This window comes from Hyalella azteca, unplaced genomic scaffold (genome assembly GCF_000764305.2).
Source record: "Hyalella azteca isolate HAZT.00-mixed unplaced genomic scaffold, Hazt_2.0.2 contig16545, whole genome shotgun sequence".
In the NCBI taxonomy this organism is placed as follows: domain Eukaryota; kingdom Metazoa; phylum Arthropoda; class Malacostraca; order Amphipoda; family Hyalellidae; genus Hyalella; species Hyalella azteca.
The window spans coordinates 41,969-114,057 of record NW_025946363.1 but is presented as its reverse complement, the minus strand read 5'-3'; the positions used below and the strand labels follow the sequence as shown (position 1 = coordinate 114,057).

The 72,089-nt window shown below is 39.2% G+C and overlaps 5 protein-coding genes across 6 annotated transcripts in view; 4 read left to right on the top strand and 1 right to left on the bottom strand.

Annotated features, from left to right (window-relative positions):
* The window catches only part of LOC108664480, an 11,900-nt gene extending 273 nt beyond the window's left edge, over positions 1–11,627 (top strand). The window contains exons 2-9 of the mRNA XM_018151073.2: positions 1,569–1,713; positions 5,626–5,780; positions 6,165–6,380; positions 6,721–6,909; positions 7,578–7,692; positions 9,137–9,148; positions 10,184–10,359; positions 11,388–11,627. Of these exons, the coding sequence (XP_018006562.2) occupies positions 1,569–1,713; positions 5,626–5,780; positions 6,165–6,380; positions 6,721–6,909; positions 7,578–7,692; positions 9,137–9,148; positions 10,184–10,359; positions 11,388–11,540 (1,161 nt within the window). The 3' untranslated portion in view covers positions 11,541–11,627. The remainder of the gene's footprint in view (positions 1–1,568; positions 1,714–5,625; positions 5,781–6,164; positions 6,381–6,720; positions 6,910–7,577; positions 7,693–9,136; positions 9,149–10,183; positions 10,360–11,387) is intronic.
* Positions 11,628–12,560: 933 nt separating this feature from the next.
* On the top strand, positions 12,561–16,452 carry LOC125179313 (protein unc-79 homolog). Its single transcript, XM_047884933.1, has 4 exons — positions 12,561–12,701; positions 12,994–13,171; positions 14,151–14,333; positions 16,331–16,452. The coding sequence occupies exons 1-4, from the start codon at positions 12,561–12,563 to the stop codon at positions 16,450–16,452; spliced, it is 624 nt and encodes a 207-aa protein (XP_047740889.1).
* Positions 16,453–20,559: 4,107 nt separating this feature from the next.
* On the top strand, positions 20,560–28,600 carry LOC108664482. Its single transcript, XM_018151075.2, has 2 exons — positions 20,560–20,666; positions 25,839–28,600. The coding sequence occupies exon 2, from the start codon at positions 26,481–26,483 to the stop codon at positions 28,137–28,139; it is 1,659 nt and encodes a 552-aa protein (XP_018006564.1). The 5' UTR covers positions 20,560–20,666; positions 25,839–26,480; the 3' UTR covers positions 28,140–28,600.
* A 10,806-nt stretch (positions 28,601–39,406) lies between these two features.
* Positions 39,407–45,091, top strand: LOC108664484 (ADP-ribosylation factor-like protein 6-interacting protein 1). 2 transcript variants are annotated; one of them, XM_018151079.2, is made up of 6 exons: positions 39,407–39,518; positions 40,100–40,236; positions 41,812–41,899; positions 42,243–42,392; positions 42,763–42,847; positions 43,236–45,091. In XM_018151079.2, the coding sequence occupies exons 1-6, from the start codon at positions 39,489–39,491 to the stop codon at positions 43,370–43,372; spliced, it is 627 nt and encodes a 208-aa protein (XP_018006568.1). In that variant the 5' UTR covers positions 39,407–39,488; the 3' UTR covers positions 43,373–45,091. The 2 variants fall into 2 exon arrangements, with proteins under 2 accessions (XP_018006568.1, XP_018006567.1); XM_018151078.2 differs by having other exon boundaries at positions 40,094–40,236.
* Positions 45,092–45,987: 896 nt separating this feature from the next.
* On the bottom strand, positions 45,988–58,749 carry LOC108664483. Its single transcript, XM_018151076.2, has 4 exons — positions 55,232–58,749; positions 54,949–55,031; positions 54,472–54,607; positions 45,988–53,867 (listed from the first exon to the last, which is right to left on the bottom strand). Exons 1-4 carry the CDS (start codon positions 58,513–58,515, stop codon positions 49,409–49,411), a joined length of 7,962 nt encoding a protein of 2,653 aa, XP_018006565.2. The 5' UTR covers positions 58,516–58,749; the 3' UTR covers positions 45,988–49,408.
* Between the last annotated feature and the right edge of the window lie 13,340 nt (positions 58,750–72,089).

The following is a 72,089-nucleotide window of genomic DNA, read 5'->3' as shown; positions in this document are numbered from 1 at the left end:
CGTCGTGTGAGAACAAGGTGAGTGTATTACTTCTTGTGGGAACAAGGTATTGTATTACGTCGTGTGAGAACAAGGTGAGTGTAATACGTCGTGTGAGAACAAGGTGAGTGTATTACGTCGTGTGAGAATAAGGTGAAGAAATTACTTCTTGTGGGAACAAGGTGACTACTTTACTTCTTGTGGGAACAAGGTGAGTGTTTTACGTCGTGTGAGAACAAGGTGATTACAGCTATTCGTTGTGTGAAAAGAAGGTGATTACATCTACGTCGTGTTAAATCAAGGTGATTGCATTACGTCGTGTGAGAACAAAGTGATTACATTACTTCTTGTGGGAACAAGGTGACTACATTAAGTCTTATATGAGAATAAGGTGATTACATTGCGTCGTGTGGGAACAAGGTGATTACATTACGTCGTGTGAGAACAAGGTGAGTGTATTACTTCTTGTGGGAACAAGGTGATTACTTTTTCACGTCGACGTGTTAAGATCTCCGGGGTAAGCTGCTCAGTCGATCGTTCAATTTAAATTCAGCTATTTGTGATTAAATATTTCAAAGTGCAACCGTCGGAACTACATCATGGCTTGCTCTCGATATTTTTTTAATATTGTTTTCTGCTATTTTATGCCAGTGTTATGCTTAGTCAACCTTCTGAATCGAAGTCAGATAGCTATTCAACCTCATAATATCTGAATAACCATTTGTATTCATTATTTCTTTAAACATTAATATTCCATTATTTTCATGTCATGTTTGTATTCTAATGACCCACCGCCCGCAGGTGTTGGTCGTGCCGTCATTCTTCATCCCATCAATAAACATACTAAACCTTCATATTCTTACTCAAGCCGAATTAATGCATATTTACTACAAATAATAGGAAGAGGAACGGTTGTTATCACATCTAAATCTCCATAAATAAACAGCCCTCCTTGTCCAAAGATATTCCTCATCCAATGCTAACGCAATTATCTCCCTCTGCAGCATACCATTGATGATGTACCTCATCCAACACTAACGCCATCATTTCCCTCTGCAGCATACCATTGATGATGTACCTCATCCAATGCTAACGCCATCATTTCCCTCTGCAGCATACCATTGATGATGTGTAGTGACTCGATCATAACTCGCACTATCATTTCTTGTGAATGTCGTAATTATTTTTATTAACTCTTCAAACTCGGTAATCACCAATTTCTATAGCTATTCGCAACTTAATTACCTAGAAACTTGCCAATTACTTCCTATGTCATCAATTTAACTTTTGAATAATCATGCAAACATTCTGTCAAGAGATATTCTCAATTTTCTAGCACTAATAACATTCGTATGATTTTTTTGTTATAATATAGTTATATACGACAAAAATACTTTTATATTTAATTCGATCACTGGAAAGTTGTGATTTTCGTTTAGAACGTGCTAGCGGACAGAGCTAGAACCATACGGTAGAATCACTTTGCTTTTTCACGTCGACGTGTTAAGATCTCCGGGGTAAGCTGCTCAGTCGATCGTTCAATTTAAATTCAGCTATTTGTGATAATCGAGTGCCTGATGTCTGTCAAGTGTCACGTCATCCAGGATTTGTTTTGCGTCATCGCCCACGGCACTCCAGGCTCCAGGATACCTGCAGCCAACCTCCTATTTTATTACTGGCCTAACCTCAATCCTAAGCTTTTCGATCGCAAGGGAATGCCGATCAAGCTCAGCGGTAAGTCTAGCTGTCTTATTTTGCAGGCTTTATTTATCTCAACTTTAATACCAAAGTGACAGGAAAAAAGTTCATCCATGCACACAGCTCAACAACATGATAATATTCCATATTTGATATTTGAACTCCACTAACATCATTTTTCATCTCTTTGCGAGGTGGACAATAATGCATTTCCCCAACTGAATAAAAAAGATCAATTGTTATCAGATACAATGTAGTGTTCAATCAAATGGCAATTGTCAGCCATGTTACAAAATCATTTTCGGACTTCATCTCCTTAAATGGCTACAGAATATTTTTGGTCTTTGTTTTTCTAAGCTGGGAAAATATTGACAAGGAAATAGTTCGATTTCAAAGATTTTATGCCTCCTTCGATTTATTTGCTTTTGGATCTAATTTCAAATTGAATAGTTATCATAGCGTTAAAATACATCCAACATGAACATTGGACATAATACGAATATTCGTGTAATGTACTTACTGAGAAATGTTAAGATCTGTTGTATGTGAGTGTTTTCGGTGTTTGAGTGTTGCAATTTGTTGCATTGACGTGACAGCTTTTGATGGCTCACTGTTGGCTCCACCGAGAGAACCTTGCTGCTTCCCACACGAGTCTTGGGTTGCAGTTCCACAAAGCTTGTGTTATATACAAGAAATAATTTGCTTCTATTTGTTGTGATGAAACTTTCTTGAGGGCGTATCATGAGTTCGATTAATGAAAGTAACGAAAACCGAAACCTTTAGATTGTCCATAAAATCCGCAGTTTTAAAGTAAACATACCATACCGATTATCCTAATTTTTTAATAATATTTAGAGTGATAAATGTAGTCACGAAGCCAATAAATATTTCTGTTTGATGCGTCGGTTGTCCGTGACAAATCTCATAAAAGATTCTCGACAGCCTTAAATTTTCGTCGGACATTAACCAAAAATCGTGCAGAAAATATTATCTGAAAACCCTGAAAAATCCTTCCTCAAGATAGAAAATAATATTACGATTAATGAGATAGATTTGCCTTTTTGCTGGAAATCTGATGCCGATTTTCAAATAACCAGTCAATTTTCACCAGTCTTGAGTCTGGGTGCTAGTTTTGCTGCCAAGAATCTTGTGTTTAATTGCAGGGATAAACTTTTTATCGATGAAAAACTGACGTCTGCCGTGGCAAGCTTTTAATACAAGAACAAGAACAAGAGCCTTACAATAATTACATACAACAATCCTTGTCGCGAAATCTTAAATAATCACTGCGTTACTGAATGCAACGCAAACAAAGGAACTATGAAAATCTATGTATATATAGATTTGAAGCTCCGAAAATAACATTCTGTTGGTCCTATACACTTCGTACATCCCAAAAGATCATTTTACACATCAGATTCATACGATTTAGATGAATGAATTTAGGTAAGGGAAATTTTAAATTCATCTTACTTGCACTAACTGAACCTGAGAATAAAAATTGCGCTAACTGAAAAAGGAACAAAAGTCTGTGAATACGAAAAATGCTGTGAAAGTAATTTTATAGCTTTTTAAATTAAAATGTGCATATAAATATTTGATTGGTTATTTGCTATTCAATTGTTTTTAATTAAAAAACTAAAGCTCTGATGAAATTATCACAATTTCCAAGGTCTCAAATGACAACACGGGACGCCTGAGTTGATTTCCTTAGAATTTCTATCCCTGTTATTAGATGAGACTCGGTTTTGTTCATTGCGAGTTTGAGAGCGAGAGAGAGAGAGAGAGAGAGAGTCTTAGAACTCTTTAATAGGTCGAACTGTTTTCAAACTGTTCTCAAGATCGAACTGTTCTCGAACTCTTCTCTAGATCGAACTGTTCTCTAGGTTGAACTGTTCTCGAACTGTTCTCCAGATCGAACTGTTCTCTAGATCAAACTGTTCTCGAACTCTTCTCTAGGATCGAACTGTTCTCGAACTCTTCTCTAGATCGAACTGTTCTCTAGGTTGAACTGTTCTCGAACTGTTCTCCAGATCGAACTGTTCTCGAACTCTTTTCCAGATCGAACTGTTCTCTAGATCAAACTGTTCTCGAACTCTTCTCTAGGTCGAACTGTTCTCGAACTGTTCTCCAGATCGAACTGTTCTCTCTGAGCTTGACGACCTCAAGTGTGCAGCCTCAACTGTAAATTTCTTCACTCCTGAGCCCATGACACCATATTGCTCTAAATTCAATGTGATCTTCAATGATTAAATGATGTTTTGACATGTGAATGTTTCAATGGAGTAAATCTTCTAGATTTCTGTACTTCATTTTTATTATCGTTATGAATCTGTTAGCCTTCCAAATGCCCATTGAGAAGCAAAGGAGGACTGTATTACTGATGATGTTAACACTACTAATTTTATATACTTATAAATAATCGTAAGTTGAGATCATTCTAACATCGACTGATGTAGTGTTGTCGCTGCGAGTGCTTGTCTTTTCTCCAAATTTTAATCACACAATTTGTTGCAAATAAGTTTCTCGGCTGGAGTCTTTTATTGTTTTTGTCAAAGATTGAAGAGGCAAATAGCTTATGACTTTTTTAACTGTTGAAGTTCAAATTGTTGGGCGATAAAGTTGCTCATTTGGTTTTAATTCAAACTGATGGGAGATTTACTTGCAAAATTTATTTTTAAACTCGCGTGAATTTCTAAAAATACTTTTCGTTTCAGAAAAAATTCATAGGACGCGAGGTGCTCATGCACCTCACAATTGTTCGAGGTTCCATTGTTTCTAAAATACAATAATTCTACTAGGGGCGTAAGTTCGTGTATGGCATTGACTGCTATATTCATCATGTCATCGCCACACTCCACGTTATCATTGCCAAAAGTCCCAAGCTTTACTATTCAATGCATGCCTTATTAAATAATTTGAAGCCTTTGAATCCAGTCATTTTCTATATTTTGGCGAGATAAATGGAAATTGGGATAAATGGCTATCAAAAATGGACAATTTTCGATACCTGAATTTCATTTAAACTAATCTTCCACATAATCGCATTAGTTATTTATGTATCATCCTCTATCTTTAGTTCATTAAAAGGATGCGTTAATTTACACTCACTTTTTCATTAAAAGTTTAATGTAAATAAAAATTATTCTAACAACTCAGTACTGGTACTACAAACATATGTTCGCATCCCATCACATTCTATAGGAATAACAGCGTGCGATAAAGTGAGTAACATCTCATATCGTTACATTTTGCAATCGTTGCAGACAATCCCTATATTCACTTGAATTTAATAATTCCAGAAGTATTTATTTATTGTACAAAATACTTTTTAATTGAATTTAATATTCGTTTAAATATTATTCATAAATTTCAGCAATATCGTTCAGTAATGAAAACAAATATCGGTCCTACTTTGTTTTCTTGATTGTCAGCCATCAATTTCCCTGTGTGCTTAAGTGTCTGTTTTTTCGTGTGTATTAACAAGAAATTTTTTTTACTTCAGCTAATATACCTGTTATTAAAAATAAATTACTTTTGTCGCTGTCAACACTTGCAATATATAATCTCTTTAAATCCAGCGATTTGTGGCAATCTCTTTAAATCCAGCGATTTGTGGCAATCTCTTTAAATCCAGCGATTTGTGGCAATCTCTGATATTTACCAACTCTGATGAGGATATGAAAAACTCTGTGATTGTGATTTTAACTATTGCTGCGAGAGTATTATAGCGATAAATCAACAATACTCGGACGTTTTACTGAGTTTTGATGGAATACTAATAGTAAAATTACCAAATTCTGAAATGTAAGTATAGAATTTAAAGCGGAATATTTCAGAACTGTAAATTCAACATCGGAAAAATATATGATGCGTGATTTTCTAAAGAGTAATCTAATTTTTGCAAGTTTCATGTGGCATCTAAGCAATGAATTTCATTGGCGGCAGAACCCGTGCCTAGCAGCGGCAATGAAAGCAGCCCCGGATTTTCCGACGAAGAAGAAGACGGTAAAAGGAAAGGCGGGAATAAAGACTTGAGGCAGTCAGACCCCGACTTGGTCTTGACTTGCTACGTCCTCATGCTGGACATCGCCTACAAGCAGGTAACTCAAATAAATTTCATCGTGGAAATAGATTTTGACCATGAAATTCCTGAGATGTAAAAGGAATTTTACATCTATTTATTTTTCGATGGAGGCACAAATGTTTAACTCAATGCTTCTTCCGAGTGGAATTTTACTCCTGCTCTGTCATGAAAAATTAAACACATTATAAAACAGGCATTTTTAATTTGAATTTCGTCTGAATTTGTTTCTCCTGACAAAATATTTTGCCTGTCAGGTTGTTTCCAGATACTAAATTTTAATGCAACAATGCTATTAGCACGCGAACAGGCCGTAAATGGAATTTTTATCTCAAAAAATTTCACGCATGCACTTATTATACTATATATAAACCGACATTTGCATCAATTTCTCACATATAAGATGGAGGTGCAGAACGTGACGAAGCATCAACCCATCACGAGCGGCATCAGCACGACGATGTGGCAGCTGTTGAATAAGATGTTACGCACCCCTTACCTCATCAGTCATGAGTGTCGACATGAGTGCTCATTATGCTTCCTCATCAACACATTTTTCCAGCTATGCACCGAGATTGTCACGTATCTCTGCCCCAAACTGCCCGTTGTTAACTCCAGGGTAAATCTTCTGCAAATATTATACTGATTAAAATACTCAGTCCGCCTGATTATTGTTCTTTTAGAGTTATTTTAAGAGTTATAATAAATATAATTGTGTAACAACTTTATAACATATCTTCGTTATAATTGCATTTTTTCTAAACATTGATAAACTTTGTAATTTGCAATTCAAGCCCTGGATGGGCAGCTTTTGATTCAAGATTCAGTCATGAACGTTTACCTCTTTAGTGTAAAATCAATGTCTGGCAGTTTTTTTCCCGCGTCAAAATAATGAACATTCTAAGTTGTCATTCTCATACTCAAATGATGTATTTTAAGACTCATTCGCTTCCCGCCAGGTTGCCGACATTCTTAAGAGCGTCGACGCAGGAGCCGACAAAAGCAAAACCGACGCTGCGCAGGCGAACGTCGCCGACGCCCCGAAAACTTGCGTCGCCAAAGCCGCGTCGCCGACACCCGCTGCCGCCGTCTCTTCTTCAGCGACCAACGGCGCAGCGAACGGCGCTTCGCCGACCGCTCTGCCTCAGGTCTGTATTTATTTTACAGGGATGATACAGCAACAAATGATTGCCATAGAGGAGAAAAAGTGGTATGAAAGCTTATTAGGAACTACAAATTAAAATTATTATATTAATCAATATTTGTCTGATTGATGCTCAACGGTACAACTCGAGCACCTAATAAAAACAATGAAAAATTAACTCAATCAAACGTTCAAGTGAGCAATTGAAGCTGCAAATCATTCCACAACAACATTTAGGCCGTGTCTGCTTTATTAACTAAATTCTGTTGAAGTTTGAATTGAAGTTTGAGTTGTAGTTTGGTGTTCCGAAGATCTCATGCGGAGGGAGACCTGGCGAAGAATCATAAATCTGATAGCGAATTTTGCGGAGAATTTGGCTTCGGGATTTTTAAAATTATTTTATTGCAACATGGGAATTGGCTGAAAGTTTTTTAATATCCATTGTGTTTAAAATAAATGTGACATTAAGAGGGTAAATTATTCAAACATATTTGCGCTCTGCTGCCGTAACGACTGAGTAATTAACTCGTGGCAAAGTTGAGCAATAATACTATCATAATATGTATTAGAATTATTCTTAAAATACGCGTTACTTTTCCCTGAAATTTTCAAAGTGTCGTGTGGAAATTTCGTGTTGGTTTTATTAACTCGCCACAACCGACCAACTGGCAGGTGGTGACAGCCACGGTAGCCACAGTGAGCGCCATGGACGTTGTGGCGCACATGCCACAGGAGCAAGTTATGGCGGCAGTTGCCACAGCCACAACTTGTACTGAGGAAGAGGCTGGTAAGTCACGACTCTTTGTAACATTAATATTGCAGCTAAAACTTAATGGAAGTGATTATAATTACGAGGAAGTCACAACCATCCGCCATCACAGGGAGAAAATTTGGGGCTTTGTCTGTTTTAGGATGTGTTTCAGCTTGTCCAATTATTAAATTAAATTATCATTTCAGCTTGTCCAATATTTACAATGTAGGAGCCTCAACTGAAGTACTTGCAATGCATAGTCTCGATATTAGTGAATTTGTCCAAGAGAACCGCTAAGATTATTATTTAAAAACGTAATCATTAAAATTTTTCAAAAAATGAGCAAACCGAGTGATAAACTAATTATCATTACTTTTCAAGTGGAAATGGAATTAGTTTGTTGCGCGTACGTTCTTGTGTGCTTTCTACGCTTTGGGCGTTTTTCTACAATATATTTATTTATTTTATAAAAGTAAAGATTGTTTTCCACAAACTATGCAGTGATGACATCGGCTGGAGGAGTGAAATATGAGGGAATGATTTCATCCGGCGCTGAAAACTGGGCAAGGATATCGCGGAGATTCTGGAAAGTTGGTTGGGTTTTCCGTAGATTTATTCTCAAAAGCTCCAATTTGGAGACACTTGGACGTATTTGAGACACCTAGACGGTCGTAGGTGCCTCGGTTATGGCACGATCGCTCACTGTTTGGAACAATTAAATATTTGCAAGCAGGAGTCAATTTTCTCTCAGCGAACATTTTAAAATTATTCAAAATTTTGGACCTATCCTTAAACCGTCTTTGGCAACTTAGATTCAACATAGAAGCAGCTGTTACCCTCCAAAAAAGTGCAGAATGCGACATGCAAAGTTACTTTATTTTCACATGGTGGTCCGACAAATATACTATTTCCATAATTAATGAAATAATTGAACAACATTATCACCAAATCTGTGATCATCTGCGTGTGTATAGTGTGTATGTATTACATGCGCATACCGGGCATGTGTACATGTGATCTTGTACACCATCGTCTTATTCTTATCACTATGGTCTTCATATCCATGTCTGCTTTTTCTTATCTCTGTAATTTTTTAAGCATATTGTTATCCTCTTCTTCTAATCGATGTGATCTTTTTCTTCTTACTGTCGTACGGTTCTTATAGTTGTGATCTTCTTGTTATCGCTGTCATTTTCTACTTATCTTATCACTGTGATCTTTTTCATATGACTGTCGACTTGTTCTTATTGCTGTAATCTAATTTATATCGTTGTTGTTTTCTCCTAATCACTCATCTTATCTTGTTGCTCTTCTTCTTATCTTGTTCTTATGGCGGTCGTCATGTTCATATCACTGTAATCTTGTTCTTATGACTGACGACTTGTTCTTATGACTTTAATCTTGTACTTATTGCTGTGACTTCATTTTTATCACTATCTTCTTATTCTTCTTGGCTGCCCTGCCTTCTCGCCACAAGCAGAACGGTCGCAGGGTAAGATTAACGAGTGTCAAGTTCAGTTAATTTTTATTTATAGTTAAAGTCCAAGTTATCCTTTATTAGCTAATTCATCATTTATGCTGTAGTAATTTTCAATCGAACGATTTATTCCTAAAATTTTTGTTATCGCTTGACTAGTTTAATTATCCTTGAAGCTACGTTCCTGAACAAAATTCGGGTAACGTCAAGGCTTCTGGCCAGGGATCGCTACACTCGGCTTAAGCCCGAAAGTAATCCTGGGGTTTGCTAGTCTAATTTTCGATCCCTCCGATCGAACATAATAATTTGCTTTCATACATTATGGTCGCATGAGAGTATGAGAAGGGTAGGCCGAGCCCAGTGAGCCATACTGAACTTGCAACTGGCTGCCCTTCACATGCTGGGTCGAAGCCAACATACAGCGGCTGATTGGCGTGCTCCCCGAGTCTTAGGCAGCACATATTGCAGAGTCGGGCCAGCATCTATTTTTTTAGACTTGTATTATACTCTTTAAGTTAATTTCCCTCGAGGACATGGCTTTCCCTCGACACCAATGACATTTGACATCAGTTCATTCAAGATCGTGATAATGATTGATTTCCTCACTAACTCCATTGGTTAAATAATTAGGCGGTTCAAGCGCGAATAACTTATTTATTATTTCAATGTCAAAATGTTCAGAGTCACGCTTCGAAAGATGACAGATTTTTGTTTCCGTGTGCTTATTTAAATTTTATTCGCAATGCATGAGAAAGTTATAATGTTAATTAAATACGATGAACAGTGCTTGCATGATGTATATAAAAACTCTAAATTCCAATGAAAAGTAATTACTTAACTAATTAAGGATCAATAATATAAGAGAAGACAGGAGTTGAGGCTACATGAGCCACCGCTGTGATGACCGCGTAGTGACAGCCGGCTTTGTCGCGTAAATTGTTGTTAGCAATTTAATACTTTAAAAAATATACAAACTGACCTGACATTTTATTTCATCTTCTGTTCATGAGAAATAATAATGAAATTGACTTGAATAACGTGGCGACTCAGCGAATGCAACGGCCGTGGTGGCGACGGCGAGTGTGGTGGGCGAGGACGATGAGCCCGTGGTGACGACCCAGCCGCTGGAGGAGGACGAGGACGTCTGGGTTACGTCGCAGGGCAACTTCAAGTTCAAGCTCGAGGACCTGCCTGCCCAGCTGCAGGTCGTCTATGCCCTGCTGGAGGTAAGTTCAACTTGAGGACCTGCCTGCCCAGCTGCAGGTCGTCTATGCCCTGCTGGAGGTAAGTTCAACTTGAGGACCTGCCTGCCCAGCTGCAGGTCGTCTATGCCCTGCTGGGGGTAAGTTCTACTTGAGGACCTGCCTGCCCAGCTGCAGGTCGTCTATGTTCTCTGATTCATCTTTACTGAAAGCAATATTAAAAAAAACTCATGTTAACTTACGTAAAATAACTGTTCAACTAAATCGATATACGTCAACGTAATAGAAGTGTTCCGCTAATTGCTCGAAATTTTTAATTTTGATTTTTTAACTGAAGGAAGCACTCGCCTGACTTCATTATTATACTACCCTTTGAGAAGTACTCGGTACTTCAATAAATCCATTATAATTGCGAATACAAATCTTCCACAAACTTTGCACTTGATATCGCAAAAAAGTAATCGATCAAATTCATGTCCTTTAGCGTAACTGAAAGGCTGCGTTCAATTTTTTACAACACTTCTCTTTAACTTCACTTCTTGTCTGTTTGTTTGTTTGTTTGTCTGTCTGTCTGTCTGCTACGAATCTTGTAATCGAAATTTAATACACTTCTACTTATCCTGTCGATCTAAAATTTTGCACACTTGTGTAAAGTTGGAGACAATGCATGAATCAAATGTCAAAATAAATGATTTTAATAATTAAAAAAATTCAATATTAAAAAATTGAAAAAATAATTTTGTCAGCTACAAATCTTATACGTAACTGATATTTGACACACATTTACCTGTCTAATTGATCTTAAATTTTGCACACTTGTGTGAAATCAGAGGCAATGCATGAATCAATTAACAGAATAAATAATTTTGGAAAAAATTATATATTACAAATATTTCTATATATTAAAAAAATTGAAAAGTAATTTTTTCCTAATTTTCGAAAATTAGATGAGAAATTCATTGTACATCTGTTAGATTGGAGATACTGGATTCTTTGGAAGTGTTGTCTTTAAAAAGTAATTTTTAAACGTATATTATTATTTGTCGCTACAGCGGCTGTCGCGCATCAGTGATGGCGACGAGGTGTACCACATCTGCCTGTGCCTCAAGTATCTCGTGCTGCACGGCGAGGCGTTCACGCAGACTGCGCACCAGCACCGTGGCATGCTGCTCTGGTGCCAGGAGAACATCACCATACATACGTGAGTATCTCGTGCTGCACGGCGAGGCGTTCACGCAGACTGCGCACCAGCACCGAGGCATGCTGCTCTGGTGCCAGGAGAACATCACCATACATACTTGTGATCGATGCGTTCCAAGCCTTCGAATGTTTCCGCCATTTTAGCGTGCAAATATATTACATAACTTATGTCAGGTGACAATGTTAATATCATTCGTCCCTGGATATTTCCTGACTGATGTCTTCCTTGTTGAAAGATAATTTTTTTCACTGCGATATGTTCATATAAGCATTTCCTTGTATTAGCCTTTCCTGTTTATCAAGTCACGCCCTTGGTGACGTCAAATAGCGAAGCTATATGAGCTCTTCCCAGACCCGGAAACCTCAGTCTCGGGCGAGGACCTCTGTCGGTATACCCCATTGCTCTTGTCCATGTCAAACAGGACAGTAACCCTAAATTAACGTCAGAGTAGAAGATACACTCTAGACTTATCCATACTTCAACTGGACGCCGAAGACATCAGTGTTAAAATTCCAACTTCTGAACTAAGATTATCCTTACCTGTAAGCCGAACTATAATCCATAAAATATATTCTATAATCGTTTACGCTGTTCCTCTATATCCTCGGATCCCGCGACAACAGAACCAACCTTCTGGTCATGCTTAATTACGATTCAATATCGACGACAATTTTAAAACGAGTAATAATTTTATAAATCATGAAACTTCTTACCTTTATTTTGTATCCCAGAACCTTTAGTTATAGCAAATGCTGGCTGGTAGATACCTATCGCTGCTGATTGCAGCATGTGGTCCCTGATAAGCAGCGTGTGGTCCCTCGTGCCAGAGATGCATTTGACGTTACTGATTTCCTGATGATTGCAGCATGTGGTCCCGGATAAGCAGCGAGTGGTCCCACGTGTCGGAGGTGCATTTGACGTTACTGATTTCCTGATGATTGCAGCATGTGGTCCCTGATAAGCAGCGAGTGGTCCCACGTGTTGGAGGTGTATTTGACGTTACTGATTTCCTGATGATTGCAGCATGTGGTCCCTGATAGGCAGCGAGTGGTCCCACGTGGCGGAGGTATGCGTGGCGCTACTGATGCACTTCATCGCACTGCCTGATGGTCCCGACGTCTTCTGGAAGCTCTGTGAGACCAACTTCAACCACACCGACTGGAAGGTCCGATTCCNATCAAACCCCTAAGAATTGCTGTCAAAAGTAAGGTTAATCCAAGACACAGTTGCCGGTTCTTCAGAAAATCGCATGAGATCGAAGTAATTGAAAATTGTCAGCATTTCTTCATTGTCGATACATGGACGCTTTTCCTCTCAATAAAGCTGGGTAATATCTGTCTCTTATACACATCTAGATGTGTATAAGAGACAGGATTTCAGCTTATATATTGTGAACTTATAATGAAGATCATGTATTCAATTACAACACATGCTTCATAATTGCCCCTTGTTTGCAGTTTGATTGGGTGATCCTGGATCGACCGATGATAATCCAGACCTTCCATCAACTGTCCTCCTCCTTGCCGGACCGCAGGATCCTCACGTGGGAGTTCTTCTACAACCGCTTCGAGGGCCTCTACTTAGAGTCTCAAGTGACCCTTGAAAACCGGGGCGACCTTTACCAGAAGCCGCGAGGTGAGAGTGCACCAAAGTTATAATAAAATGAAATATATTATTAAAGGCAATTGATATCACCGGAAAATTTCTTCTTAGCCACTAAAAATGTGAATTAGTGAACACTAAAAAATTTTGTCTGACGAGAATTAGTGTTTTAAAAGCTATTAGGTTACATGTAACACAAATGCTTAGTTACTGAGCTCGTTACTGAATCTAGGAGTTGCAAAGAATCGGTCGTAGTGAAGTTGTAAGTGCTACAGCGGCTGGACAGACCTTTTGATTCGCATCACGTTGAGAAATTCGTTGGCTAGATCATAAAAGAACAACGAATGACTGGCGAGCTATTCCACCTCAGCTGAAACTGAACACTTTTTCTTCTTTAACACGTTGACTCCGAAGTGGTAAATATGCGTACCACGAAATGTATTTTCCTGGACGTAGTGGTACATAATTCAGGGTTGCCAGATAGCTTGAAAAACAGCCAAATCCGCGAACAAAAAAGGCCAAAAAGTCATTTAATTCAATATACACTAATATATTTTTGTAGGTTCCGGTGTATAAATACCATTTCCTTTGTTTATTGCAGTTTTTAAAATTTAATTAGGTAGTACCGCTATCATGAATTTCAGCCAGTCAACTCAATTGAAAAAAAAAACTAAATCACGGAATCTGTCCTAAAAAACCGTGTGGCAACCCGACTGTTTCTAAATAGTACAAGAAATGAAATGATAGAAAAAATATGAAAAATATGATGAAGCAATCGGATTCAACGTATTAATCATGATTTGTTAATAGATTTCAAAGTTGAATAGTTAGCTTCCACCTCGTGGAACGCAGACATTGGATTAACTGAAATTTTCATTTTACGCGGAAACTGAGGCCAAGTAATCATATGCAGCTAGCATTTTTGTACCAAAGTTTATAATATAATAATTATTCAATTCTTGTTATGTAATCCCGAACAAGCCAAAAGTTAATATGGCTGCTCTTGCACCAGACCTACGAAACGTGATCATCAACAGCGAGAACTTGCACCGCAAGTACAGTCGGGCGCAAGAGGCCCTAAATCTCGTTCAAAGCTCCAGCACGAAGACGCTCTGCTCTTCCCTCGGGCCTAAATGTCCTTACAAGAGAACAATGTCTGCCCCTGCAAACATGCTTAACAAACTCGACAAACCAGGTAACCTCGACCAATTACTCTTAGGCAGGATCAATTACCTTCAATCAGGACTAAGTTACCTTCAGTCGAGACTGATTACCCTCAGGACCAATTACCATCAAACAGGGTAATTGGCTCAAAAGATCATTAGAAAACAATTATGGCTTCAAATACCGTACGTTCAATTGCGTCGGTTCAAGAAGCAACCATGAATCAGAAACGTTGATAGTAAATATTTTATGATGAATATTTAAATTAAATTTCCCCAGTCGATACTTATTTATATATAATTCTCTTACAAGGTTTTAAAAAATGCCTGCCATGTTGCATATAATCTCATGATTGCCTAGTTCACGAATTTTTGCGCAATTTGTAAATTTTTCATGCCTTCTGCATAGTAAATGTTAGTAATATCGAAAATCTGGTAATGTCCTTTCTTGAAATAAATTGTGTCAACTTTTCCGTCATACGATAAATAATTTTCTACCATGATTTATCGAAATGATTTAATAAAGGGTGCGCCATAAATGACAAGCAGAGAAATTTTTCACATCACTTATGATGAATTTGTGTTAACAGATTGCAGTCATAATTTAGTTTATCCTCCTAACAATTAATTAAGTTTATTCTCATAACAAATAATTTAGTTTATCCTCAGATTCAAATTAGCGGATTGTAATAATTTATTTTCCAAAAAGGAATGAATTAGGAAAATTCGAAGTCAAATATTTTAGCACCTTGGCAAAATTGTTGATGTTCCGAATTATCGAATTGTCTTAGTAATACTAATCTTTATGATGTGGCAGCATCACAGAGACCAGAAGGCTGTACTTTTTCAGGTGTTGATATTCAATAATGAATTTTCTCTCATAAAATTATTTTAATTGAGTTTTTTAATTAAAAAAATTTGATTAAGGTAATTTTTTCGCAGGTTGAATTTTCAGTGCAGGCAAATGCGCTCTGCAGTCCTTAGTTAGCATAGATAATTTTTTTTTGTTTGTTTTCTTTGATCGAATTTCATCATTTCTAAAGCTCATTTTTAACAAGATAAATTAATCTTCTTATAAATTACAGATAATAAGTTAGGGATAAATAAAATTATGGTGATTATTTTCACTCTAAACTCTCCCGCTTTTTGTTTTTCAGGGTAAAAGATAAAATTCTTTCTCAGTTCATATCTGAAACTTTTTCTATCATCCAACAGTATTTATTTACATTGTTTACAGTGTTTAGTTACATTGTTATATATCACAAATATGTTTCGTTCTTCAACTCCAATACCAAATATTGCCTTATTCTAAAATTAATGACCTTTCTTCACATTGACCGAGATAAATTTAAATAACTTCATCTTCCTCTTCTGCTTCATTCCATTATATTTTTAATTAAGCTCTGTTGATGCCTTACTTTTGAGTAATGCTTCTTCACGGGAAGATTGACACGATGCGGTCGGTTAACATTTTGCTCGTTTCTTCAATCAGAGCAATTGCTCAGATGCAGTTTCCCACGCATTCTTCTCATTGACTATGGTAATTTGAAGTATAATTTCTACGCCGTTTAAATCCCCCAAAAAATTAGAGCTTAATTTTGCACTCGGATCGCCGTTATTTCGGGGACGACTGTACATCGCACTGCCTTCTTTGACATTCTTCCGTGGCACATAGACTAGATACGTAATTATATATACAGGCGCACTGATTTGGTATTAACCTATTTTTGAGATCTTATCCTTGAGTAGTTTTTGAAATATTCATCTAATTTGAACTGATTCAAAGTTGAGTAAAAGTCTTGTGAACTGCTAACTATAATTGAGTAATATGGTAAATAAAGCACTACACCATAATTTGCATTTTCCCTTTTATTGAAGAAGTCACGTAATTCCTTTTTTAGAAGTTACACAGCAAACAACTGCACTTAAATTCCAGTAAACATAATGAAATTTAGCTTAAGAGTAGCGCCCAAAAAGTTGACCTCAGTGCTTATAAGACTTTAAGTGTAATTTCCTTGTGCGCTTATAGCTGATGTAGCCAAGCCAGTGATTGCCCCAGCGTCGACACCGAAAGAGAGAGAACGTTCGTATTGTCGTCAGTACTCCGTACCTTTGCTTAAACATCGAAGTTCAAAAATTGTACTGGGTTAGTTGGATCAGCACATTTCGGCACTTTTCATAAATATTCACCTATCATAATATTTATTAGAATTATTCTGAAAATAGCTTATTAATTATTAATTAATAATATTAATGGCCGTATGCTTATTATTTTCCTTCAAGTCTTCAAGGTGTCGTGTGGAAATTTCGTGTTGGTTTTATTAACTGGACACAACCGACCAACTGGCAGGTGGTGACGGCCACGGTAGCCACAGTGAGCGCCATGGACGTTGTGGCGCACATGCCACAGGAGCAAGTTATGGCGGCAGTTGCCACAGCCACAATTTGTACTGAGGAAGAGGCTGGTAAGTCACGACTCTTTGTAACATTAATATTGTAGCTAAAACTTAATGGAAGTGACTGTAATTACGAGGATGTCACTACCACCTGCCATCACAGGGAGAAAATTCTGGGGCGTTGTCTGTTTGAGGATGTGTTTCAGCTGACAATGTAGGAGCCTCAACTGAAGTGCTTGCAATTCAGCGTCTCGTTAATAGTAAATTTGTCCAAGAGAACTGCTTGGAATATTATTTTAGTACATAATTGTTAAAAAATTGTCAAAAAAATGAGCAAACCGAGTGATAAACTAATTTGCATTGAAAGTGAAAAATTTAAAATGAGTGAAAGTGAAATTAGTGAAAAATTAAGTGAAAATGAAATTAGTTTGCTACGTGTACGTTCTTGTGCGCTTTCTACGGCTTTGGGCGTTTTTCTACATAATATTTATTTTTTTTTTAATTTTTTTATAGAAGTAAAGATTGTTTTCTACAAAATATGCAGTGATGACATCGGCTAGAGGAGTGGAATACGTGGGAATGATCTCATCCGGCGCTGAAAACTTGGCAAGGATATCGCGAAGATTATGTGAAAGTGGGTTGGGTTTTCGGCAGATTTATTCTCAAAAGCTCCAATTTGGAGACACTTGGACGTATTTGAGACACCTGGACGGTCGTAGGTGCCTCGGTTTTGGCACGATCGCTCACTGTTTGGAACACTTAAATATTTGCAAACACAAGTCAATTTTCTCTCAGCGAACATTCTAAAATTATTAAAAAATTTGGAACTATCCTTAAACCTTCTCCTGGCAACTTAGATTTAACATAGAAGCAGATGTAACCCTCCAAAAAAGTGCAGAATGCGACATGCAAAGTTACTTTATTTTCACATGGTGGTCCGACACTACTATTTCCATAATTAATGTAATAACTGAACAAAATTATCACCAAATCTGTGCTCATCTGCGTGTGTATAGTGTGTATGTATTACATGCGCATACCGGGCATGTGTACTTGTGATCTTGTACACTATCGTCTTGTTCTTACCACTATGGTCTTCATATCCATGTCTGCTTTTTCTTATCACTGTGATTTTTTAGGTATATTGTTATCCTTTTTTTCTTATCGACTTGATCTTCTTCTTATTACTGTCGTACTGTTTATATAGTTGTGTTCTTCTCTTTATCGCTGTCATTTTCTACTTATCTTATCACTGTGATCTTGTTCATATGACTGTCGACTTGTTCTTATTGCTGTAATCTTACTTGTATCACTGTTATCTTCTGTTATCGTCTTATTCTTCTTGGCTGCCCTGCCTTCTCACTACAAGCAGAACGGTCGCAAGGTAAGATTAACGAGTGTCAAGTTCAGTTAATTTTTATTTATAGTTAAAGCTCAAGTTATCCTTTATAAGCTAATTCATCATTTATGCTGTGGTAATTTTCAATTGGACAATTTATTCCTAAAATTTTTGTTATTCCTTGACTACTTTAATTATCCTTGAAGCTACGTTCCTGAACAAAATTCGGGTAACGTCAAGGCTTCTGGCCAGGGATCGCAACACTCGGCTTAATGTTATCCTGGGGGTTTGCTGTTGTTGTTGTTGTAATTGCCCATCCTGGTAGTGGCGACTAGGGTGGGGGGTGATAGGTCAGTTTTTCCGGACACTCGGTACCACTGGTAGTTCCACGACCATCACTGGCTCGCTGACCCGCCAGAACCATCTGATTGCATTACACAACACCCTGGACAAGCCAGGGGTACTCATTTATCAACCAGAGTTGGATGAATGGCTGAGTTGACCATGAGCTGAGCTTCCCGGTAGAACTTGTCCTCAGTGGGACTCGAACCCGGGCGCTGGGTGCGAGAGACAGAGTCTCTCACCACTGCGCCACCATAGCTCGTCGAGTGACGACCACTCCAGCTCGCCGCTGCTAGTCACTCCGATCGAAAATTAAAACTTGCTTACATACATTATGGTCGCACATGAGAGTATGAGAAGGGTAGGTCGAGCCCAGTGAGTCATACCGAACTTGCAACTGGCTGCCCTTCACACGCAGAGACGAAGCCAACATACAGCGGCTGATTGGCGGGCTCCCCGAGTCTTAGGCAGCACATATTGCAGAGTCTGGCCAGCATCTATTTTTTTAGACTTGTCATAGTCTCATTAAGTTAATTTCCTTCGAGGACATGGTTTTCCCTCGACACCAGTGACATTTGACATCAGCTCAGTCAAAATCGTGATAATGATTGATTTCATCACTAACTCCATTGGTTAAATAATTAGGCGGTTCAAGCGCGAATAACTTATTTATTATTTCAATGTCAAAATGTTCAGAGTCACGCTCCGAAAGATGACAGATTTTTGTTTCCGTGTACTTATTTAAATTTTATTTACAATGCATGAGAAAGTAAAAATATTAATTCAACACGAGGAACAGTGCTTGCATGATGTATAAATGTATATAAAAAAACTCTAAATTCCAATGAAAAGTAATTGCTTAACTAATTGAGGTTTAATAATATAAGAAAAAATAGGAGTTGAGGCTGCATGAGCGTAGTGACAGCCGGCATGACTGCGTAAATTGTTGTTAGCAACTTATTACCTTAAAAAATATACAAACTGACCTGACATTTTATTTCATCTTCTGTTCATGAGAAATAATAATAAAATTGACTTGAATGGCGTGGCGACTCAGCGAATGCAACGGCCGTGGTGGCGACGGCGAGTGTGGTGGGCGAGGACGATGAGCCCGTGGTGACGACGCAGCCGCTGGAGGAGGATGAGGACGTCTGGGTTACGTCGCAGGGCAACTTCAAGTTCAAGCTCGAGGACCTGCCTGCCCAGCTGCAGGTCTTATCGCCCCCCTACCGTCTTCTTCTTCCTTATCGCCCCCCAAAATCTTCCCACCGCCCCTAGGGGGGCGATATCGCCCACTTTGGGAACCACTGATCTAAATGCTATAGATATTGCCATCCGCACCTAAGCAGCTGTAGTCAATTGACCTATCTCACCACACGAACTTTAAACCAACACTGCTTCAGCACACAAGCTGCTACTCCACATCGTTAACGGTCAATATGTTGTTATCCAATGCTTTTTAACCCATACCATCACTTCTTACACATGCTGTTATCCTAAGTGTCCCCTTCCTACGGCAAAAATTGTAGAAGGTCAGCTCAGCAGCAACTTAGATTCAACGTCAGTTAGTTGAAATCCGTTTCACATGGCGAGTTTTCGGCTCTTCGGGAGACGAGACAAAACATTACAGGTAAATGGACAAGAGGCCACGCTTGGATTAATTATTCATCAACGTCGAAAATACTATATAAATGTACATACAGTATTGCATTTCACACTACTAATCTGCTCTGCAATGCACTCGGCGTGATCACCATGGAAAATTATTAATCTGTGTTTCTTGGCGTGGATCATATATCAGAAATGTTTAGCTGAATTAAAGTTGCTGTGGCTCTTTCTGAACTATGGTGGTGGCCATGGTTGTACTATATACTAGTTCAACCGTGGCTGGTGGCCATTGTTGTAAGAAGTCAGATCTCTGGCGTGTGTATCAAAGAACATTTTATCCCCCCTTACAATACGCATCGTGATTCACGTTTTTAGAACTATAGTCACATAACTCAGCGTTGAAATTTATGTTTTAACGATTTAGCCTTGGTGTGTTCTGGACACTCATTCTTCACATTCAGCTAGCTCGAGTGCTCAACTACTTCGTTTCTCTACTCTACTTGCTTCAGTTGCTCACTTGCTCTTGCTTGGATTGGAAATTAAAATTCACAATTCAGTCAGTTGTGCGACAGCTGGCTTAGAGGGTGTGCGTGTGTGTGTCGTTCGCCGGCGCTCACTTTCACCGAGGTCTGCGTGGAGCAACATAAACGTGCCGCTTGCTTTCGCTCTGACGAAAAATGGTGAGTGACTGAGTGTCGATGTTTATTATACCTGACTGTCGCGTGTCTCTTTCAGAATATACGTAATTTTAACAAATGTTTTATTCATGCTCAAATGTGACGATAATGTCATCATCATGTGTTCTATTATTAATCAAAGATTCTTATGATATAATTTACACCTAAATTACTGCCGACTTTAATAAATCAACTCCATGACTTGGTCAAGCCTTGACTCCCTCAAGTCCTCTTTCGTTAGCGGGTTAGGCCTGCTTTCCAGCAATTCAACGATCATTTTGAACATCTCTTGAATCATTCAAATCGCATGTCGCAATACGACGTACCTACAATATTTAGTAGTGTTTCATTACAACATTAGGTACCTGGAGAACTAACTACTGATAATTAGGACGCACCTTCTCACTCTTGAGCTCAGTTCCTTCCAACCGAAAATAGAACAAGCACGGTTACACCAGTTTATTATGGAAGCACTCGCTCATGAATTTTAACCTATAAATCCCATGACCACGATGACCATCTTTTCAAACAGCAGCAACATCAAATGTCATTCATTTGGCGTAGGTTAGGAGCTTGTTAACACGTTTTTCTTAGCTTAGCTTCGCTTTTTTTGTTTGTTTGTTTGTTTGTTTGTTTGTTGTTAACATTGACAACGAAAATTAGCCCACTTCTGATTGCTCTAGAGATCTGAAATTCGGCATGCAGGCTATTTCCGTCTAACAATTTCAGATACAGTCATAAAAACTAGCAATTAGAGACCTAAATTAGCTTAATTGAGTAAAGTATATATATATACTATTTATATAGTATGACGTGCGGGCGCTGACGTTATAGACGAGTCAGTGGTTCCCAAACTTTTTCAGGCTGGCGCCCCCTTTGGCTCCCTAGTGAATTTCTAGCGCCCCCCACAGACACATATAAAAATATACGCCTCTGTCTGGAAATTTAGTACGCTGCAATTTTGAAAAGATGAAGGTTAAACACAAATGTGTATTTCACAAATAGAACCCCATTTAGTAAACTAATATGTTTTTCAGCTGTTTTAACTGATTCAGCACTAGAAATCTAGGACGTCTCGGGCAAATTTACGGCCGGACTCGTGGCTGGTCTCACGGCCAATCTCCAAATTCAACGATCAAGTAATTCCCAAACTAGGAATGAACGCAGCTCAATGAAACTTGGAACATTCATCAGAACCTAATGGTGATGTTTAGGTCATAAAAATTCTTCAAATTTCACCTTCATTCGTGAGTTATATTGCGATACAGTCCGAAATTCGCAGTGATCAAAGAATTTCTTCCTAACTACTGAACAGATTTGAACGAAATGTTGGATATACTTTCCTAACTACCAAACGGTAATTTTGTTTTTAGATTAATTAAAAAAAATCAATTTTACCTTCGTTTGCGAGTTTTTTTTTCATTTCACCGTCATTCTTGATTTCACACTTCCTTATATTCGGCCCGTATCGCCGGGTAATTTGTCGCTCAAATTCGCGGCGATCAAGAAATTTCTTCTAAACTACCGAACAGATTTCAACGAAACTTTGTATATAAGTACCTAACCTCCCAACGGTGATGTTTAGCTCGCGATAATTTTTATACTTTGCTTTTGTTATCGAGTTATACAGATATAGGAGAAACGACCGGCTTTTCTAGCGACCGGTATAACCAAGAGCCGTTTACGTATAGCGGTGTACGTATAGCCGTATAACTCGCAAACGAAGGCAAAATTTATCAAAATCAAAAATTGTAACGAGCTAAACATCACCGTTGCTGAGGTTAGGTATTCAAATACTAAATTTCGTTCAAATCTGTTCAGTAGTTAGTAAGAAATTTCTTTATTACTGCGAATTTAAGCACGTATTGCTGTTTAAATCACGAATGAAGGTGAAATGAAAAAAAACTCGCGAACGAAGGCAAAATCGAAAAAATTTTCACGAGCTAAACATTACCGTTCGTTAGTTAGGACTCTAAATTCAAAATTTCGTTGGAATCTGTTTAGTAGTTTGGGAGAAATTCCTTGATCACTGTGAATTTCGGCCCGTATTGCCATATAACACACAAATGAAGGCAAAATTCAAAATATTTTCACGAGCTAAACATTACCGTTAGGTCCTAATGAATACGTGTACTAAGTTTCATCGAGTTAAGTTCATTGGTTTGAGAGATATTCCTTGATCATTGAATTTGGAAATTGGCCGTGAGACCGGCCGCTTAATTTTTACGGGACGTAAACAAAGGAGAGGTTAAAAAAAAGCAGATCTGGGTGATAAAACCATCGCTGGGAGTCATGCGCTGCACGTGTTGTGTACAAATAGTCAAACAAATGTTGGAACTTCGACTTCGGACTACCGCCCCCCTATCGCCCCCCTAACGCCCTCTTCTTCCATACCGCCCCCCAAAATCTTTCCACCGCCCCTAGGGGGGCGATATCGCCCACTTTGGGAACCACTGATATATATAATTAAATTATATGATAAATTTTGAAAAAAATAAGGATTCTGTTGGCGCGCAAAGCACGTTTGATGAATAACAAGCGCTACCTAAACTCTACAGCTGCGCAGAATCGAAGTGCCGGCATCCTGCAGGATTGGGGTTCACTTCACTCGACAGGCGCGTGAATTAGGTGGAGAGTGGCAGTCGGTAACGGTCTCTTGATTTGGTGTCCAAAGCAGTTTCCTCTTCAAGCTTTGTAGCACCGCATCCGGCATTGTACGATATCATCGCAGGTGCATGTAACACAGGATGTAACGTTTGGTACATAAAGTACCTACTCGTATGATGAATAGCAGCACACGAAAAAAGACGTTGCTATGGACTACAGTTGTTCTACTTCCTGTGTCATAGGGATACGGCTGGATAAGACATATATTGTGTAATTTTTTTTAAATAACATCAATAATATATAAGCAATAGTTAAAACGTACGAGTTTTTGCTACACACGTACGGCCATGCACGGCACAAGCATGGTGACGTACAACGTATAACTACCACATCACCTCCGCCATTATCTGCTTCACGGTACGGCCATTCGTATATCAATTGAAGGAGACGCGCCATGCACCTACTCGGTCTTTCAGTGTAATGGATAAGGCACATATAAGCGGGGACAGTTGTGGCAATGGTTGAACTAGTATAAGGTTGACCCATTAGAAGCCCATTTTTGCTGATGTAGTTCGTTGTTCGTCTGTGACGTCACTGATCTCAGTGACGTCACGGGCATTAACCAATCACCGAAATGCGATCAAACCAGTCAACCAATCCGTCATGGGAATGACGGGTTTGTTTACGTTTCTCGATCTACGTGACGTACGGTAACAAGAAAGCCGAACTGAAAGACGGAACTTCTCGTGAGTCAACCTTATATATTCAACCATGGTTGTGGCAATGGTTGAACTAGTATAGTTGTGGCAATCAATGCAACTTTCAAAGAATATCTGGGACTGATTATCGTTGCACTGGCCTTGTCCTTCGGCTACGTTGGTAATTCCGTGGCAAGGAACGCTTATACCCATGGCTCATACAATAGCTATATACACAAAGCCAATAATTCGGTAAATTGCGGCGATTAGTGCATGAAAATTGTACTGTCTGCTTCTACTGCTCCTGTTCACATGCAACAATAGGCAAATCAAAGTCGAGAATTATAAATCGACTGATTATTTTCTCCCGTTCATTTCAGATTCTTAGTTGACGTAAGAAACGGCACATAAAGGTTATAATTCGTTAAAGGTATGAGAACAGGTCCTTAGCTAATAGTAATTTTAGTCAGGCGACGAAGGAAACAAATTTAATCATGCTGATTTTGAAATTTATGTAACAACACTATAAGCATGTGCAGATTTGTATCGGATCCACGAGTATGGGCTGATAAAATTTCTAATGTTATTGATATGTTGTGAGGAATTTTCCTATTAGCTACTATACTAGAGCCCAGCTTACGTAAGAGTTATACTGGGAGCGAGCTGTGGTAAAATACTAATCTATCAATTAAAATAATGAAACTGTCCCAGATTTCGTCTCATATCTGCTTCTGAAGGGAATGCATTGTTTATATCAGCAATGTCTGTTCCCTCACGATTACTCACTAGTGATATTGGCCGGGGAGGCGAAGTGATCTGGTAAATCGGTATATCTTTACCACGTGTCCTGCCTCGTCTAGGTTTCTGTAAGGTCAATATTGATTGGGGTTGAGTGTCTAGCTCTAGGTAATCAGAGAAATGCCAGTTACTATGTCTATAAAAGGTACTTAAAAGTAGAGTGTCTGTAGAAGTAGTTAAAAAAATAGTTAAAAGTAGAGGGTCTGGCGTTTCTAGGATGAGCGGTTCGAACAAAATGGATTGTCATGTGAGTTGATCGATGCCATGGGCGCCATATTGGTTTCTGAACTAACTCCTAGTAGAGAAATCTAGGGGGAAGGCTATCGAGGTAACAGTGATAATTGTGAAATGCTATGAGTGATCAATGAGGGATTAACTCTCTGTGAGTGACACAACTGAGTCAAGAATCCTCAGACCCTAAATATGGCCATATGTATTGAAGGAAAGCTAGGCGGAAGGAGCGTTGTAGGTGGTGCTAACTGGGGCTCTCAGGGGTGCCGAGACGTTTGAGATATTTGACTCATGGCGGGTGCCGAGACGTTTCGGGGATTTCGTAGGTTTTGCGTTGTAGAGGAACGTAGCGAAATATAGCTCGATATTCGTTAAATGACGCTACAAATTTAGAATTTCAGTTTATAATAACCACTGAGTAGCAACTAGTTTACGATGCGATTCGAAAAGCTCGAGACTGTCAACGCATGGGTGAGCCAAGGCTAGATTCGCTATAAATTACATTTCAAGACAAGGCTACTCTTGAGTGCGCAGCCATCGACCAAAAATTTGACTCCTAAACAAGCGATCAAAAACTAATTCAAGACTCTGCAAGCTATTATTGCAATGTAATGAAATGATTAATTATAAGTTTTCCGCATTGAACGAAAATTGGTATATATTAGCTTCGATTTAAATGCATCACTAAAGCAGATGAGTGTATTGTAACTAAGCGCCACTGTCTTCTTTAGTGCCATGTATGTAATAACTGTAGTTAAATACCTCTGCAAGAAGCTATACTATTTTTCATGACCCAAACCAGCCAAAATTCACTTTAATATCAAATTCGTGTTGTTTGCAGGCTGTGTCAAGGATGAGCTCATGACGAGGTTGATAATCCCGCCCTCTGCCAGCTATGGACCTTCATCTTCGTCGCCGGATGTAGCGTCATCGTCGTCATCTGACGATCAATTTTCGTCACGTGACGATTCACTGGAAGATGAATGAGCACCTCTCATCATTGTTGCACTTTATCAGTTGTGTATTATTTATATTGATTGATAGTTGTGGCTGAAGAGGAGGGTGCACATCCTCCATCTTCGTCGACGCATTTATTTAGTATGCTGACCGTTGACGGTCGGCATTTGATAATCAATTTCTTCCACGTGGGAATTTTACTGATGTATGAATGTGCACCTTCATGAATATTTTAATATGTTTACTGTTATATATTGTCCGGTTTGTAAGCTCCTCAATGTTCGATGACATCTCTGCGTAAACTTTCATTTGTAGGTGAGGGCCTAGTTTCTTGTATCACCATCTTGCCCAGACTTGTATTATTACTTATAATTAGTCGACCTGAGTATTTGAACATTTGTTTGATAGTGCTCTATGATCGATGTTCTGAAAGGTAGATTTTTGCAATGATAATTAGATCAATGCATTGTGACAGCTGTACGTAGAGACAACACAGGCCGCGAATGTCAGGATACCTTTCATAACCATGACGTCCGCCAGGGTTCTGTTTAGCTGCTTGATTCTCGTAACAGCTTTGTCATGTCTTCTCATTCTCTACTTATTCCTGTACCTTTCCTCACGAAGTCACTCTCTCATGCCAACCTCCGCAAAAATAATATCTTCAGTCAACCGGCCTTCTCGTGCTTATCAAGTCATTAGTAACTCGGAAATCAAAACTCGATTCGACACTCTCCAGATTTTAAAATGTCACGAGCCACCCAAAACGTCAAGCGTTATTGAGAAAAATAACAAATTTTGGCAGGTAGTGAAAAATAGAGACGTTTTTCTGTACAGTGCGTTTTATGACGTTAGGTATCGCTACGAGGGAGAGAACTTCCACTTTGTGCGGATCATTGCAACAGCTCGCGGCGCTCTAAAGGAGGGATATGCGTCGAATTCTGACGACGGTCTCATGTGTCATTTTTGGTTCCCTGAGAGGAAGCTTCCAACTCTAGTCATTGCGGAGCTCAAGGAGATATGGATACAAGAATTCCATTCTCATCCACCTGCAGACACTTATCATTCTTATTTGATATCATGCCCCGTGCCCCACGAGTTCAAGATAACGAACACCATGCCGTCTCATGTCAGTGTGTCCACGACTGAATGCGACAGCCTCTCCAATTTCTTGCCTGTCCAAAAGGAAGGCCTCTCCGACGTCCGCCGAAGACTGCCCAAGCGGCAATACCTCGTATGTGTCAAGGGTCTCAATTTCATAGAGGATATTTCTTACCGTCTCATCGAATGGGTGGAGTTAATTTTAATTTTAGGTGCTACTAAGATAGATTTCTATGTGTACCATGTCCATGAAGCCACATGGAATGTTTTGAGGTATTACGAAGCAACAGGCGTAGCTCAGATTATCTCAATGACGTTGCCAGGCGACCAGCCTAACGAGCCTGACGCGAGGACGCGTTACCTAAAAGAGGACGTGTGGCAAAAACGTCGTAACGAACTAGTCACATATAACGACTGCCTCTATAGAAATATGTATCTATATAACTTTATTATCCCCTTGGATATTGATGAAGTTCCTGTTCCTGTTCAGGAAAAGAATTGGTCGGACATGTTTCATAGAATGTTTAAAAGTGATCCTTTTTTACTTAAAAAGTACTCTTCTTTTTCAGCACCCAATTCATTTTTTTTCACAAAGTGGAACCAAACGTTACCAGGTCTAAGTACGGAGTCAAACCTCAAAGAGCAACCTACAACAAAAAAGACCAACCTTTTCCTTAATATTCATAATTACAGAGAGAAATTTAACACTAAAGCTCAATATGAAGAAGAAATGACGCGGAGGAAATTCCATATGCTTAATCACAGAATGCGCAGCACCAATTTCAGCAGGCCTGGCCACAACATCAAAAGCTTTGTATCAACTAAAAACACCCTGTTGACATTCAACCATTACTCTCTGTACACGCTCCTGCCGAGCCTCCAGAAGAACTTGCAACTGAACAGCTCAATTATTCAGCTCAACCACTACCAGGAGAAATGCTCGCGGTACATTTTGAGCGAGTGCATCAGTACCTTCGACAGACATGCGGTCGCTGATGACATTATTCTTAAATATTCGGACCAGTTGAAAATTCGCGTTGAAAAAACTCATCGAAATTTGTTAAGATATATCAACAACTCTACGTGACGCTGAATCTTGATTTATAATTGCTGTACTTTTTAAAATGTCACGCCTGGATGGGGCCGATAGAAATTTATTCGTAAAGCCTTGGCTATCTGAAATTAAACTTTGAACTTGGTTATCTGAAATTAAACTTTAATATTATGTTAAGTTCATGCATCATCATTCACTTGCTTATACCATGAGTTCGGAGTATTTTTGATCGCTTCCAAAATTAGGTAATCATGATCAGAAACTGAATAGAGTATATGTTAAAAATTTGTAAACTTTTTTATCCAATCACTTAAAATGATAAGAATACAAGCAAAACTCAGTAAAGTTTGTTATTGACATTTTTCGTAGGTCGTGTCTGTCGGATTGGCTCATCTTTAACAAGAACCACATTTCCAATCGAATCAATGACGAAGTAGTTATTTCAGATTAAGGATTATTTTTTACAACACTTCTCTTTAACTTCACTTCTTGTTTGTTTGTTTGTCTGTCTGTCTGTCTGCTACAAATCTTGTAATCAAAATTTAATACACTTCTACTTACCCTATCGATCTGAAATTTTGCACACTTGTGTAAAGTTGGAGACAATGCATAAATCAAATGTTAAAATAAATGATTTTAAAGATTAAAAATTTTTTTTTCAATATTAAAAAAATTGAAAAAGTAATTTTGTCAGCTACAAATCTTATAACTGTTATTTGACACACTTTTACCCGTCTAATTGATCTGAAATTTTGCACACCTGTGTGAAGTCAGAGGCAATGCATGAATCAAATAATAGAATAAATAATTTTGAAAAAAAATTTATATATTAAAAAAAAGTTATATATTAAAAAATTGAAAAATTAAATTTTTTAATATTCGAAAATTAAATGAGAAATTCATTGTACATCTGTAAGATTGGAGACACTGGATTCTTTGGAAGTGTTGTCTTTAAAAAGTAATTTTTAAACGTATATTATTATTATTAAATTCACCATCTCCTACTGTAGCAATTTTGTTGACTTAGTTTTCCGCTAAAATGAGGCAATATGTTAAATTAAGTAATTTTATTTACTCTGGGCCGCTCGTTGAAGGCAATAAAAACAGGTTTTGTCGTGAAGCCTATTTTTCTCCCTGAATTAGGCAAACCATTGTTAATGTAAAGCTATTCGAAAGATCGGAAACAATGTCTTTGAAGGTTTAATAATAAAATTAAAACCTTCCATGATCCTTGCATGGGCATACTTACAGATCATCAAATAAGTAACAGATGGTTAAAAAATATTTGGGCTGGCAGTAATTTTAGTGGAATTATTGCGGTCTTAATTGCGCGTTTCTCACGTTAATGTGGTTTGCGAACGTTATCAAAATGTTCACAAACTGTAATTGTCCAACAATAAAAAAAAACTTCACCATCATCGTCAGATAAATGTATTCAACACTTGAGTTTATAGAAGAAATGCAGTTAAAGCGTTTTGTCCGATGAAACTATACGAGCAGATATTTTAAAAGTTAAGCCAGTTTGATATTGATGCTATATGAACCTGCGTCATCCAGCCCCTGGGAACGCGTAGCAAGCGCCATTCGCTAAGAGGACTCTTGCCTCGCGTTTATATCAACTAGGCTATCGATGGTAACAATCAGAAAACCCCTTTCCAGATTGCACTTTCTTGCCGTATTATCGAGATATGTCTAGATGCCTCTTGCCTGGCGCTAATAGTACAGTATATATACGGTGTCAACGTTAATTAGGGCGTTTAACCTGTCGCTGATTCTGAACATCGCAAAACATTCACAGCGTGTTGCAGTTCTCGAACACGCAACCCACTGCTACAACTTTAACCGCCCGGCCTTCTCGCTGATTAGACCAGCTGCTGAACTGTCGCAGGATGCTGGTTATCGAACCCATAGGTCGCTGCTCTAATCCTGGCACTCTGTGAACTGTAGCCACGGAGTCACCCTGCCCTTCGTGAAATGAGACCCTCTTCTGTCCAAATTCCTAAACCAACTGTTATTGAAAAGACACTATTACGAGTTTGGCAGCGTGTTCATCAAGAACAAAGAACGGTACAGTAAAAGCCTGTGAAAATGTCTGTGAAAACCAAAATCATGTAAAAAAATATAACTCAGTACTCACAGCAGTGAGTGACAGAGAGCGCATTTTACTTTTTACTAGTGACAGCGGCCTGTCACGTTACTTTACCAACCCATGACCTTGGCGGTTTGCTGGATGTTGTCATCACGCGTACCGACATTCAGTTTCTGCCCGTTGACATCATCGAAATCGCAATATCTGACCACCGACTACTCCAGTGGACAGTGCCATGTGTTCGCCCGGCGTTGACGTACAGAGAAGTCACCTGTCGCCCGTGGCGCGATCTCGACGGCGATGTTTTGAGCGGGAGACTTCAGTCGTCTCGACTTGGTCGGCCGGGCTCATGGTCGGAGCTGTCGGTGGATGATCTAGCAAAACTCTACGACATCGAATTGACATCTTTACTCGACGACCTCATTCCTGCACGAACTGTTCGTGTCCCCCAGCGAGCCTCCGACCCGTGGTTTGACGACGAATGTCGCGCCTCGAAGCGTGGTGTTCGGCTGCTCCAGCGGGCTGTCCATCGCGCGAGCAGACGTAACGATCCTGCTGCTGCGGCTGAAGCGGCGTCCAACTGGCGGGATGCGCGACGCGCCCATGTCAACCTTCTGAGATCCAAGAGGGAGTCATTCTGGCGTCTAAGAGTTGACGCACAGCGCGGCGACCCCCGGGCGCTGTGGCGTTCGCTGGATAGGCTCATGGGGAGGGGTCGTTCGGATGCCTCGGGCGACGTGAGCGTGGAAGGATTCCATGCGTTTTTTGAAAACAAAACTTCAGCTGTGCGCGCGTCGTCGGCCGATGCTCCCGTCGACGCGTGTCGGATCTGCCTTCTAGAAGGCGACTGCGTTCCTCGTCGAAGGCTGACCTCGTCGTCCCGTCTTCACGTCTGTCCACCGTCGGCGACAGAGCGTTCCCGGTCGCTGCGGCCAGAACATTGAATGGTCTGCCAGCATCGGTGACATCTGCTTCTTCGCTGCCGTTGTTTCGTCGACGCCTAAAAACAGAACTTTTCCGTAGAGCCTTTGAATCTTAGGCCTAGCTGTCATCTAGTCCATCATGCATATTAGTGGTTTGGTATAGATGTTGTTTGTTCTAGCATAGACGTCATCAGTCTTGGCACATGTCCTCTGTTTTAGCATAGACGTCATCTGTTTTTATCCTTTCGGGTCTTTTTAAGCCGCTTGTAACGTGCCATCGAAGTTCGATGTGAACGAGACGCCACGACAATCTCTTCGTGAAATAAATAAATAAATAAATTTTCTCGTCGACGAAAACTTGAGGTCACGGACAGACGGATATGGCGAGCACAATAGTGCATTTTTTCCATAAATGAAAAAATACGCTAAAAACAGCCGATAATTTTATTGTTTATTGAAAGAGTCTTGAAAGATAACCGATTTTAAATCATTTGTTAGATAGTGAAAAACTTACCCGTGTAGTTACGGCAAATTAATCACAAAGAATCTAAATTTAACGTTTCCAGATGTATCAGCTACATGACGTCACATTTAGTAATCTGCGGTTGCAGACGAAGAAAGATATTTTACCTCTAGACTCGAGTGCCTAATCACGGCCCTCCAGCACGATATGAAAGCACCAATATGAGTTAAATTATCAGCGAACGGATTTGTTAAGATATATTCCAGTCTTAACATTCAATGTAACGACTGCACAGTCTCTACAATTGCGGCATTGTTGCCAGCACGTTAATCGTTCGCTAACTTTTAAACGTTGAAAATAATTCGCAAGCAGGAAGGATGGCAAAGACAAATAAGACAAATTTGTACACTCGACAACAGCCATTAAAATTCTCTCTTGACATGACTTAAATCAAGTTAAATGATAGAACCTCAACGATCACAGAATCCTCCAACTCAGGAATTCGAATTGAGTGCGTGCTGACCTCCGGTCAAGACCTTTAAATCAGTCAGACACGCTGCATAAAAGCTCTTTTACTAGCGTCAAAAAATTAAAAGTTCATACACGTATGTTAACAAAAAGTTCAATTAAAACGTATTCACAGCAATCCTAAAAACGTGAAACATTTCCTTATGCAAAATCCAAAAATAAAACACAGAAAAAAATATAATTCAGTACTCACTGCAGTGAGTGACAGAGAGAGCATTTTCTCAAAATCGACGAAAACGTAAAGTCAGAGACAGACGGACGGACATGACGAGCACAATAGCGCCTTTTAGCGCATTTACTCATTTATGGAAAAAATGCACTATTGTGCTCGCCATGTCCGTCTGTCTGTCTGTCTGTCCGTGACCTCAAGTTTTCGTCGACGAGTAAATGCGCTCTCTGTCACTCACTGCAGTGAGTACTGAGTTACATTTTTTCCATATATGAGAAAATGCGCTAACAACGCACTAAAACATTAGGTACGGTCACCTTTGCCTTCCCACCCTCCCCTCTCTCAGCCCTCCACTCCTCAAGACCCCACTCTTATCATCCTCCTCTCCCTTATCTTCCACACATTTTCCAAATATCTCTTCACAATCTCAAACATAGCCACAGTTGCTCCCTCAGACAGATCCACATTCATTGCCATCCCCTCTTCGCTTGTTCCCTCACACCCCACTTCGTTAGTAACACCTCCCTCATTCACAATCACCTCTATATATAGACTGACGCTCTCTCCCATACGCCACACATTCCAACAAGTGCTCCGCCGTTTCCTTCTCATCCCCATCACACACAAAACATTTATCTTCTCTCCTCACATTCCACCTGTACGTACGTCCATTCACTCTAGCGCCCCTGCCCTTACACAAAACAGAAGGTCCCGCCTCTACTACCATCATACATACATTCATATTTTGGCATCGCTTTCATCTGATACAGTCTCCCCTCCATTCCTTGTTTCAACACCTTCGTACCATAGCTTTTCGCTCGCTTGTTTATTTCTCCTTTCCACTCTTTTTCATCCCACCCTATTCCAATCGCGCCACGTACTGTCACCACCCATTCGTCCTTTGGCCCATGGGCCCTTGGCGCCTCGCGAGGTTCCAATCAGTAAACAGGTAAAATTAAGATACAACGTTCGTGAACTAAGTTCGCAAATCCTATTATTTAAGGTAGTGACGAAAAATAACGATGCGGGCGCTCCTTCTGGAGCCCCGCAATCGGAATGAGTATGTCAGCAGCACGTGTTATTATTTACATAAACCTGAATCTGGTAATCTAAGAAAATGTTTTTTTGATGAAAATTGACCTTCTGACAAACGGTCCTAAAAATATCTGCCGGCAAGAAAATTTTCTTATAGCTATGACGGGTGAGCCCGGTGAAATCAATGTTGTCTATAAATTGGTTTGAAATTTTGCTCTAAAGTTTGTGTTTGGATTAATTATAATTTCTGACTATTCTCATACGTAACGGTAGCTTCCGGGCAGTTGGTTACTGCGCCTGCGACTCTGCGAGGCAACGCACTTGAACGCAGGACGCAGGTTGCAGAGCAACTCCCGCCTTCCCGAATCCCGATCCCGAGTTTCCGTCATCCCGCGCCAAACGATCAGGTTTTATTTTTTTCAATGACAGTTAAAATCACCTTTATTTCATTTTCAACTCATATTAGATAATGTGATGTATTTGAGATTCTTCAAACTTGAGAAGTATACAGCTTTTCAATGCAAATTCTGTGCCAACAAATCTGTCAAAATCATAGGCCCCTAATATGAAATCTCAATCTTAATTTGCTTCAAATGGCTTGATCTGATGGCTAGGCAGCCTAGGCATAGTGTTAAAGCAGTAGCAGAGACATTCTAACTTTCTAGGTACGACTCAGGACTCGTCTACAAGTACGTTTTGATTCTCATAAGTACCGTCAAACGGGGTAAAAAGGGAAGGTTTTGAGCGTTTTTTTGTTAATACATTTCAGAAACAAATTTAGGTTCATTTTATAGCTCTTTGCAAGGGCTATCAAATGGCATTTTCAAAAAAATTCCATATGCTGTTTGTAAAGTGCCAGACGCAATATAAAAGGCTCCTGAATTAATCTGGAAATTTTAAACATTTGAAGCATGCAGAGTATACTGAGTAGGTATAGACTATAGGTACTCATCTATTACTAATGTAGAATAAATGACTTTTTCTGTGATTTCCATTTTCCTTTATTGATATGATATTACCATATTATTATTTAATGTGATATTACTGTATCCATGGACAATTGGACATGCCATTGAGCATTGACAATGACCTTGTCCACTGCAAGCTTCATATCAGCTGATCAGCAGGCAGCAGCCCTGAGGCCCTAGTATGGAATATATCTACTTGGCGAGCCGCGACTGAATTTTTTTGAGCCGTGGTTTTATGGATTTGCCAGCCGTTATTCCATTTCTACGAGCCGTGATTCTATTTCACCGAGCCGTGAATTCCATATCTCGGCCATGAAAAGCCATTTACGAGGTGCGAATGCGAATTTATTTACAAAGTTTATGCACGTGTTATTTATGACATTCGAGCCGCGAGATTTCATACCTACTGAAATTATATGATATTAGAGCCGCGATATTTCAGACAAAAATAGGACTTTTCCAGACTAACTGAGGCCTGAGCCATGTACTAGCATTTCTTCTGTATCTGTAACTGACTGTAAGCTTACAGGATGGTTTGTAATTTTGCACAACTTTGAATTTTAATCAAGTCTAGTGATTTCACTACAGCAATCCCTTGATTAGCACGGTTTTGAATACCGCAGTTTTGATTAACGCGGAAAAAAATTTTGCAACCTACCCTTAATCTACGCGGTGCCAGTTTTGATTAGCGCGACTTTTTTTTCACAACGCATCATTNAATTTGCTTAATTAAAAGCCTAATAGCTGTTAATTAAAACGTAATTAAGTAGTGTTCAATATTCGTTAGTGTTCTAATTCAATGCCGTGTTGTATCCCAATACAGCTCACACAGCAAATGGATTTCAAACACGTGGATGTCAGCAATACGTATCGGTTAAATTTGAAGCGCTTACGCAATACGACTCACCACGTGTCGAATGTTGCCACACAAAGTGACGGAATATAGGGATTTGGTAGGTTCCATTCTAAAGGCTTTTTAATAAATATGGCAACATTTTGTGACGTTTCATTGTTGCTGACGCGTAGTGAAGTATTTTGAGAGTCATGTGAAGGCAACAGAACTTACGCAACGCATACGTTTTTTTTATAGTTTTTCATTTCTTGATGCGTCCTTAATGTGTTGGAATATACCGTGTTTACCCTACTGCTTTAGTTACAACCATCATATGTTTTGAAGAAATAAATCATAGTTTAGGTCAATTACTTTTCATTCTATAATGCCTGGTGCACAATTTCTATATATATCATTCTATGTACAATTTTGTGATGACTGATGATGCACTAATTTTTTGATAAGTGAATTTTTTTTCACCAAGCAAGGTAAATGTAATCAAAATTCTTTGTTGTTAATCAATTTTTTTGTTAACTGGAGCCTTTGCTAACTGAGGTTCTACCATACTGACCATAGTGACAAACCAGAGATTTTTTAGAATCAGTACATTTTTTTGTGTGGTTTGACAGACAGTTAGCACCATCATGTTCAGACTTCACCAAATACCTATGCTGCAACTGCATTGTTGTGTGGCAGGCTGGCAGCTAGAGCCCTAGGCCTAGTCTGACAAGTGACAACCAATAGTGGCAATTGGCAAACCATAGATTGTCTTAGAAAAGTGAATTTAAGATGTGTATTATTTGTTATAGTGAATTCACATGACCCAATTAATTAAAATTACAAGCCCAGTCCTGCAAGGCATAAGCTTACAGTCTTACAGATACAGAAGAAATAAAATACGGCTGCTGTCTGCAGATATGAAGCTTTGCAGTGGACAGCATCATTTTTGACAATAGGCATTTGGCATGTCCATGAATTATGAATACAGTAATATCCCATCAATATGATAATGTAAAGATAAATAAGTACAAATCATGGAAAATTACATTTATTCTACATCTACATCATCTACAAGACTAAAATACCTACTACAAAAGTCAAAGGAATAGGACTTTGGAGTACTGTTACTGTTAGTTAGCATAGTGCAAAGCAGAGAGTATTTTAGAATTTAGACACTCCCTCAGGTTCATTTTTGAGTCCTATAAGTAGACTAGTAAAGTATCATGGATACCATAAAATGGGGTAACTTTGGCCACTTTTTTTTCAAAATGATGCCATTTTTTTACTAGATAAGTTAAACTTAAATTGAAACGTACAAAATACAGGTCTATACGGTACTCTAGCTTTACTCACCATAAATTGCTGGCTCCTGCCTCTCATAGTTTTATGTAATTTAAAAAAAAAGTGATGGTCTTTGTTACCCAGTCTTATGTAATTTAAAAAAAAAGTGATGGTCTTTGTTACCCCAGCTCTTGGGGTTTCTTTGACCGGGTGGTAAAATCAATTTTATTTTTTAGTAAAATACCGTAACTCCAAATAACTCCAGGTTGTGGTGCATTGTAGTAGAACTCTTCTAGTTACATATACAAAAGACAGATTTTAGGAAAGTGTCATAGTTTGCAAATGGGGGGCGCCGCCCCCAAATGGGCAAAATGTGACCACCTAATGGCAGCTGTGACGGGGTAACATAGACCGGTTTGGAAATTAAGTTAAAATTACCATATATAAGACTCTGTAGAGTCTGAAACATAAAGAAAAAATCATTAATAGGTATATCAAACATAAAATATGTTATATAGGTACCTATGGTAATTTTAACTTAATTTCCAAGCCAGTCAATGTTACCCCGTCACGGCTGCCATTAGATAGTCAGAGTTACCCCATTGGGGGGTGGTGCCCCCCCAGGCTGGAATTCTAAGAATGGAAGTTCACTTATAAAAAAGCTTTCCACCAAAGCTGAAAAGCTTTCCCACAGTGCTGTACCAAGTGACTGACTAAAGTGACTATAAATGAAAAGGAGGATCAAAAGTGGACAAATTTTCAATTTTATAGGACATTAGATTTGTAAAAGAATTATTTGGATGTCTCTTGTTTGATAGATATTTTTTATTTGACTTTTATTTAATGGATTTTTTTTACATTTTCCAGGCCTTTTGTTTGTAATGATAAAGTTTCAGTCAAGTATTTAGTTAACCAGTACTGTAGTACATATATCATACTAGGGGGCGGGGCTTATGGGCACAACCAATCACAGCTTGAAAGCATCCCCATCAACCAATCACAGCTTGAAAGCATCCCTATCAACCAATCACAGCTGGAATTCTGAAAGGGAGAGGACATGTAAATAATGGACTGAAAGTGTAAAGTTCCTGGCCTTTCCAAGTTTTCAGGTCCTGCTTTCCAAAATGCTATGTGTACTAGTTAATTTATTATCCCTCTAGAATTCCACACTGCGCCCCCCATTTGCAAACTATGACACTTTTCTAAAATTTGTCTTTTGCATATGTAACTAGAAGAGTTCTACTACAATGCATCAAAACCTGGAGTTATTTTACCAAAAAATAAAATAATTGGAGGGGGTACTCTGACAGGCTTTGAATAATAGCTCTTTTTTGTGGGTCACATTTTTAATTTTTTAACCTATTAGATATGCAAACTTTTTAAATCTTTCTATTGTGTTACGTAGCCTCAGTATTAGGCCTTTGATGGCCATTGACAAAATTTTTCTATGTCAAATCGTTTGTGAGTTTTGGGGGTTTTTGTTAAAAAAACGAAAAGTGGTCAAAGTTACCCTGCCGGTCAAAGTAACCCCATTTTACAGTACCACTTACCAGCATTATCATACTTAAGTATTTGGTTTAAATCTTGAGGAAATGAGAAAATTAAAAATGAACTGATTCTAAAAAATCTCTGGTTTGTCACTATGTAAGTTAGTTATGAATGAGTACACTCAAAAGGCTTCAAACATAAGTATCCCAAATTACCCTGTTCTCGGAGGTAATTTGGGATGCTTTTTTTTGCATCTGGCTCCTTATGAATAGCATATGGAATTTTCTAAAATGCCATACAATAGCCCATGCATAGACCTTTAAAATGAGTAAAAACTTGTTTATGAAAAACTTTATGTTTCATGGTAAGATGTTATTAACAAAAAACTCTCAAAGTTGTCTCTTATTACCTGGTTTGACAGTATAAAAAAGAACATGGGCTTCTGTGATGTTAAAAAAAAAGAACATAGGCTTCTGTGATGTTGAAAAATAAGCCATGTTCAAGTAATGTCAATAGCCACATGCCCAGAATGGCACAACCTGTCAAGAAATTTATCTTATTACATTTTGAAGTTTTGAGCCACTAGTAGAGCTTTCCTGCCATTTCTAGAGCCACAAGACTCCTGCTGCCATCAATGCCACTAATTTTGCCACAGCTCTGATAATTGTATATGAGGCTTCAAAAGAAACTATATTTTGTTTGCAAACTGAACCACAATTTTCTAGCACAATTAAAACAGCTTCTTATTTATCAAGTTGCAATTTAACTGCTACTGGTTTGTGCTAAATAATGTATTTCTATTTTTAGCCTAGGTCCTTGCTTTGATTACTCAACTCATGCCTTGACACAATTACAACTATGCTGCCAGCAACAACATTCAACAATGATTTAGCATTTGTGCTGGCTTTGTGATTTTAAATTTTAAAATAGCAAGTTTTGAAATTGTCAATGTCTCAATATACTTGTGTATAGCCCTGTAACTTGCAAGATCTCAAATTGGCCCAAAATATGTCATTGGTAGAGGGTTAGTTACAAAAAATGTTGGGAGCTGTTTTCTAATCACTCACTAAGTTGGCAGGTACAACACGGTAGTCTGCACTCTGCACCACGGAAGTGTGCTCCTGTCTTAAGTTTGTGCTCCTGATGGGAGCACATATGTGAGCTTGCTTAGCATCACAAATATTTAGTTAAAGATCATTTTGGTATTTTATGTTTTTTAGGTTAAGAATATTAGATGTTGAGAATATCTCGGATAATATCTTAACCTTAAGCTCTTTTCTTACATCAAGGAGCTGCCAAAGTCTCATGAAGTCTCTTAATCTATTTATATTTTGTTACCTGTCAATTTGATATTTATAAAGGAAAGTTTTTAGTGCATTTTCTCATTTATAGAAAAAAAGCTGCTATTGTGCTCGTCATATCCGTCCATCCGTGACTTTACGGATGGATGGACGAGAAAATGCGCACTCGCTGCAGTGAGTGCAGAAAATTTCACTCACTGCAGTGACTACTGTGTTATTTTTTAAAACATGTTTTCATCTAACTTTTTTTACAGATCAATTTTTATGCTAGCTATTCTTCAGTTCTCTATGTAAATTCCCAAACCATGGAAAAGACAGCTACCTCTACTGCTTCTGTAAGTAGCATGATGAAAGCATTTTTGACCATGTGTAAATCTAAGTTCTGCTTCAAGTATAATTTTTTTGTCCGATTATTTAATAATTTTTCTTTACCCTTTTCATCTCTATTGTAAAGACAAAGTTACTATGAAATTGAGAAGTTTGATATTACTTAGAAAACACTGCGTAAACATTCATTTTCTATCATTGATTTTTTTCTTAGATCTCTGCTACCATACTGTTTATCATTTTGGTGCATATATGTTATGTGAGTTACCAAGACATTTTACCAAATAAAAGTGCAGGTTGAACCAATAAAATATTAATTCATTAATATTGTAAATTCCACTGTTCCAGAAAAAAATTCAATCTCTGTCCTGCCCCACATTTGCACTGTAATTCAATGCAAAACAATGTCTAATTTTATTTCCTGAATAAAATTTCCTAAAAATAAGTAGTAATAAAAATAAATAATCCAGCCAATGAAAGTTAGTAACCTGGATCTAGGTACAGGAAGAATAGCAATGACAGCACACTTATGATTTTGGTTTGATATGAAGTGCAATGGCTATAATTTTTACTATTGTTTGAGGTTCAGGAGGGTCACACTGTTAAGATGCTGAGGCGACAGCTGGAGAGCTGGAGGGAGGTGCTGGTGGTGCTGCATTCCCTGCTTGTCTGGGATAAGCCCTTCTACCCTGCCATCACTGCATCATCTGTGTCCATCGCCTTCTTGTGAGTAACTACAACACACATGGAGCCACGTTACCACATAGTATTTTGGTAATATCTGCTGCACCTGGGAATGTCTGCATTTCTTGATTGAGTTCATTCCTGTTGCAATTCCTTTCCTATGGTGTCATTGCATTCATTAGTTGATATTTTTCTAATTTTTGCTGATGTGTGTGCTAGATAACTTCTTTATCAAGTCTCTCACTTAATCTGAGGTTTTTCTCCATTATAAAAGATGTAAACTGTCTGTGTAACATTAATTTATTTTTGTACGAGATTGTTTGCTCATTTCTTGTGTGTGGATGAATTGTTTTTCTGTGTGGCAGATACATGGCACACAGGAAAATAAAGTGCAGGCCTATAAAATAAAATGCACTGTGCACATTGTGTGATCAAATGTGTTCCTGCTTGTTAATCAAGAATTGAAAAGCAAGGAATATGTGAAGTAAGTTCACAATTAGTATTAGAAGACAGAATTAGCTTGTTTAAACTAGGGCAGTTGATGACTATAGAATTCATTGATTTAAATTTTCAGAGTCAAACCATTCTTCAGATGATGTTGGTTGATCAAAATGCAGGTTCCATGGAAGTAATTTTAATTTATTAGCAACGTTTAGAATGTGACAACATTCATTTTCAAGTTATTGGAAGCATTGAATGCTGAAATTTTAGTGGAAATAAGTACATGTTACGACCTGAAAATTTGGAACTGTGAAAATAATTCCAAATCAATCTCAAAGTTCAGAATATCCAGTAGTTATGAGATGGATAGCTGGAATCCAATCTGTAGAGATGAGGGCTTCAGCTATCGTCGGGTCACTCCATGAAGACGATTGGACTGGAATGATTTTGACAGTTCAAAATTGTTGTGTTGTATCATATAACGTGCATCATGTACTTATTTCCACCAAATTTTCAGTATTCAATGCTTCTTATAACTAGAAAATGAATGTTGTATCAAAAAGCCATTAATAAATTAAAATTACTTCCTGAAACCTGCATTTTTGATCAACCAACATTATCTGAAATTTCTATGAGAGTTCCACCCTGAAAATTTGAATATATAAATTCTACCTATAGTCTTTTGCCACCTAGTAGTAAATACCTGCAATGAAAACATTTTGGAGACCAATTCTACAATTTCAAAATGTGTGAAGAATATAAGTACAATCAGAACAGAAAATTGAAAGACCTACAAAAGTGATTCAAACTCTTTTGTTAAAAAGAACAACACTGGAAAATAAAAATTATTGGTTTACAATTTAAAGAGAATAAGGACTAAACAAATTTTGAAAATTTTATCATCAAAATGTATTAGCTCCTTTTTCTTATTTATACCAATTAACGTCAAACAAAAGTTAAATCATTTACTACTTAATGGCTGTAGTCATTTACTTAAAGACACGAATGTGTCATGCTGCCTCGGCATTTTAACTGACCTATCTAATTACAAACTTGTCGGTGTTCATGACAAGATATCTCTTTTAAGTTTACTTGAATTTTATTAACAGTGATCAAGCCTTGTTTACTTATCCTTTGGTGATGAATTGTTTGCCTAAATGTTGTGGGTTACAACAGGCTTGTATGGTACCTGGACCCATCAGTGTTGACTCTCGTCTCCCTTGCTGGACTCACCATCACTCTTGCAGACTTCCTGGTGCCACAGGTGATACATGGCTGGGTGTCAGACAATAGCTGGCTTCATATTTAACTGAAGTAATTTTCAGTTATAAAAACTAGATCCACTGCCATTATGATCACAAACAAATTAAGAGTATTGAATTTCCAGAATGCTTGCTTAGTGCTTACATCAATATCTTTGGTGTGGTTATGATAGGGTATTGCACTTGTCCTTGAAAGAACTAATGAACTGGAGGAATCGGCTTCCATTCAACCTTTTCATTAAGTTTCCTTTAAATTAGTTAATTATTTGAGTTGGTATCAGTATTGCTTATTGAAATGTGTGAAGACTTTAATGTAACTTTGGTAATTGTGTGTGGTTATAACAGGTGGTACCGCTTGTGGTGGGTGGGCATTCCTGGACTGGGGAGCAGGAGCGTCGCTATGAGGTCATCGTGAACAGCATCGCCAGCGCCATGGACTGCTTTGCCTCCTCCATGGCCTCCCTCACGTCGCTCAAAGCTAGCCGACCTAAGATAGTGCGTCTTCTGGTGCTTTGTCTTGTGCTTTGTCTTCTCTAAAGCTTCTTAACTAAAAATTAATGTCTGGCCCTTTTTAACTTCATCAACTACCGCCTCATGCTTTTTAAAAAGAACAACAACCTCAATTATTGCCTTGTGTAACTGAATATTAAGTTTTTATGACACTGAAGAGTAACAAACCAAGAACGTGAAAGCGACGTTTTCACATTGATGCTTTCACGTCAATGTGAATCAAAGCTTTATACTACCTATGATATCACGGTACTTGAAGATTATATTTGTTTCAATCACAACAAATGTATTCACATACATATCTGATTGCACGATATACCTAGTATTGTTATTTATTTCATCTATTTGTTTGCAGTATTTCTTCACTGTGACGATAACTCTACTGACAACGGCATGGCTTGGCTCCTCCTTCAACAACCTCTTCCTCACCTACTTCATCAGTGAGTATTGCCTCAATCCCCCATTATGGAATTACCATCTGGCAATAAAATTTCATTATCAAGCCATTTCATCAGCTAAGTTAATGCGATTAAATAATACAAGTGTTACTAGGTATTTCTACCCACAAACTTATCACTATAAAATTAAAATTTGTTTATTGGGACTGTCATAAAATTGTCATGGTTTAGTGATTAAATTGTTGTAGGCATCAGCCCTAAATACTCCTGTACCTACTTAAGATGAAGATCCCCCTCAGAAAATATAAATCTTCCTAATCCGTGTACATTCTGAGAGTTGCCAACTGTCACAGTTGCCAGGCGTGACGAAAACGTTTCGATGTGTTGCATGTTAATTAGAACACAAAACTTAATGGGTTGTTTGTGTCAGTGATGGTGGTGCTGATGCTGCCTGGTCTGCACAAGCGAGGTCTGCTGCACAAGTCCACAGCCGGTCTGCTCTCCCGCGTCTCTGGTCTGATGAACTCGAAAGCTGCCCCTGCAGACCCTCACGCAAAGCTGCAGTAGAATGTCGATGGGATGTTAAAACCAGCATTGATATGTCCTATTAAATGTTTCCGTTACAAGTGTAGCTGATATGGCAGCTTTGTTCATAATTTATATTTTGTCAGTCAAATCAGGCGGAATACCTTACATGTACCTTTTTATCATCTTGAGAATTGGCCGTGGTTCAGCCTAGCAGAAGTACATAATTTTAATTTATTGTTCTTAATTTGGGCACCTCAAATGCTGGTCAGGTTGACAAGTGAACCCAAGCGACATGAAACGATTGTGTGTTTATCGCAGCTTGTGTGAAAACTATAATATTGTGTAGTGAACATGAAATTTGCGCCGCTTGCATGATAGCTGTTGTCATAAGAAAATATTTAGATGCAGTTTAATCTGCTGAATGGGACCCAGATATTGCGTTTATTATTGTTGTAGCTTATACTGTAGTACGTGCGGTCCATCAATGCCAAGTATTAGACACCTCAAGTTCATTACATTTTTTGCAAAAATAAGGAAGTATATTGACGTGATTTTAGTAGATGTGTTGATGTGTATGTTTAGAAATATATATGGTTTAAACAAGCTTAGATATTGTTGTTTATATCTAGTCATTCATCGGTCAGAATTGTGTTCTTTTTAAAGACCACATTGAAGACTTCATTCTCTATGGCATTACGTGCTAAGACTAGAACATAAAACATTACTTAACTATAAGTTGAAGTGCTGTCCCGATTTACAATCTCTTGTGCCAGCATTTTACAGCAACATGACTGATTTATTTTGAGTTTATCCGATTTCTTGATAAAATTACATGAAAAATTTCACTGATAGTTTTTAACTGCAGAAAAATTTAATGGATTTCTCAATTTAGAGCTCGTAGCTTGCATTTTCTTGTATTTCAAATATATGTATAGCGCTCTTGGGTGTAATATGTAGAAATTTGATGTCCACGCGGGCATGTGTTCCAGCTAAACCTTGCTACTATTATCCGCTTCCGTCTGAGCTTTCCTGGCTGTCTACTTGAGTGTATTTTTTGTACTGATTTGTGTAATGAGTAATTCTCATCCTGCGTTTGCATTGAACGTTCTTTCTTGATCGTTCAAAAACGTTTTCCTGTTTTCTTGAATATTCAAGCGTTCTTTCATGACAGTTTGTTGTTGAGTGCTGCGCTGCATTGGTTGCCAATAATTCTCATGCTGCAGATGCAAATGCAGCTTTGAAGTAACATGTACATGTTTTTTTTAGTTTAGTTGCTTAATTAAGTCATGTCTCTTGAATTAATGTTTGTAGCGTAGTAGAGGATAGATACTTGCTTCGAATGTGATCAACTTGTCCTGGAGAACAACACTTAAGTTTAGCCTCCAAAGTTCCCTTTAATATAATTGATACAAAATGCTATTCGGAAGCCTAGGCAAATGTTTATACCTTGCTATTTTATGTCCAACTTGATTGTGTATCAATATTTTAGCTCGATGAATATGTTGTTTGTCCAGATCTTGATAAAAATCCATTGCCGCTGTGTTCAGCCTTGCTAAGTATTCATCTCTTCCACAATATACCTTGTGGCAGAAAGCAGTTACGTGGGATTTACTGATTTAGATTGCCAAGTGTTTTCTGAATCTCGACGCTTCAGCTTGTCTTTTGATACGTTAGCATTATTGAGATCCAATTGATGTTGAATGTTGTCAACGTACTCTGTTGTTACAATAAAAATTGAGAGAAAACTCTGAGACCATTTAACGGAATTCTTCGTCTAGGCTCTTGAATTTTGTTACTCATATAAATCGGCCGCTGGGAACATTATTTTAGTTTGTCTAGTCTTTCCCTTGCGACAACAGAATGACTCCTCCAAATGCACTTGGTCTACACTGCTTATTTCAAAAATTGGCTTCGTCCTGTGTATTTACTGAAGTGCTGCCGATAAAAATATCGGTACGATTAACAAGACCACGGTTAGTATCTTCAGAGGACCCGTTAATGATAACTTCGTCCCCTAAAGGCGCTTCTAATTTTCTTTTGGTCATTTTGACACTCAAGTTCGGAATTTTACTCGTGCAGGACGATGCATCGTATGAACTTCAGGGAGCATATGCCGGTACTCAAGGTCATTTGCAATTTTAGTTGTTTCGATAGAAATACACTTATGTTATGCCGAAGTTGCATATGCCTCAACGTCTTATTTTGTTTTAGTAGAATTCGTCGATCCAGTAGAATTCTTTAAAATAAATGCAAGCTGGGCGTCATTACGTTCGTTGTCAAACATATTTATTTCGTGCAAAATTTAGCTTATTTGGCTTTAGCTTCAAGGAGTACTTCTGAAACGCAGATGACGCGAGTTTCAATATCTGCTTTCATGTTGCTACGAGACGGGTACACGAAAACTGAACAGAGCGAGAAGCGCTGCAGCAATAAGCATGTTATGCGCTTATTTTAGTCCCGTTTATCCCATGTTCATGAAAAGCCTTATTTTACTCACTATGATTGCAACACAAATGGTTGAAACTAGGTGCATTCACAAAAATCATCTTTTTAGTTCAAACGCTCTGAAATGTAGTAATTTTCTTTGGAATGCTCTACATTTTCGAGTGCCATTACATGAAATATTCTGTCTTTGCTAGCAGGATAAAACAAAATGATGAGCAAATAATTTAATAATCACGAAACAGGCATCGAAGGTCGTGATTAGTCACGAATATTTACTTCTAGCAACTTGTCTTACCCCACATATAACTCGTGGACTTGGCTTACTTCTGTCTTGTACGCAAATCAGAAAATACAGCGATTGCTGTCACACGACACAAACATCAATAAGGCTATAATAACGGGAAAAATAACCTGAAGTGCAGCGTGTCCAACATAGAATGCACATAACACAATAAATATATGCTTAGTCCTGGGTACAGAACTGGTGTGAACTGTACGACAATACAATTAGTTCAAGCAAAATACCACACTAAGTCGAGAACTTTAATACGGAATGTACTCACAGAAATGAGTCAAGACCTGAAAAAATCTCGAAGCAGGTAAATTTGGTAATTTTTTGGTGAAGAACGCCAGCGTTATTCAAGATGAATGAAGTTACTCAGTAGTCATCAATTGATACGAGGTTCAGAGCTAACCGATATGTTAAGAATCAAGACGTGTATAAAAAAACGGTCTCCACGACACGAATAAACTCTGAGCTCACGGGAAACTCGTCTCATATAAGAGGAAGCCTCGAGTGGAACTCATCGGCCCTTGAGGCGAAAAATTCTTGAGAGAAAATGATGTATAAGAACTCAGAACAATGTTGAGCAGCTAACTATCTCTATGAACACAGCTTCACTGGTACGTGGAAGTCATCTTGACTGCAGAAATATGGTCAAGCAAAACAAGAACCTTCACGGCTTTCGGTGAACACCTGAGATGCTTTAAGAAGAAAACGCTGCAGACTTCAAGTCAGAGCCAATGAAGATGCGGAGGATGGCTGCCACTTCTCGGAATATCCACAATGCAAAAACTACAAAATAATGAACGTTCAACAAGCTGCTTCCCAAATAAATATAAAGTAGTCGAGTACGATTTCTTCTTGTTTGTCTCTCAAATACCAAAACGCAAGGCATTGACCACAATAACAATTTCGTAAGCCACATATAATTTCAGAAGAAAACATTTTCATCACCACATGAGATCTACGTACGTAAAAGTAAAAAAAAAAATGTCACCAACACTAGTCGGTGGCGCTATTCTGTTCTTAACGGACATCTCATATACATATAAATAAATTACAAACTAATTATCTACCTTCCTATCTATATATTATGAAAAAAAGATTATCCACGAGGAATGCTCTCAAAATAAACAATTCCAATGTACCAAAAAGTGAGTCAATAATCTCTATGGGAACGCGAGGTACGATGTAGCATTCCAGCAACAAGGCCTGGGGCTCATCGACAACCAAATATTACTCGGCATTAAGTGCTTCAACCGCCGAACAACGCCCCACGCTCAGGATTTAGTCCTACAAAACCAGCATGAACGACTCGCAAACAACGACGACACTTCTCTCACGAATCTCAAGAACACAAACCTAGCTAGCGTGAGTGGTAATGATAGCAGGTAATGCTAGTAATGGTAGCAGGTAATGCTAGTAATGTTAGCAGCATTTAACTCTCAATGGCACTTCACTGTCATGCACCAGGGAGCTCTGTGATACTTACAACCGTAAGCACTTTAGGCAATTTTTAAATGATTTATGAAATTACCAGAATTGCCTCGTAGAGTTGATATCATCAAAATTAACGAATTTGTTTCACAATCCATTAATAGTTTACTTTATTTGACGAGAGGGCGGGAACAAATGGACACAGAAGGTACCCATAATTTTTCGCAATAAACGAAAACTTATTAAACGTGCGATGAAAACTTAGCGCATAAACAAGGCAGCTAACGTGGCACTCAACGTTACAATTCACGCCACGCTTAATATTTACTGAAGGAAATTGCTTCAGTTTCATCACATTCATAGTGGTTTAGAAGATAATTCAATAAATGTATTGAAAAAATTAATTTAGAATTTTGATTTTTATTACAATAAGTAACGTAAAATGATTAAGGTGAAAAGGAATGAATGAATAGAAAACGCAACACAAACATTTAGCCGTCATCGTAAAGTGCGAGCCGGCGCACCAGCGTACACGCAACGCATCGCACCAGCTTTAATTCAGTGCTTATTCAGGTAGACATAAAGACTGAATCTCTGTTAAACGATAGATTTCGGAAAAGAAGGAAGCATCAGCGAAAAATTCTTACGATAAGATGAGATCGTGTTGTAAAGTAACGCTCACAGCTGCAATAGAAAGTCGCAAGTTCAATAACTGATCAAATGCATGCAAATAACTTATAAAGAAATAGGTTTATATTATGTGTCAACTTATGTAGCCTCAAGCATAGTATCTTATATAATACTTTTGATGGGTTTATTTGCACACCAGAGGTTAACTCAGTGCATTACTGATGCGTCTCAAACTATCACACCTAATAATAATGCCCAACAGAAATTCGTTTACCAGAAGCCTACTTAAATGTAAAAAGTTGAGTAGAGAACGCTGGCAGTCATCATACATGGTAAGAAGATTTAGAAGAAAACAAAAGCAATTTCAAGACGAAGAGTACAAGCAAAGTATTTAACGGACAATAAACACTAAATGTCTAGCACGTAAGTAATTAATTCGAGAAAAATACTCAAACTTGCATTTATGGCATGAAAAACCGTAATTTTAATAAGGAAAGAAACCACTTAATTCGACGATCTAATAGCTACCAGATCAGTCAGTAACCCGGAGCATTATAGGCAAGGATATTGTAGCAGTCTGAGGAGTGCTGAATGATTATCTCGTGTCACCTCATCCATTGCCGCGCCAAGTGTTGACATAGAGAGAGAGTGTAGGGAGAGTAAGTGTGTAGTGAGAGCAAAAGAGTTCACATAGAGAGGGGAGTGAGTGTAAGAGAGTTAACATAAGAGTGTAACGAGTGTAAGAGTTAAAATATACAGTGAAAGTGCAGATAACAGATACAAAAAACAAGACCAATACAACCTGACAAGTGTCAAGTGAACAAGATCTAAGTTTGTCGGATGAAAATAACAAAAAAAAACCCAAGACGAACTGACGATTACAGCAGCAAAGAAGGGTTTTCATATCAACTATCTAGCGACCTAGATGAACTGTGAATAGACTCGGAGCACGGGGCATGATTTTCACAGCGAGTTTAATGGCTTTATTTTCCTAGCACACACACACACAAAGCGAAGCCACGAAGCACCGCGTCATTTGCTAGAAATTCCCGTAACATCATATGAACAAAGCAAAAAGATATCAGAAGATGCTTTTCGAAAATAAGGGGGGGGGGAGAAGTTAAGAGACTTACGTAAGCACTGACTTTCAAACAAACGAGCATGTCATCAGTATCAATATGCAGTGTTACTGCTTTATATAAGGCGAGGTATAAAGCTTCTACAATTTATGGCATTCATGACAGAGAAGAATTTAGCAAATACCTAATATTGAGGTAAGATCATGAAACGGTTGCCTCGAACGTCTTCTTCATGGCAAGCAGCATCTCCTGCCGCGCCAGCTCCGTCTTTACGCTAGCGATTTGCTTGATCATGTCTTCAATAAGAGACACGGCTTTGAGGAGCTCTTCTCGGGACGAGTCCAGCGGTAGGCGGCGATAAGCCTGCTTTTGCTCTCTCGTCACGAGACCTTCACGATCTTTCTGGGCGCCAGCTGTGCTGATGAGTCGTACGTGTAACTGATGCAAGTGGGGCTGGTTTACAACTTCTTGCAGTACCGCGCACCACGTACACGCACCGCCGCGCACGGCGCACGGCAGATTTTCTTCAGGTGACGGTTGACAAGGTAGGTATATTAGAAGAGGACGATGCGGCGCACACGGAAAGACGTTCCCAGCAGCAGTGCAAGAAGTCCCAGGACTACTATTCTGTTCAGCAACAGCTGGTGTTGTAGAGACGTCACCAGCACTTGAGCTTGTTCCACTGGTAAGACGTACCGGTACATCCAGGAGTGCGTCCCGCACTTGATTAGGACTGAGACGATACTGCAACATCAGCGCCGTCACTTCCAACACACCGCCTTCACTCGCGCATCTCTCTTGCAGGAAGTTACCGACTTCTACGAGCACCCTTGCTACTTCTGGACTACTACACGCTTGATTGGGTGCGCCTGCAGTTATTATTAACGGACTAACTTCTGAGGCTCGACATCTGACGGAACTGGAAGTAATCGCGTGTGACGCATCAACGACGCCATGAATAGCAGATTTGCTTAACAATTTAGATGAGTTTTTTTTTGAGGAGACCAAACTTGCAGAATGCGTATCATCAACCGAAGTAGAAACGGCAGGATTAACGTTTGGTGTCGACGTTTCTTGTTTTCCAGCGACATTTGCAAGAAGATCAGAGCTGATGATAGGATGAGCAAGGACAGGCTCGTTAACCTCACTTCTGTGAATTTCCAGGACTTTCTCGTCCAGCTTCTGATCGCTTAATAGGACAATACTATTGCTCGAACTTACGGACGATGACACCACGGAATCAGAAGTGCGAGCTTTTTTGATTTCCATACTTTTTCGTTTCTTGACACCTGACGGATGATGACTCAAGTCATTCTCGGTATCAGTGAGAATAGAATTCTTTCTTTTTCTATTTTTCGCTATTGACAGCTTTTTTGGTCCACTTTTCGTCGCTGATTCAGAGCAATTATTGTCATCTTTCTTCTCTATTACTGATTTTGCAAGAATATCTCGAGCGGAACTAAAGTTTTCATCTATACCAAGGCGTTGAGGCGACTTGGACTTGAAAGAATAAGGTTTAGCAGCTTTAATGCAGCCTTCGTCCTTCAATACGATAGCGTCACGTTTACTAGTCCTCGGTTTTACATTACAAGCGATCAAATTTGTTGGAATTAACGGAAATGATGGTTCTAAAACGCTGGGACCATTGGATAAAGTCTTATGTTGCTGCTTTCGGGCTCGTGGATTACGGCAAGAAGCCGAATGTTTTTTCTGTGTGGATTTGTAGGCAAAGGTGAGATGACAATGAGGACATTCGTAGAGCTGGTCATCAGCCATGAGGCCCATGCCGTACACGATGTTGGCGCAGTCGTCGCGGTCGTGCGAGAGCAGCGACTCGGAAGATCCAAACTGAAGGCCGCACTCTCTACAAAAGAATTCGGGAGCAACAGCATCACAACGTTTGCGTTTCACGCACAAGTTTCTTTTCTTAGCAACACTTTTAGTTCCGATATTTTTCTTATTTGGTTCATTTAGTTTTAATTTATCTTGTGACAAATCAACTGGCGTGCTTGACGCAATCTGGTTTGATTTTTTGGTTAGTAGAGCAGAGTCTTGCAATTTTTCTTGTGGCTTTTCTGATGAAGAATCACCAACTGACGCCATCACCTTGTCCCGCTCACTGATCACATCAATGCCATCGTTGGGAGATAACTCTTCATTATACGATAGTCGAGGTTTCTTAGCCCGCACCACGACTCTGCTATCTGACGATGCTGAGCGAGCGCGAGCCATAGGCGTCTTCGAACGTTTTTTACTTCCATCGACATCGGCTGCTGAAGATTTGAAATGATTTGTTTCAAACTTTGAATCTAAATCGATGGAAGTTTTATCCTGGACTTTAGTTTTCATTTCCCCTTTATCCACTTTTTCACTAGAATTTTTAGATTTCGAGGTAAATTTTCCAACAGCCTTTGTTTTAATGGAAGTTATAGATTGCGTTTTAGCTCTGGATATTTTACAAGACTTTCCTTTAAGCGATGATCCAGATTTCTTTGGCTCTGTAGATTGAATATTCGTTGAGGCGGGTGCTTCATCAACCGTCAATGGGACTGGTCCATTAGTTGACGCTGCGTCAAGAGGAAGATCAGGGCTTGGTAATCTAGACTTTTTATTTCTGAAGCTCCCTTTACGTATAACTTTTTTAGTCTTGGATCCCTCAAATGCTGGTTTCATAATCTCAGAAGATGGGTTGCCAGATTTATGAGACTTGGATTTCTCGCCGCTGAAGTCTGCACGATTTCCATGAAAATCTTCATCAGAAGAGGCGTTTCTTCGACCACCGATCGATAAGGCACCAGAATCTTGTGACAGCGATATTGGTCGCTTACTTTCCGCCTGAGAAATTTCTGCTTTAGTTAATTTCATTTTCTTACGGGGTGCTTTTGGAACTATTTTCTTGGGCGTTTCATATGAATTACTTTCAGTAAGGCCTTTGCTAACAGACGCCGCATCACCATCAGCTGCGTTCATCTCATTCTGGAGCACATTTTTGCTCAGTTCCTTGGCAATCAGAGCACATTTCCTGCGAATTTTCCGGGCTCTTGATGGAATTAGGCCTCTCTTGAACTGCACACGGTCTGAACAACGGACACTCTTGATCTCGTTATCGGTATTAGTCGACGGCTGGACAGCTTTCGTCAGCTTCTGAGATTTTAATTTTGACAAGTTCGGCTTCAAGTGTTTACTCAAAGACTTACGGACGCCACGTGATGTAGAATCGCTAGGAGCATCAGAGCTCGTATTTGACTCTGAAGTATCATTAGTAGTTTTAGTTTTCACAGGAATTTTCTTCCCTTGCGATACGGCATGATCACAAGTAGGTTCACTAGCTGATGATGGTAACTGGTTGCCGGTCCTATCATCAATGCTGGATAAACTATCTAATGAAGAATCCCTGCTGTCAAGAGATGGTGCTTGCAGGATTCGTTTCCATTTCGTAGGCAGGACGGAAAGCCCTGCCCCAAATTTCTTGATGGCTTTAGGAACGTTCTCGAAGAACGATTTTTTCTCAATTCGTTTACGACGGCGAGGAAGATAGGCGTCGGGATCACCACTCCGATACGAAGGTTTCGCAAAATTTTCCGAATTTTCAGAATCATAATCACTGGACTCATTGGAGTGCTTAGTATCTGAAACACAAGGACGGAAAGAGTATCGCATATTTGAAGGCCTTAGAGTGCGCATGTTTCTGCCGGTCAAACGACACCCAAACCTTCGTCCTCTCGTCCTTGCCCAAGCATCCTTGTCCTTTCCTCCAGCATCTTCGTCTACTCTGGACCTCACTGCATCCCCTTCATCGCCACTGTCCAGGTCCTCCGAATCATCACTCAGTATGCGCTGTGGTCGGTAGCTGCCTTCTGACGGGCGGTCGGGTCGCAGGGAACGTCCTGCCGTCCTGCCACCGCTGTTCTGTACAGCAGGACTTGAACATCGGCTCGTTGCGTTGGAGGATGAATTTCTTCGCCCTCGGCATGAGGCGATTGTGGTGCTAGACGACCTGCTGTCATGATAACTCGACGAGCGACTCGGTTCTGAACTGTTAGAAAGGAGTTTCGCTCCATTATTTTCTAGCTTTAGTGCTGATTGTTTCCTCAATTGCTTGGAACGATTTAAAAAAGCAGACTTAACGGAAGGTGAAAACTTCTTATTCCTCTCACTGGGCAGCCCGGTCTCAACCTCGCTTTTGGATAGTTTCGTTCCATTCCAAGTTCGAAGTCTCTTGAACATTTTGGGATGCCTGTGAAGTGGTGCTGTCGCGTCCAAATACGCCGCGGAACCGTTCTTGACAGAGTTTTCTTCTCGCGAAACTTTATTCAAGTCTTTACTGTTAACGCGGTTTCTACCAGCTGAACGTTCGACTGCAGTTTTATCACCATTACGCTTCTGAGTGAACGACGGTAGGATTTTAGACTGAGTTTGATTTATATCTCGGTCACTTTGTTCTTTCTTCTTCGATTTTCCATCGACTCTGACGACTTTGCCAGGGCGGCTGCGCGACACGACATCGTCGTCATCGTCAACGGGCTTACCCGCAGCTTTGGGTGTAAGCGACTTCTTGCCAGATGACCTCGTCACTCTGTTGGACGAATCCTCGGTGCTATATTTGCGCCGGAGCCTCATGCGCCCATAGCGACGGCCGCTCGAAGTCCCAAGTCTAAATCTGAAAATTTAATGAGGTTTAAAATAAAATAACCGTTATACAACCATTTGAATTCATTAATAATCTCAAAATGAATCGGGAACATAGTCTAAACTGATAAAAAAATCGATCCTGTGCTTTAATTTCTTGCAACTAATCTGAAGTCGGCATAAAATACGACAAAATTTCTCTTCCAATATGTAATTAGTATTACTACACCTCTAGTTGTAAGTAGGAATTATTCAATCGCATGGGAAAAGAGACAATATTAAAATTATAACTAAAAGTCTGAAGAATACGACGTAATTTTAGCCTAGGAAAACATTTCAGAGAGGCAGCTTTTTAGACGGCGATGAAAAGTTTGTATGCTCTTACATTAGAAACACAACGACCAAAAGAAGCGACCTTTATTGATTCCTAAAACGACCTTTATTGATCAATAGAACAACCTTTATTGATTCCTAAAACAAATTGTTGAAGTGGGAGCAATGAGCCGACGTCAAGGTTGCCTGGGCAGACTGCAGGCTCACTGACCTGCTGGGCAGACTGCAGGCTTGCAGGCTCACTGACCTGCTGGCAGACTGCAGGCTCACTGACCTGTTGGACAGGCTGCAGGCTCACTGACCTGCTGGGCAGGCTGTTGGCGCGGATGATGTCAGTGAGGCGTTTCTTCAGCAGGCGGTTATCAATGGACTGCACGGCGCCCTCGAGGCGTCGCTTGATGACGGACGTAGCGGCGCTCTCGTAGCCACGCTCTCTCTCTGAACACGGCCAATACTTGTCATGAGTCTCATTTAATTATTATAGTCCCTTCAGGCAAATGACGTTGAAACAACGTTAAATGAACGTTATTTTAACGTCAGGTATATTTTATATTTCTGGTGGGACTTTCCCGTCTATCTGACTACGATTTGCCAGTGAAACTTCTCACAAATATGATCTTTTGAATAGCATCGCACGTACAAATCATCATAATTCCGGTACAGTGTATAACTCGCACTCTGCACTTTGTTGAATAGATACATAGGAAGCCTCTGATCTTTATGATTAATTCTCATTAAATGGCATGCAATACCATAATAAAATTTTCTCTAGATCTCACCTATCTCCTTGAGCGGTGTACTTGCACTAGAAGATTGCACACTCAGACGACTTGGAATACCTTGACCTTTCCGTCTGTTGAATCTGAGCGACAGAAAACACATCCATACTTAGAGCTTGTGAAGTATTGAAAACATGAATACAAGGCCAGAAAGACTAATAAAAAACAACAGATCCCACAACATTTTGTAGTGAACCGAATTTATAAGAATTGAGCAATTTATGAATGATGCATATAATTTCCAAGCAAATAAAGCCTTGTATAAGACTGAACTCTAACTTACCTCGAGTTCTTCTTATTTCTCTTGAGATATTTAGGAGTCGTCATAAGTGAGAGGCCGCCACAGTCCACCATATGGGCATGAAGTTTGGTGATCGATGAGAGTTCCAACTGACACTTCGAACACGCTGGAACTTTCTCCGGCTTCAAGAAATTTGTGGTATTGAGAGAACAGCGATCCCCAAGCGGAAGTTCGAGCAGCACACTTCTTTGACTGGCAGGTCTGTACTGGTGACAGAACTGCAAGGGCACAGAGTCCTTGCCGGCAATCATGGTGTGTGCGCACAAAACTCCCGCATGCCTCGCCCACTTGTGGTCCATGATCTCTGCCAGGTCATCTTCGACGGCACCGCAGGCACAGCACACGAAGTAGTGATCTTCACTCCACTCTCCTCGAACATCACAAGCAGCATTGTCGTTGTTCGGCTCCTGTTGTTGCAGCTCCTTCTCGCTATCGGCAGGCGCGCTAGAGGCACTAGGAGCTTTAAGCTCTTCAATAGCGGCGGACTCTGGAGTGGCGGGCGCCGCGGTCACACGAAAGGATTTTCTTCGAGAGGAAACGAACCCCCGGCCTCGTTTTAGAGCCAGAACAGAAAACAAATCATCCTCTTTCACGGTCGGTCGGCTGATACTAAATAGCTTTCGGCCTTTGCGGTACTGAGAGCATTTTTTCTGTAGAAGCATTTGAACGGGGACGTCGAAATTGAATGGAAGTAGTACGTCATCTGCCGGTAATTTTATGACATATTTTGTTCGCTTGTATTTTTTCAATTCTCTCTCCAGCGGGTTGAGGCAATCTTGCGATACTATGAACTCTTCAGGAGCATTGTAAAGCGGGAGTATCATTTTCGAACGATCATTCATTAGCTTGCTTCCTAGAGATGGGAGTCTGAAGTCACGGCCATCCAAATAATTGATTAAATTATCCACGATATTGCGGGATATGTCGCTCACGTCGATAGGTGATGTAAGTAACTCAGGCTGGGGGCTGTCGGTGTTTGCTCGGTGCAGCTCGTTGTGCTCCAGCAGGGGCAGCGAAATAACCTTTCGACATGCACGACACATTGAGCCCGACAAATGTACACCCTTCAGATGCATTTCCAGACCCTCGGTGCAATGAAATCGACTTTCACACAAATGACACACTGACGACTTCTGGAAACTTTTCTTCCAGTGAAAGAGTTTAAACGAGAACACCGGCACAGGGCATGAACAGTTTGGGGAGCGGCTTTTGCATTCGTTCACTTGGTATACTGATTGATGTTCTTGGGCGTGTGCCCACGCTCGGTCCACACGTTTACTCCAGAAGTCACATTGAGCGCACAAGTAACAAGGATTTCCATACAATTCATCAGAGTAACGTATAGGGAAGTCCATGTAACGTTCGAGCCAGTGGTGGTAAAATGACGGAGTGCTGAACAATGGCCGAAAACTCAAACATATGTGGGCTTCCGCCATGTGAGATGCCATCGACTCCGTGAAAGAAGCACACAAGTAGCACCTCCCTCGCTTGTTGAAAGAACTCTGGAGCTGCTCAGTGATAGCTTTCTCGAGCTGAACGCAATGGTTTTCACCTGTCATCTCGACAATCCGTTTATCTGTCTTGTAGCCATAGACCATGGAGCGACGGGTGCGGTAGGAGCCTGGTTTTGGCGGCTCGAAGAGACTGGCGGTGAGTTTTTGGGCCCTGCTCATGTCGCCCGATGGGCCTTTGTCAAATGTTATAATTTTACAGGGGTCAATGAAAAGACTTGAATCAGAGAGGCTATAACATTTTGCAGGCATTACAACTGCATCCAAAATATCAGAATTATCCGTTACTGCAGGTTCATTTTCAATTTTCAAATTTGTTTCAATTAAGCTGCCTTGATTTTCAAGTTCAATATTCACATGCGACTGCTCACGAGACGCTGCCGGAACTGGTGACACAAATTTGTGATTCGCAGGAAAATGTATTTCTTGAGAAGAAGCTTTCGTGATGAGCTTCACAGTTGAAGACTCGATAATGTTATGAGGCTCAAGGTCAACATGACGAACATCAGTACACAGGTCAGGTGACATCGATGAAACCTGTAATATTTCTACCTTCTCGCCAGACTTGCATAAATTAGGATCCAACGGTGCTAACTCTCGTTTTTCAATATGCGATGAGCTGTGCACCTTGTCGGACATTTCGTAAGATGATGTCAGAGGAGACTGACGTGATAATTTAGAAGTTGATAGCAGCGTCGACTTTTCCGACCAAGTGCATGGTTCTCCATCCGATGGTGAACCTGAATGATTCGCACCCAATGAGCTAGAGCTAGGAGATCCCTCATCGGCCACCATCGCACTACTGGGCTCGTTTTTGGCAGGCAATCCTTTGTTAGGAGCTGAGATGTTTAGAGAGTCGAATTTTTCCAGAGATTTCGGGCGTTCCGTACTGGTTTCTTGGGATGTTAGCAAGGGCGGAATAATTTTTTCACATTGAATGGTTTGTACTACAGTTGAAATTACCGACTCCGCTTCTATTGCACCATCGAGCAGCACTGGGTTGGTTGCATCCATTGCATTAGCGGCATCAGTCAGACTCGTCACATTAGAAATTTTTGGTGCTCTATTGGTTGGTGATTTAGCATCGTCTTCAAATTTCTCATTCACTTCCATTGATGTGTCTTGAGCATAAAACATTGAAGTTGTGGACAAATATGATAATGAAGTTTTTTCTGTACACATTGCCTTAGAGATTGCAGTTTTATCTGGTTTACCAACTTCCGTTGCAGGTTCGCAAGTCACGTCAAGGCAAGCACTTGGTTCAGGTAGATCAGACGAATTATCTTCCCCAGATTCACATGAACTTCGTACAACTAATTTCGCTTCGCACGCTACAGGAGCTAAAGCTTCTTTTTCAGTTACAGTCTCATTATAAATCGGTCCTGACAAATTATCCCGAGGCTCAATTTCGTCCGGAACTCCGGTCACAGGGGCTTGAGATGCCAGCGCACAGGCGCCTGTAGGTATGTCATCGGGTCTTGAAGCTGTCGACACAATCACACTCTCAGAAATGTACGATTCATTTGCGTCACTGACTTCGACAACACTAAACTTGGTTTGCTCATATAAGTTCCTGGAAGTTGTAGTGGAGGTCTTGGTCAAAGAAGCAAGAGGCGTTACCACAACAGTCCCAGCAACATCAGTTACAGCGTCGTGGGTAGCAATACTGATTTTAACTTCATTTGTGGGAGGAACTTCACTTATCAATGTTGAATTGCCACAGACCACTTCCCTACCGTCAACCACTGAAGACATTTTGGATTCATCACGGCATGTTGACACGGCCACTGACGGGATCGTTATGGCTTCCACATGAGATACGCTGGTAGTAATAGCGAGGTCAGAAGTGCTTCTTGCTCCAGCTCCGCTGTCCTCAGCGTTTTTATTCTCTTCTGTCAATGAAGGCGGCGCCGTAGATGCCGAGACAGCCAAACAGTCACTTTCACTATTTTTTTGATCACCCGCTGAGGCGCTTGCAGCAGCAGTATCTAACCTTGCAGACGGCATTCCAGCTGAATTTAAAAAGATACCTGAAAGTTTCAATGAATCACCGGAAGATTCAGGAGATTCACGGAAAATAGTTTTCTTATCACTGCTAACTTCATGATTCAAAAATCCATTCTTGTGTGAGGGGTTTTTCAAACCATCGACACCTAACTTCATGCCGGAAACTATGTTCTCGGCACAAGATTTGGTCGTGAAACTGTCTTCTTTGGATGAACTTTGTACTGAGGATAACTGTTGTTTACCAGTCAAGGAGGGCTCGATCGTCAAAATGGAGGCAGCTGTTTTGAGGCAGGGCCTTATTAAGCGAGGTTTTTTCTTAACACTTACTTCTGAGACTCGAGCAACTTCGGGCTCAGTCGATTTATAATTTGTGAATACAGGACTAGCTTTGGTTGCATCATTCCCAGTTGAAGAAGGCTGAGACATAATAGGCCCGGAATTGTGGACGGATTTTCTATTTTCATTATCATAGGGCAGATGGTCTCTTGCCATTGAAGCTCCATGCGAGCTTGGCGAATAAGTAGATTTGTTTTTGGAATTATCGCTTTTCTTCAAGGGTTCAGATATTATGGATGACGAGCTTTTTTCGAGAGGAAATCTCTCGTCTGTAGTTAATTTCCCATATGGCACTTGCACCTTATTTGACGACAAAGAGATACCAACTATGTCAACATCCTTTGATACAGACTTAACACTTTCAACAGCTCCAGGTATAACCAACAATGGTTTGTTAACACCAGGTGACGAGTCTTGAGTGTGCCCAGAAGTTGAAGGATACGACTTCTCAGAATCCCAATCATTTACTACTGTGCTTGAGACTTGCTCTGGACCAGAAGATAATAATGCGCACATATTTGTCGAGGAGCATGACACCTCAGGAGTTGTAGACCTTCCGATAACGTTCAATGAAGTCGTAAAATTTGTGTCTTCAGAAGAGTGAACAGGAGATTGATCAGTGTTCGCACGCTCATGGTCTCTTTGGGTGCGTGAAACAATTCTCTGTTCTGGCTCATACTTAGTGATATCGTCATCTTGAAGAGCGGACAAGATTTCACGTGGTCCCGTCTCATCACTGGCTTTGTGAAGACAAAAATGAGCCTGTGGCTTTTGGAAATCGACGGTATTCTCCTCAGCCTGTTCAGAAGAAGCAGATTTTTGTTCCGGCGACAGAACATGAGATATCGTGGCAGCTGAGGTCGAGGAGATAGGTGGGGATATTCTCCTTCGTTTGGCCGACGAAGAGTACAACAGTACTTCACACGAGGATCTAGTAGATTCGTTTTCTTGTGGTAAGTCCAATTTTTGGGGTAAATATTTTTCTCGTTTCCAAAGTTGTGTAAAATTTCCCAAGGTAAAAGACTGTCCTTCGCGCTCGGCAGGCAATTTTATTTCTACACTTACAGGTTCAGGTTTGGATTTCTTTAGTAATTGACAGTCCAATTTATGTTGAGATGGAGCTTTAGTTGTCTTGCAAGAAACGGCTTCAGATTTTCGGAGCAACTGAGCATCAGATTTTTCGGGAGACTGAGCTTCGGAATTGTAAATGGAGAGAGCTTCAGATGTCTCACAAGATACAGCTTCAGATTTTCCAAGAGACTGATCTTTTAATTGCTTGGGGGACTGAGCTTCAGAGTTCTTGTGGAACTGAACTTCAGACTTATTGATGGACAGAGCTTCAGTGGTCTTGCAACGTACGGCTTCAGATTTTTTGAGTGACTGCGCTTCAGATTTTTTGGGAGACGGAGCTTCAGATTTTTTGGGAGACTGAGTTTCAAATTTTTTGGGAGACTGAGCTTCAGATTTTTTGGGAGACTGAGCTTCAAATTTNACTCTTTAGTTTAGAAATCTCATTAACTGCAGGAGGTGAAATGTTGATATCACACTTATTAAAATCAACAGTTCTGTTGAAGAAGCTTTCATGAGTTTCTTTGCAGGAAATGGGTGAATGAACACTTGGGGTGTCACTTGAATATTCCTGAATGGTTGCTGAAGGTAAGATGTGTATAAGAGACAGCTTCAGATTTCTTTAGAGATTTAGCTTCAGATTTCTTGGGAGACTGAGCTTCAGATTTTTCTAGAGATTTAGCTTCAGATTTCTTGGGAGACTTGGCTTCAGCCTTTCTTGGAGGTTCAGCTTCAGCTGTCTTGACAGTTTCATATCCTACTTCAGCTCCATGAATCAATTTAAATTCTTCTAACATTGAAATATTCTTTACTTTACATGATTGATGTTCATATTTCATTCCAGATCCTGCATCATCCGGAGACATGGAAGGTGGAATTTCAGAGTTATGATCAGATGGATTTCCATGTTTGCAAGACAGAGCTTCTAAGTTGGCTCGAGACAACTTCCCGACAATTGTGTGCCTAAAGTAGTTTGTTCTATTGTGAGGAGGGTCACATGCACTAGGAGGAGGGGTTTCCAATTCAACTGGTGATAAGAGTGTTGACGTTTCATCAGAAGACAGGGTTTTATGTGAGCAATGGGGAGTAGGGGCCTTAATTTTGATTTCAAAGTTTCTGGGTAAATAATTCTTTGATTTTTCACACAAAGAAGTCTTGGATGGTGAAGCAGATTGCTCACAAGTTGAGTGATTAAATAAAAAACTACTATCCAAATTTAGGCCTAAAAGAGATGTCTTTTCTAAAGGAAGAGAACCATCAAACTTATGATGAGTTGATTCTAACTCATGACACGAGACGTTAACATTAGCAGGTGAGGAATTCTCAGGCACACAATATCCAGATGGCTTGACAAGTGTACAGGATTTCTTGAAAGAAGAAGTATCAGATTTGTTGGGCAATGAAACCGTAGATTCTGAAGAATTTTCCAACTTCTGGACTGTTATATCGTTCAAAATTTTAGGCTTTGAATTTTCTTCTAGTTTTGGGGGTAAAAAAGTTTTGCAGGTTGGTAAAGATGAAGTTTGGAGCTTCTTGGGCAAAAAATTTTCAATTTTCTTGGCTGATAGCATTTCCAGTTTGTCAGGTGAAGTATCAAATTCTTCGGGTGAAGTTTTCAATTTTTCAGGTGAAATTTTCAATTCTTCGGGTGAAGTTTTCAATTCTTCGGGTGAAGTTTTCAATTCTTCGGGTGAAGTTTTCAATTTTTCAGGTGAAATTTTCAATTCTTCGGGTGAAGTTTCCACTTTGGCAGATTCTAATTTTTCAGGCAAAGCTTCAAATTTTTCAATAGGTGATACCAGTTTCTGACAAAAATATGCTTCCAGTTTTGTTGGTGAAGTTCTAGCTTCCGTAGAAGACAAAATGGCACATCCTTCTAATGCAGGTTCTAAATTTACAGCATAATGATCCAGCATAATTTCCGGACCTGTGTTTAGCATTTTACTTGGAAATGATTCTATTTCCATTGCAAGATTCTCAGAATCAGCAGATGTCTTTGTTTTTGTTGTTCTAGAAAAAAAAGGTTCCAGTTTAGTTTTAACCACCTCTTCTGGCTGTTGAGATAATAGATCTTCTGATAGTTTGGGCGACACATCCAACAATTTCTCAGAATGGTCCAAATGATTGCTGGCAGGCATGTCGAATGTCAAGTCGGGCAACATGTCGAATTTCTGGATAGTTGAATCATCATTCAAAACACAAACCTGCTGCCTTTCACCACTTATACTCGTTGATGTTTCAAGAGAATTTTCAGCCTTACTGAAAGATGCAGACATTGTATTCTTTGTCGCAAAAGCTTCTGACTTCCGAAGACAATTGATTGATGAATCCTTCAACACTTCATTCACTTCCTGAGTCATCTGTGGTTTCTTGTTGGTCAGATGTTCTTTTCCATCTGAAACCGGCAAAATCTTGACATCGCTTTGATTGTTCGACACAAGGGGCGATGACAATTCACACAATGGCTGAATTTCTGCCTTAAGTGACTCGATGGATTTCATGGGTGGCGACGGAACCAACTGGGTCTTTCTAAATTCAAATTTCTCATTAACAAACGAAGCGGCCACAGAATTTTCCATTGAGCAAGTATCCAATTGCTTAGGCAAAGATTTTTTGTGACATTTACTTCTAGAGTTTCCAGTGCCTAAAGTGTCAGCAACTTCTACTGATTTCGTCACTAATTTTTGTGGCAAAACGTCAAGGAAATTTACAGGGAGCAAAGTACTGGAAAATTTTGTCCTATCTGTTTTACATTCTACATTTTTATTCACGTCCCTCGTTCCAAAATATTCTAGAGGAGATACGTTGCTGCTCAGATCCTCTCCGCAGGCACCAGGAAATTTTGAAGGACAATGAGAATCTGTAGCATCAGCGCGAGATTGGGATAAAATAACAGGGTGACTCGAATGTAATGCAAGACTAGATGGATCCTCATGACGGCCGACTGAGCATTCACTCTGCACATCAGCTTCAATCTCTGAACAATGATCCACATTAAGTGATTTCTGATCATTCGGGCCACTTACGACGCTGATACTGCTGCTCAAACAATGTTTTGGATGGAATGAGACCTCAGGCTTATCACCAGACGCTTCCTTACACTCCTGACTTGACTGGTCCATTGAAGTGATGATATTCTCTTCTTTATCATTGTAGGAAACTTCTGAGCTATCATCGGATAAGAGGTCCTGACTTTTTCTCTGCATATCAGAATTTTCACCGGTGGTAGTCATTAGCGGTGGTTGCCTTTGATTGTTCACCTTGCCCACCTCACTACTGAAAGCCAATACACGTTTCCAACACGCATCCTGCTCCTGAGCTGCAGTTTTAGAGGCTGATGGTAGAGTTACGCTATCGAGACCATCAGCTATAGGAGATTTTTTCGGCGTGGTGTTCTTTGGGCCTTCATCTTCAGACTGAATTAATGATGTTAGTTGATCAGTTACATCAAAGGCTTTAAAGGATAAACTCGGCGCCGACATGACAGGGTTGTTGCTTGTAGCTTGTATTGAGCATTGAGATGGAAAGCCTGTTGTGCCAGGTGCTGGATCCGAGCTTTTCAAACTAGAGGACTCAATTGCGTTGCAAGACTCACAATGACGCGATGACTGCTCAGGACATGTGCATTTTTTGTTAACAGAACACAATGCAACACTCTTTAGTTTAGAAATCTCATTAACTGCAGGAGGTGAAATGTTGATATCACACTTATTAAAATCAACAGTTCTGTTGAAGAAGCTTTCATGAGTTTCTTTGCAGGAAATGGGTGAATGAACACTTGGGGTGTCACTTGAATATTCCTGAATGGTTGCTGAAGGTATAATATCGCCACAATTAAACAGACTTTCTTTCATTACACAATGAACTTGAGCACCGCCACAATCCTCTTCCATATTAGTTTGCTTGGCACACATTTTATCTACATTTGTGTTGTCACTAAGATTTTTGCCGTCTAATGTGACCTGACTAGACATTACTACCTGGGAATGAAGATCACAGCGTTGACTGGTTGAATCACCATGAGCTTCACCTGAGAGTTGGCTTCCAGAACCTTGCATGTTGAACTCAATCCGGCATGGCAAAGAACTGGAATCTTCATCTTCAGATGAAAGAAGAGGTAAGAGGGAATCAGAAAAATTAACTGGTTTGTCTTTGTTTTTGGAAGATAGAATTGCTTCCACAGCATCAGATATTTTCACAACTAGGGACGATCGGGAGCCATCAGAAGGAATGTCTGAGAAGAGAGGAGTATTGGAGGCACTTTGTATACTGGAACAGCTCAGAGATGAAGATGATGAGAGGCATACCACCTCAGCTTCCGTGCTGCAGGTCTCACGTGCTGCGTTATTGCAATCTGATATTTGCAAACAATCAATTGGTATCTCTTGAGATTTGGACTGAACAGATTGCTCGCCATGACGTCCCGTGTGATTGCTTAAGCACATAGACATGTCATCGTGGCCATGTTCTATGAAGGCAGAACATTCTACAGAACTATCAAAATTGGAGTCATAAAATTCTGCAACACGCGATCTATTCTTTATTTTTCCAGGAGATGTCTGAGCACTTTGTTGGCAAGGCTGAGATAAGAGACTGTCTGTACTCTCAATAATTGCTTCTTCCAATGCTGTATCAGAATTTAATTCTTTTGTATCAACACAAAGGTTTGATTTGTTTTCAAAGGCAATAGAAGACTGGATGGATTTTTTTGATGGATTTTCTAGTCCCAAATTTGAAAAATTAATACTAGAATCAACATTGGAAGAAGAAAGTTTTGAAGCTGAAGATATATTGTCATTGTCATGAATACCCATAACACTGGTATTATCACCGTGAAGAGGTGGGCCCTCTCCAGTCTGTGGCTTGGTATATACAGTATTTTCAATGAGCATGTCAGAACGACTATGCAGTTTATTCACCATTTGTTCCAATGTGAATTTATTCTTGCGGATACTCTTGGGGCTGGTGAGAGAAGAAGACAAGATAGGAGGAGAAATGCTTAAAGTAAGTAAACTTGATGTAGATCTGCCAGGTGACATTAGATGGCATGCAGCATCAGGACATCCATTGGGTGTGAGTTGTTCACCACGAGGGAAGGCTTCTAGTCTGGACAGGCGCGCATCTTTGCATAGCTGCTCAGGATGGAGGCAAGACTCCAAACTTGATGAGGTAGGAATGACATCCACCCTCTCTTCTCGGCTGCTGTTTGCTTGTACATTGACTTCCTTCATTGTGAAAGTTCAATGACTATTAAATTTTCAGCACCTGCAGACAAACAATTGTTTTGTTAATGAAATGTATTGATTAAAATAAAAATTGAATTTGAGCACATACATAATATTGCCTGATGGAAGAAAAAAACTTGAAATGTAAAAGAAGAAATGTAAAAACAAGCCAAACAGAAGAAAATATTTTGGAATAAATTTAGCTGATTATTTCAATACCATCTAATTTATTTCAGTTGCTGATACTCTATCTCAAGTGAAGCTGCTCAGCTTTATGTGGGCTTAATTGAAAAATTGGCCCCACCATCCATATTGCACTGCAGCCAAAAAAAATCTATCGGAGAAGGTTTAGGAACGGAATTAGCTGAATGAGTTTACAAGTACGTAGCTGAAAGAACATATAAATTATAGCCTAATATTTATTGAATGTGATGCTCACATGATTTTTCAGCTGTACATGAATCATGCTCAACCCTAGGTACATTTAAATACCTATCAGATACTAGTGGCCCAGGTAAAAATATTTTCTGCAACAACTGTTGAGCAACTTTTCTCTCTCATTGGAAAAAATAAAAGCATTCAAATTTTATGGCTAGTATCTTCTGAAGCAAAACCTCACATTGCGCTAAGATATTATTTTGAGGTTTTATGTTGTTACCTATCTACATTTATAAAGAGAGTATCTGAAACAGGCAATACTATGCTGATGACATTTGAATTTTCCTACAATCACATAATTTTGAGCTCAATCTTAGCCAAAGCTAGCTTGAACCGTAAAATGGGGTAACTTAGACCGGTGGGGTAACTTAGACCACTTTTCGTTTTTTTAACAAAAACCCACACAACTCAAAAACTATTTGACATAGAAAAATTTTGTCAATGGGCATTAAAGGCCTAATACTGAGGCTACATAACACAATAGAAAGATTTGAAAAGTTTGCATTTCTAATAGATTAAAAAATTAAAAATGTGACCCATGAAAAAAAACTATTATTTAAAGCCTGTCAGAGTACCCCCTCCAATTTTTTTATTTTTTGGTTAAATAACTCCAGATTTTGATGCATTGTAGTAGAACTCTTCTAGTTACATATGCAAATGACAAATTTTAGGAAAGTGTCATAGTTTGCAAATGGGGGCGCCGCCCCCAAATGAGGTAACTTAGACCACCTAATGTCAGCCCTGATGGGGTAACATAGACCAGTTTGGAAGTTAATATAAAATTACCATATATAACATATTTTATGTTTGACAGCCTATGTTATGTTATGTTTCAGACTCTACAGAGTCTTATATATGGTAATTTTAACTTAATTTCCAAGCCAGTCAATATTACCCCATCAGGGCTGCCATTAGGTAGTCACATTTCCCTCATTATGGGGCGGCACCCCCCATTTGCAAACTATGACACTTTCCTCAAGTTTGTCATTTGCATATGTAACTAGAAGAGTTCTACTACAATGCACCAAAACCTGGAGTTATTTGGAGTTATTTTACCAAAAAATATACCGGTAATTGATTTTACCACCCAGTCTAAGTTATCCCAAGAGCTGGGGTAACAAAGACCATCACTTTTTTTTAAATTACATAAAGACTATGAGAGGCAGGAGCCAGCAATTTATGGTGAGTGAAGCTAGAGTATAGACCTGTATTTTGCATGTTTCAATCCAAGTTTAATTTAGCTAGTAAAAAAATTGCATCATTTATAAAAAAGAAAGTGGTCTAAGTTACCCCATTTTACGGAACAAAACTTATTTTTCTGGCCATTTCCCACAATTTTGTAATAATGAAGATGAGCCCTTACCCAATCCACACAGAATGACCACAATTATGGTACATTTTTTTTTTTAAACGTCAGTGGACCGTTTAAAATATTGTTGACCATAGTTTTACCAATGTCAAGTTTATTCAAGAGAACTAATGAAGAAAACAGAAAACGCATCACTTCATTTGTACCTTGAATGACATGACCACCAGGCAGAACTCAGTTCACACATCGGGCAGAAGTGAAGTCTTTGTCAGGATATTTACCTGGAAAAAGAGGAAAAACTTAACAAAAATATGGATAAAGTTACAATAACAAAGTTCTTCCTTGTCTTTACAGAACAATGAAATTCAAAAATATCTCAAGAAAATTTTTCTGCCTGCATGAGCAGACATGGAACATACAAATACATCCAATCTACAATCCAATTAGATTGAATTTGGCTCTAAAGTGACATAGGCATTTTAAGTAAATTTGGAATTTTGTGGCTCAATTGTGCACTTTTGTGAACCATTAGATAAGAAGTCATCCACCTAACAAAAATCTCACAGCTCTGAAAATGGTAAGAAAACACTAGTCACAGCTTGGAAGGTAGATATAATCCATGCCTGCTTCCAAGCTGCAACTAAAGCTTCCCCACTAATTTCAGTGCTAAAATATTCCTGCTAAATGAATTGTGTCCTAATTTTTTAAAAGAGCTGTGCTCAAGCCATAAGATTCCAAATTTGTTAATCATATGCAACATTGGAGCTGCAAGATTTAACTAATGTATGAATTTTCTAATCTTGAGCCAGAATAAGTCAGATTTTTGGAGGAACATTAAGAGTAATACTGATGTGTGAAGGCTGCCATCAAGAGAAATACCATCAAACGGGGTAATAAGTGACTGGAAGGGTAAATTGGGACAGTCCTGCATCATGGCATGAGAATGTTATAGCAATGAAACTAATTTAAATAATATAAAACCAAAAATAGTGGCATAAACTTCAACATTTTTCCTATCTATGTAGCATAAAGGAAGCTAAGAAATCATATATTTACTAGCTCTAAAAAATCCCGAAATAAAATGTTTAAAAATTATATTTTGGAAAAGTTCTTCTGCTAAAGCCTGTAGTAAAAAAAATATTCACTGTATTAAAAGATTTTGCTAAAAAACTTGTAGACAGGTGTTGGCTTTAAAACCTTATTGACAGAATTTGCATATCTCGATCCAAAACAAAATGACAGCCATTTCTGCACGACGGGGCGTTCCGGAACAGTGTCCTGTAACACTCCGTTTAGAATGCCCCCATGGCGGCATTCTAAATACTTCTAAATGACAATGTACCCATGGAATTTAGGAGCACAGCTTGCAGTGGTGGACATGAAGCTTGCAGTGGACAAGTTTGTTGTCAATGGCATGGAAGTTTTTAGGGGGGTTTTAAAAGTGTTAGGTATAGAACAAAATAATAGATTTTGTTAATGAAAAATGGATAGAGTAATATCATCAATAGAGGAAACACAAGTACAACTTACAGAAAACGTCATATATTCTACATCTATATCATCTAAAAATGAAGAGGAGAACATTGGGGGCACTGTTAGTAATGCTGTTGAGGAAAATATCTACACTCTGAACCGTGACTGAATTTTTTGGGCCGTAGTTTTATGGATTTGCAAGCCCATGGTTCCATTTCTTTGAGCTGTGAATTCCATATCTCGGCCATGAAGAGCCATTTATGAGCCACAAACTCATTTTCTAAGTCCTGTGCATGGGTTATCCCAAATCTCTAATTTTATCCTAGAAACAGCATTGTTACAGCAACAATAACCTTTATCTTTACTTTATTGGCAACTGAACACGTTATAATGCAGTCTGACATGAACACAACTACCATATGCATAATGCAATATCCAACAAAACTTTTTGGGTTGACTAGTGCCTAGTTATCATTCATGGCATTATGCAGTTTATTTTGGCTGGAGCATTGAACTGATTGAAGTGATGCAAAAATTGCAAATTTTATGAAATGACATCTTTGTGAAGTGCCAACCACACCTTTTCCATTTGAACAAAAATACATGACATTAGAGCTGCGAGATTTCATCATACCTCATGAAATTAGGCCTATATGATATTAGAAGCGTACATGGTGCAATTCTATAGGTTATTCAAAAGAACCTGGTCTTATGTCATTTTGAACGGATCGACACTTCTTTACGGACTGAGGACCGATCATGTAACACAACCTTACCCGGCAAAAGCTTTCTTGCTTCTGAAGAAAGGGGCGGTTCGTCAGCTGAGCTGACACTGGCCGTGGGCGGGCCTATTTGAATTTGAACACATGCATCCATTTGAAATCCTAGACCCATAGGGCCATAGTATACGAGTCAAAGAGCCTAAATTTTTAATATCTATATAAAAAATGTACGTTTCTGCATTTATTAATATCATATTCTGCTTAGGCACAGTCTCTCAAAATGTTCCAGAAAAACTTTTCTATTACCAATTATTTACATTTATTTGTTTGTGGTGCAGCGAAATATTGCTTTTTTTTGTCTCCACGTGTTCTTGTGTGTGACGTCACCGTGGGACGACATACGTCACCGTTTGTGACGTATGTAAACATATGGCTAGCATGAAGATGATAGTCCAGTTTGAAATGGATGGTTATTTGTGAATAATATTATCGATTGTGATATTATAACATATTTCGGATTGTGAAATAATTTTGATTGTGATATTGACACTTGACAGATATTCAACATTTGAATATCGAAGTTCTAACATCATAAATTACGCGGTAAGAGTGTAAGGACTTAGCAAAGCTAGAATCATGGCTGAGGCTTAACCGATGTCATTGTAATTTTTTACGTCATTGATATCATTGTGGAACCAACGTAAGTAACTAAGGAATTTCCCAGTTCAAATATTTATTGATTTATTACTATCAATTTCGAAACTCCACATATTTCTAAAGGGAGTTGTGATGAGACCATGGGGATGGGGTCGAACTGTTGAGTTTAGACTTTAGACCATTACAACTTGCAAGAGGGGCCCAAGGGCCAAGGGCATGGGGCCTTGCAAAGGGTTAAGACCGCCGCACGGCGGTGGACCGATAAGTACTCACAATAATTCCCTGCCACCATGGAAGCTTAGAGCTGCATTATTTCAGAAAAAAGTAGGACTTTTCCCAACTAGTAGTAATGGATGAGTTTATCATGAGTACACTCTGCATGCTTCAAACATTTTGAAATTAAGTTTATTTTAAAATTTCCCATATTAGCCTTAGGCCTAGCTATCCCCTTCCCAAGGGTATTAAATTGGGAAGGGCATTATCCCCTTCGCAATTAAATGGCCTTTTTTGTTTTGGCTTCTCGCACCTAAAGAATAGCATATAAAACATGGAAAAATTACCTCTGAACAGTTGGAAAAAAATTTTCAAAGCAAATGCAAACAGCTCACTAAAGTAGTATAGCCTATGCCCTATAAGTACATTCACTTGTAACTTGTTACAACATTTCCCAATAATGAAGATGATTGATTGAGTTTCGGAGTTAAATTTTTACAGAAGCCAAGTAACTTCAAGAAGATAATTTACCAACATTTAATCAGTAACAAAAGCAGTTTATTTTCAGTAATATTATTATCAGTCAATTATAATATCATTTATTTTTCCCGACCAGTTGACAAGATAATTCGAGATGTTTATGTATGGGTCCAGGGTACCTAGCTAGCTACTAAATGATAAATGCCAAAACAACTTAATTTGAAATTTACAACGTAAAACACCAATATATATACTTATAAACAATTACAAACTTACAGAACTTATGAGCTAGTAGCATATCTACAAATAAATAATGCACAATTTATTCACATTCGTACACCAACAAAGGGTAATCTAGCACTCCACACGCTGGCGACTGGCGATTATGAACGCGTTTGGAGACATGGAACATACGTAGACCAATAACAATCCAGCTACCAAACAGCTGTTTTGAAAGACGAATTACTATTGGTCAATAGGTTTCCAAACATCAAAACAGTGTTTATTTATTTCTTTTTAATTTATACATGAAAGCTAGCATTTTTAACCAAGTACCGATATTGTTTATTCTATGATGCTCTGAATTAAAATTGACAAATTTCGTGTGTTTATGAATTTGTAAAGATAAATTTTTAAACATACAGTATATGACTAAAAAAATTATCAGCATAGATTTACTTCCCTGCTTTACGTATGTAACTTGAAAAGACGTGTGCGTAAGCAAATAGCTATAAAAAAACACCGATATTAATCTATAAATAGAACAACCTGTAATGGGAACGAGGAAGTTCTTGTCCACAAAACTTACGCCATTCTTGAAAAGAAAATTAAGAAATACTTTCCTCCTGAACTAGCCAGCAATCGCCAAGGAAGTCTCAAATGATTGAACATTCAATAATATATGTATTTGTCTAACTTTGTGCGTGTGTTTAAAGCCTAACCTCATAAAAATAAAGGATCTTTTGGGTCGCGTACCCAGTGGAGATTTACCATGTTAACGGCAATTGAAGTTTCGAACAATTTATGTGGACAGTTGTTGTCTAGTTTGAAGCTAATGATGAATAAGAAGAAAGTTATTAACAACATACGATAAATAATGAGCATTGGCGACTAGTCGTAACAGAAATTGCTCCGCACATTCATTGCGCATTAATTATAATAATAATAATAGCGGTTTCAGCGTTTATTAGGCCGTAGGCCTGTCGCCGATTCTTAACATCGCAGAACATTCACAGCATTTTGCGGTCTCGAACTCGCAACTCACTGCTACAATTCTGCTGTGCTTAACTGCCCGGCCTCTTCGCCGATTCTGACCAGAAACTGGCGCACAGAGCTGGGATCGAACCCGCGCCTCTCTGCTCCAATCTTGGAACTCTGAACTTTAACTACTGGGCCACCCTG

Coding starts and splice junctions, on each gene's coding strand:
- LOC108664482 (XM_018151075.2), top strand. CDS start 26,481: ATGACGTCCGCCAGGGTTCTGTTTAGCTGCTTGATTCTCGTAACAGCT.
- LOC108664484 (XM_018151078.2), top strand. CDS start 39,489: ATGGAAAAGACAGCTACCTCTACTGCTTCT. Junction 39,519..40,093: donor CAGCTACCTCTACTGCTTCT/GTAAGTAGCATG, acceptor CTATTGTTTGAG/GTTCAGGAGGGTCACACTGT. Junction 42,848..43,235: donor CTTCCTCACCTACTTCATCA/GTGAGTATTGCC, acceptor TGTTTGTGTCAG/TGATGGTGGTGCTGATGCTG.
- LOC108664483 (XM_018151076.2), bottom strand. CDS start 58,515: ATGTCTTCAGTGGTTGACGGTAGGGAAGTGGTCTGTGGCAATTCAACA. Junction 54,608..54,948: donor TACACCGCTCAAGGAGATAG/GTGAGATCTAGA, acceptor GGCCGTGTTCAG/AGAGAGAGCGTGGCTACGAG. Junction 53,868..54,471: donor GCCAACAGCCTGCCCAGCAG/GTCAGTGAGCCT, acceptor TTAAATTTTCAG/ATTTAGACTTGGGACTTCGA.
- LOC125179313 (XM_047884933.1), top strand. CDS start 12,561: ATGTGGTCCCTGATAGGCAGCGAGTGGTCCCACGTGGCGGAGGTATGC. Junction 13,172..14,150: donor CCTTTACCAGAAGCCGCGAG/GTGAGAGTGCAC, acceptor CTCTTGCACCAG/ACCTACGAAACGTGATCATC. Junction 14,334..16,330: donor TAACAAACTCGACAAACCAG/GTAACCTCGACC, acceptor GTGCGCTTATAG/CTGATGTAGCCAAGCCAGTG.